Raw genomic sequence first — 70,625 nt, forward strand, 5'->3', positions numbered from 1 at the left:
TAAGTGTATCGTGTATAAGAATCCAACGCTGACTGTTGGTAGGAGCGGGCTTCTGAAGTCTGTTAAATTGTGCTTCTTTTGCAGTGCTTTTCTACTTTACCTGACTTCAAAGCGCTTTATACAACTCGCCTTATTCACCCAATCATACAAGCACTTTTTCTATGATCATATCCCCAAAAAAGTTCTTTGTTTGTTTATAACAGGATGAAGTTATTGTAAGGACTGAAATGTTTACGTATCCCTTCTCTGACCAGAAGATTGACTGAAGATAAACTCCTGCACGTTTCCACCATGTGCTACTTGGCACTTCAACATCTCAGAGTTCTTGGATGTGTAAATGTGATCAGATGTTGCAAAGGTCACACTGCAGGCAGACTGTGACATCCTCAGGTCTTTGTTACCATAGAGCCACTTCACAGTGTATTTACATTCTTTATATGTGGACACAGAGCACTTCAATGTCACTGTGTCATCATCCTTATATTCAGTTACTGTTAAAAAAGAGAGAACAAGAATAACATTTACAGTAATCATCACTGTAGTTATAGTTATTGTAATGTTTCAGTTTGATGTTCTAATAATCTGAAAACATTATGATGGAAATACTCACGGTTAACAACAGACAGCTCAGCTACAGAGTCTGAACCTTCTTTTTGTCCTGATTTGTTGAACCTTCTGCAGGTGTACTGACCAACATCCTCAGCTGTGAGCTTCTTTATAACCAGAGAACATTTTGCTGTGACACTCAGTCTGTCTGATTTATTTTTGACCCCTTGGTGAATCTTCCCGTTTTCAAACAGTGTTACTACGGCTCTATTTGACTGACTTAAGAGCCAGGTAGTTCTGTCACATTTATCTTGATCATCTGTCACATTTTCACATGACAAAGTGACCTCACCTTCATTCCTGATAATAAACTCAGAGTAGTCAGCTGCTGCTGCTGTGAAGAAAAGAATAAAATCAATAATGTCAACAAACTAAGCTTTTGTAATCTCATTTTTAAACGTTTAAATATTCTTACCTGACAATTGAAGCATTAGTATCACTGATGAAAACATTTGAATCCACCTGAATTCAGCCATTCTCCGTCTTTCTCCTTCCTGTTTCTCACATTAAAAATTAATCTCTGAAATAGTCCTTCTTGTAGAGATGCTGTGTCCACTTCCTGTGATTTATGCTAATATTATGCTGATATAGAGGGCCAGGTGAAGAGGACAACTATCTGCTGTTGATGTCCAAGCTGTAACAGATAAGATGTTTTCTTTCTTGCTCTAACACGTGTTGGTTCCTCATTGCATTTCTGAAATAGTTTTTCCTCTGAGAAGCAAAAGGGAAGTCTTTTAGTAGGAATGTGAGTACATCAGCAGCAGAATTTTTAGCACTTAATGATGACCAAAAAGAGAAACACAGATCGTTTCCACACTCAGTGTCCTTTAGATATTTTAAAGCTGCAGGAGACCATCTGCATTCACTTTGGACTGTAATATATAAAAAGATCATTTGTGTGGATTCTCAGGACTGTTTGATGAAATGTAACTTAAAAGGTATATAGACAAGCTAATGGGACAAACCTTTCACTGGAACAGCTGGTACAACATGTGACTTTTATTATATTACTTTCACTGCAGATTAAACATCTTCACTGCTACACCAGTCTGTTAAAATGTGGGCTATATGCTTTCAAATCATGGCTGGATAAACGTTCTCAAACACTCTTTAATGTTTTTATTAATTTATATGCTTTTAAAAATATAAAAATATTATTTAATCAAGACAGTTACCATAACAGAGCAGGTAAACTAACTCTAGCCTCCAAACACGCTAAACGTCACTAATGTCTCACATATGAAAACTCGCTCTCTCTCTTTCTTTCGCTCGCCCGCTGTCCGTTGCGGGTGTCACCCCTAAAAACTTCCCCTTTTCCCTAAACAACCAAATGTCACATGTTGCCTTATCATTTTTTTTTTGATTGGCTGACATGGTAAACTGGTATATAGCTTGAACTCCGCACTTTTGACCCAAGTTGAAATGGAGACTCTGACGTGCTGCATCTTGTAGCTGTGTCCTCTTAAATTGGTCATGTGATTTTGACGCGTCCCGCGACCTCAGAGGGTTAAATTAGTTAAAATGAATTCACAGATGCAGAATTTGTTCTACAATTCATCATTTAAGTAGAATCCTTTATTTCAATGTGTGTGGCTCTTGTGGTCCTCCATACTTTACACCCATAATGGTAACAGGCAGTGGCGAGAACATAACTGCTAGCGACCATTTCAAATATCGTTAAAAAGAGTAAGTTACTTTGACCATTTTTAACGTAAGTTAAATACAAAAAATTCCCACTAAAACTCAAATTAAATGATGCCACAGTAAATAGCCCACAAAATGAAGATTTCCGTTGAACAGTAGTGCCTTTTATCCGTATGTTAAAAACCGGATAATTCTTTTAGGAAAAAACAACAACAAAACAACGTTAAATAAAGCTTACATTTCAAGCACTTACAGATTAATTCCTAAAGGCAAATTTAATATCGAAACAGCTGGTATTTCAGTGCTCTAATGGAAACTTGTTCATGTCACATAACATTGACATCCACTTCTTAACCCTCTTTATAAAAAGTACACACAATCTTTAAACCCTTGTTTAATATAATCACTCACCACTGTAGACGGTAGATTTTTCACTACATACAAGCTTAAATGAGAAGCTGAAGCGCAGTCGATGATCTTTTAAGGAGCGGGGTCAGATTGATGTACTGTTAACGTGGGGATGTGTCGTGAGGAGGTGCCGTTCACACGTCTGGAGTTTTTCTTTCTTTATCCTGAGTCAAGATTGTTCTACTTTAAGAGAGATGAGTGGATAACTGAATGGGAGACAGAAAGCCCGTCATCAGTTGCCTTTAAGGCTAGCTTCACATATAGCAACAGCAAATGGATGCTCTAATTCCCCTGCACAATGTTGCTGAAGTCAATAAAAATGGCAACAAGGCAAATTAATCACTGTGGAAAAAAAGAAAGACAAATTTATACCGTTATTGGAACAAACTATTGAAGAAAATATAATCTGATCAAACATTATTCAGCTTTAAATATTGTTCAGCTTTAAAGTTACTGTGCAACTGTGTAATAAAAATGTGCTCACGACTTTGGCCTTGAGAGCGATAAGAAGCGATCGCCTCATCCTGCAGGTGGAAGATATCTGCAAGCGAAGAGGCTAGAACACCCAAGGCCGATTTCCTTTTATGGAGTTGTTTTTCTGCTAATGCAGCACTTTCCTCACAACCCCCTCCTGTAAGTTTTAGAGAATATACACCTATCCTCACAGCAAATCTTGGGAATCTCCTGATGTGAGCTGTGTTGAGAGGTTGTCTCTGTCTCAATAAAAGTTCACTGATTCCCCATCTGCTGCAGGTGTCCGGTTGTCTTCATTCTCCGCCAGCCTGGTTAAGTCAATTCCTCCTTAACATCTAAAAGAACCTATTTAATGAAGGAAGACGGGTTCACTTTGTGTTTAATATTATTCTATTGCTGTTGTTGTTTTTTTTATATCCTTCAATTGGCGTCACGGAACAGGATCCGCTCCAGGGCAACTGGAACGGATGGGAGGACATCGGCAGTGGTCTGAGTGAACGGAGTTTGGACAAAAGCTGTGTGCACACAAAAACAAGGTAAGCAGACCTTTTATTTCTGCTATATTGAACATTATAAAAATACTTAGTGTCCAAACTCCTAGTAATTCATAACCAAAATTGTCTGGCTTACTTAAGGCTTGTTGAGAATCAGACAAGTGAATAAGAAATAAGTGAATAAGAGATAAGTGAATAAGTGAATAAAGATAAGAGTGAACTGAGGTCTGACCACGGTTGCAGCCGACGGGTTGCTCTCCGGTGTCGGATATATACCTCAGTGCAGGTCTGGGACCTTGAAAGGGTTTATTAGTAACGCCTTTCTAAACAAATTAAAAGGTTAAAGGCCTTGAGAATATTTTTTAGTAATATTCTCTAAACTACAGAAGGGTTAGGAAGGCCCAGAGGACTTTATTAGAAAAGATCCTCTAAAACTTAAAAAGGAGAAGTACTGGTTGGAGTCCAAAGGAGGGGTCCCTTTGATCAATAGGAGAAAACGGATCTCTTCTTAAAACCCCGATGATTTTAGTGTTTTAAATGTTTTGATGTTCTGTTTGATATTGGACACACATAAATACACGCTGAATGCTTGCTGTGGAACACTGGGCAGGACAGTTTGGTTCTCCGTTGTTCACAGATTACACAATTAAAGGAACTAGGTTCCTCTTTTGGTTAAAATAATACACCACACATAGAATTTTTTTTTTTTTACACATTTATTACATACATAAGGAGGGTAATGAGTGACTGCAGGTAATGTATGAAGTGTGAATGAGACGTGTGAACAAGGTGACAACCAACTAGCACCCCTATCAGGAAGCTCTAGGCAAGGTTACCCGCCAGACTCCGGTTTGGTAGAAGCTTGGTAACACCTGAAGGGATATTTCAGTGCTGACTCACCTTTAAAGCAGCGCCCCAGCTGTTAGTGCCTAACAGAGGCAGAAACCCAGCTGGCCCAAATTCTCCTTTAAAATCAATAAAAGAACACTCCTCCATTGACAGTAAAATGGATGGAGAATTAGATCGAGAAACTAATGATGATGGTTGGGGTCCCGGTGTTATTCTTAGCACATTGGGAGAACAATTAACATGTGTTGAGACAGTCATCAACTCCACACACCAGCCTAAAGAAGCAAAAAAGCAGAAAGAGTCATTGAGGAAAACAGCTGAAAGGTTAATGAAAGAAAAGGGAAAGGACGAGGGGAGTAGTGGTAATTGGGGAATAATTTGGCAGAATAAGGCTATGCAGGCAAAAGAGAAAGAGGAAGAAGCCAACTCAGCAGCAGCAGGTGCAGGTGTGATGAGCGGGGTGAGACACAGAAAGGAAGCAGATAAGCACGCAGGCCGCAAAGCTAAATTTAATCACTGGGTGTGTTTATGGGAAACTGCAAAACCACACATGAAGAAAAATAGGTCTCAGCCACCTCCCTATTCTGCCTCAACTCCTCCCTCAGCAGGCATATATCCGGTACTTAATATCTCTGGTGGAATAATGACTATTGGAGAAGAACCGCCCGTAGCTCCAACTCCCATAGATACCAAGCATTTTTGCCCAGGAAGCTCCTCTCTGTCGGCGACATCCTCAGCTAGTAGTAGAGCCCCCTCTTCTATGTCCCATTGTTTTGGAACCGGATCTGAGGGCCTAACTGACCCATTTGCGAGCGCACCATTTGCGGTTCGAATGAACAGACAGGAACCCACTGAACAACAATTAACTGATCAAGAAGCAGCATTACGCAGCTGCTTAAATGAACATAGGTCAGTGGTCCAGGTGAATAATCGTGTTGCGTCAGCCCCTCTTTCCCGGTCCAACCCCTTTGCCAGCACTCCTGTCGCTGTTAAGGGAGATCTGACCGCTACTGCAAAAACTGAGCCTGGCACTTCACCAAATGTCACAGTTACCATGTCTTTGGTGGGCCGTCAGGATCCGGAAACACAGATGAGTTTAGCCCACGTTTTTGCTGACACTGCTAACCCACCAGGCGGGGAAGAAACTGAGGATACTGATGATGAACTCAGTGACCTTAACAATACACCCCTCCCTACCTCTCCCAGTTTAGGATATCAGACTAGATCTAAGGGCCCTGTGCCTCAGCCTCCAGGCATGTTTCCCCTGGTCCAGACTAAAGCGCAACGTACACCAGTGTATCAACCTTATTCATTCGGAGATGTCCAGGCCCTAGTGGACAAACTCCCTGACATAATGGAGGGAGGGAATGCCTGGTTGGCTGGTTTGGATAAATACACAGCTGGACAGGACCTCGCACTGGGAGATTTTAGAGCTATTATAACTAGGTGCACATCCCGATCTCAGGCAGCGGACCTGGAACAAAATGCGGGTACTACCATGCATGAGAACGAGGTGCCACTAATGCAGGCCTTGAGGTTTATTGGACCGGCCCTGCGCAAACAATTCCCACCCAAAAATCAAGGCACCTTACAGAAATTTAAATGGGAGGGAAAGCAAAATCCCACCCATTATCTAAATCAGGCTGTTGAAGACTGGGTGAACCATACAGGTCATCACCCCAGTAGGACTTGTTCACAGAGCATGTGGTTTAGAAGGGCGGTGCTGAGGGGCATTCCGGAGTCAGTAAGCCAGAAAATGGAGGATAATCCTGATTTGCAGGACTGTGACTTTGCAATCTGGAAGAAACATTTGATTTTTAATCTTAACAAAGTGCAGATTAAGTCTGATGATAAAGCGGAGAGCGTCGAAGATTTACAGTTGCAACTGTTGAAGGTTCAGCTGCAGAAAGCTAAAAACGACCTGGGTGGAAAAGGTGACAAGCCTAAAAAGCAGCTTGTGGCCGCTGCGGCTCCCCCTCCTGGTCCAGTTGCCCCTGATTTGTATCCGAACCCATGGCCAACTGATCCACAGCCCCCCCAGTATGGTGCTTATCACTCCCCGGCCCCTTATGGGCAGAGAGGTTCCCCATTTGGAGGAAACAGAGGTGGTTTCAGGGGAAGGGGTCAGATGGGAGGTGGTAGGGGAGGCCAGATGTATGTTTGTTTCCGGTGTGGACAACCTGGACACTGGGCTAAAGCGTGCCCTTTGAACCCGGCTGCTGGAAGAGGCAGGGGAGCCCGTGGTGGGCCCTATCAGCATCCTGGCCACAGAGGTGGACCTCGTGGTGCTTTAGTTGAAGTGCCCCCGGCCCCACAGATGCCTGTGATGGGGTGGGAGTACTACGAGGGTGGTCCCCAGCTATAGGACACCCCACAGACTGCCCAGGACGGTGAAGGGACAACGGCGGACCCTATGCTGTCCATAACTGTAGATAGAAGAAGAAGCAGCTTTTTAGTGGACACTGGAGCTACGTACTCCACCATTAAGGATGTTGCTCGTGAAAGACTTACTGACAGAGTGATTACAGTGGTGGGCATATCTGGGGAACCTAAAACTCTGCCTTACACCGTGCCCCTACCCACAAAGGTTGGAGATCAGACCTTGTTACACAGCTATGTTTGTTCAAAACAGGCGCCTGTGAATTTACTGGGAAGAGACTTGTTGATTAAATTAGGAGCCACAATACTCTGCTCTTCACAAGGCCTAACTGTGACTCTCCCTACTGGGGTTGTACTTCCCTGCTCTGATGGGCCAGAGGGAGGTGGTCAGTTTCTGCTGCAACCCTCCTCCTGTTTGACGGACTCTGCTGACATCTACTGGGCATTATTGGAAGTTGAAACACCTGCTGAACCAGGAGTTTGTACTGCTTTTCAGCAATGGCGGCCGTGGCTCTCACTCCTACATCCTTATGTCCCTCCCCCTGACCCACCTCATGTTACACTGTTTTATGACAGGCATGACACCACCTGGTACCAGCACATGTTCCAAGAGCAGTGTGAGGGGCGGGCTTGGTCTCTGAACATGTCGTGCATTTTTGCGGCACCGGAGGGAGTGGCAGCAGCGGTTACTTTTACAACAGATCAATTACAGTGGTACATGATGTCTGATGAGGCAGCTCCCCATGTGTCACTGGCCTTACATCCTGGACACCAGGCTAAGGAGCTGGGTGGAATGGTTAAACGTTCCCTTGCGGCCACTGACTGGACACCTACAACACTCCCACAGGTTTTGTTTTCTCCATCTACCAACACATACCAAATTTTAAATGATTGCTTTAATTCCTCAACACTGCAACATAGAGTGGTCAGCGGGTCACATGGCAGAGAACACACAGACCACTGTGATGCTGCGCCTTTACTCGACTCTCTTCCAGATTGTTTGTGGTCCCTTGGACCCACAGATGTAGGTTTAGTTGATGTGGAGCCAGTCTCTTTTCAACTGTCATCTGCTACCCCTTTGTGGCAGCCTCAGTACCCACACAGACCGGAGGCTGAGGCTGGGATTGCAGAAACAATTTCTGGTTTGGTCACTGCCGGTGTCTTGGAGCCCTCCTGCTCTAAGTGGAACACGCCCATCCTACCCGTTGAGAAAAAAGGCACGGGGAAGTTCAGAATGGCACATGATTTGAGAAGGATTAATGCCTTACTTGGCACTCCTACTTTGCCTGTGCCTAATCCTTATGTTGCCTTGACCAACCTCCCACCATCTCATGCCTGGTTCACCTGCATTGACTTGGCTAATGCCTTTTTCTGCCTCCCACTTCGTGAGTCACTGCGTGACATTTTCTCATTTACATTTAGAGGCCGACAATGGCGTTACACTCGCTTACCACAGGGATTTGCCCTCTCCCCAGGACTGTTTAATCAGTGTTTGAAAGAACTTTTACAAACCACCCCACTACCATCTGACTGTATGTTAATACAATATGTGGATGACCTTTTGCTGTCTGCCCCCACGGCTGACATCTGCTTGGAGGCCACCAGAGTGGTACTTCACCACCTGGCCAACACAGGTTTTAAAGTGAGCAAAAACAAACTACAGATTGCAAGAAAACAGGTTTCTTTTCTAGGCCGCATGGTCTCACAGTCCGGTATTTCCTTGTCCCCAGAACACAGGAACTCCATTTTGCACCATCCAAAACCTCTAACTGTAAAAGACATGTTGTCATTTTTGGGCCTGACTGGTTACAGCAGGACCTATGTCCCAGACTATGTTGGCCTTACTTCCCCTTTGCGCGCTTTGGTAAATGAACAAGGCATGAGAAACCTCTCTGCTCCCCTCTCATGGACTACAGAAACAGAACAGGCGTTTATAAAGTTAAAACAACAGCTTTCTGTCGCCTCTGACCTTGCTGTGCCAGATTATGCTTTGCCTTTTCATCTTGATGTTTCTGGAACTGGAACCCATATCAATGGTATCCTGTTCCAGAAAAAAGGGGGAGAGAGAAAAGTGTTGACATATGTAAGCGTAATGCTTGACAACACTGAAAAACGCCACCCACCGTGCACACAACACGTTTCTGGACTTGCAAAAATCATTCAGAAAACAGCACACATAGTGATGAACCACCCACTAAAAATTTTGACATCACACAGTGTGGTGGCCTACGTCTCCTCACAGGCCTTCACACTCACTTCACTCAGGCAGAGACGCCTCAGTACCATTTTGGAAGCACCACACATCACCTACTCACATGAAGGCATAAACATGGCTGATCACATGGGATCGGGGGAACCACATATGTGTGAAGAGGTTGTGCAGGTACAGGAGAAAATCAGGCCAGATTTGCAGGCAGAACCTCTAATGGATGCAGAAAAAGATTGGTTCACAGATGGATGTTGTTTCAGAACTGAAAGTGGAATGTTGAAGGCTGCATGGGCAATAGTGGAACAGACAGACATGAGATGGAAAACAGTGAAAGCAGAGCAGTTGACAGGACAACAGTCTGCACAGAGAGCTGAACTGAGAGCGGTGATTGAAGCCTTAAGGATGGGAAAGGGACAGAAAGTGAATATATACAGTGATTCAGCTTATGCTGTGGGAGCAGTGCATGTGGAGCTCAAGCAGTGGCTAAGAGCTGGTTTTTTGACAGCCAGCGGAAAGCCTATTAAACATGAGATAGAAATGAGGGAATTAGCGGAAGCACTGTTGTTACCTGTTAAGGTGGCAGTGGTAAAATGCAAAGGACACAGTGCCGGATTGGACTTAGTGGCATTAGGTAACAAACAGGCCGCCTTAGTAGCTAAGCAGACAGCTGGTTACTTACCCTCCCTGATTATGGTAATGGACCCAGAAGCCACACCCCCTCCAGAAAGACCACCCATACAACTAGGCCTAGCCACAATCAGAGAGTTACAGGACAAAGCCAGCCCCCAGGAAAAATCATTATGGGTAACAAGAGGGGCCACAAACACAGATGTTTGGCGTGGCCCAGATGGAAGGCCCATTCTACCGCCAGGGGTCAGACAGACAGCAATGGAAGAGGCACATGGAGTGGGGCATGTGGGACCTGCACAAATGATGAGGAACTTAGCTGCCTGGTGGCACCCTTATCTAAAAGACATGACAAAATACATGGTTAAAACCTGTAAGGAGTGCAACCAATTTGGAATCAAGCCCGCCTTCAAGCCAATAGCAGGGTACTTCCCCATCCCACTTTGCCCAGGGAAAGAAATAATCATTGATTACACAGACATGGTGGACAGAGTAGGTAGTTACAGGTACCTGCTGGTGGCTGTGGATGCATTTTCAGGTTGGCCAGAAGCCTGGCCGACAGCAAGTGAAAACAGTAGAACTGTGGTGAAGTGTCTGATTAATCATTATATACCACAGCATGGGTTTCCCGAGGTCATAAGGTCGGACAATGGTTCACATTTCAGGAACCACGATCTGCAGAGGGTTGAAGCCGCATTAGGTTTGAAACATAAGTTTGGCTCAGTTTACCACCCCCAGTCCCAGGGGAAAGTGGAAAGGATGAATCAAACTCTAAAAACTAAATTGGCTAAAATCTGTGCACAGACCAAATTAGATTGGGTTAAGGCATTGCCTCTTGCATTAATGTCCATAAGATGCTCAGTAAATCAAACCTCTGGTTACACTCCATTTGAGTTGGAGCATGGCAGGCCTTTTCCTGGCCCCTCCTCTCGCCTGTTAATGTCGGATGAAGCTGATTCAGACCTCGATCCGAGGACATATTATAACATGCTCCGCAGTTTTGTTGCCCAGTATTCCTCACAGGTCGCTGAAAGAAACCAGCAAGAGCTGAAAGAGGCGGCTACACCTGGAATGGACTACGTCCTCCTGAAAGTCACAAAGAGAAAGTGGGCTGAGCCTCGCTGGACAGGCCCTTACCGCATAACAGAGCGGACCTCCCACGCTGTCAGGCTCGAAGGGAAAGGTGACACCTGGTTTCATTACACACAGTGCGCTGCTGCCACCGAACCAGGAAGAACCTTGAGAGAGGTGCAGAAGGACCTGTCAGAAGGAGCTGCAACAGCATCACCAACCACTTGAGGGAGCCAAAACTCAACCTACAAGCCGGCTGGTTACAAAAGGGGGTGTTCTTCATACTGAACTAAAAACATTTTTATTTTTCTATTTTTAACATCTTTTATGACTTTGCTTTTATATTGGCTTGACTTTTTAAGATTTATATTTTACATTGCAATAGTTTTAACCGCTGAAAGCTCATTTAAAGTTGTGCCACTGATACTTTTTGTTGCTCTTTAACTCCTAGAACACGCCCTTGGCGAGGTGGGGGGACCTGGACCACCTTTCTCTGCCCCATCATCCTCTATTAGAAGACACCCAAGCTAAGTAAACATGTCTTGGCCCTTTCCCCCTGAAATGACAGGCAGGCAAAGATGTTGCGTCTTTGTTTGCTTCCTGGCCCTGGGTCTCATTCCCATTGGCATAATCCTGATCTGTGAAGGGCCCCCGACACTTCTGACACCTTCAAGTTCAAAAGCTTCGCCCCTTTCTGACAGTCCCAATCTGACAAATGTAGCCCCTAGGGTCTTGCCCACCACTTCCTCTCCAGTTTTGCCCACGCCCGATCCAGTTAGAAAGAAACGAGACACGGTTACCTCCTGTACCCCAAGCACGACTAGAATGATTACTCTCTGTGTCCCCAACAATAAAAGTTGGGTAGTCGAAATAGATTTCGCTAGCTTCCCAGTCACTCCCGTCACCAAAGACCAAGGGGGGGATCTTTTTAACCTTGCAGTACATCTCTCCTCCTCAGTGTGGTATATAACCCTGGGAGGTTGGCATCAGTGGAAGTGGTCCAGTTTAGTGTCAGAAACGGACCTCGATTGGTCCAAGCACTCTAGGGGTCAGGCTTTGCACTGGAGAAACCAAAATATGCTCAGAATAGCAAAAAAACCGGATCTTTCAGGCTTAATTTTTACCCTAAAGGATCTGGCCTTGACCTCCTGTCAACAATTTATACTTGCCCCTTGGACTGATCGCACCGCCCTGTATTGGCAAATGGAAATATGCCCTAGCGTTGGTGCAGCTCCAAGCTCTGTAGTTAAAGATGATAACCCCACCTTTAATGGCCCTCCGGTGACATATACAAACGGGGGGAGAAACGGCCGAATACGCATTGTAGACACAAATAAAATGTCTAAAGATGACCTCTTCCAAATTCTAACCGGTATTTCTGGAGCAACAAACAACTGGTTACTACTAGCTGAACAAGCTGCTGACAAGACGGCTTCCGACTGCATAGTATGTATGGGAGCCCGCCCCACTTTAAGAGTTGTACCGGCGCCAGTCAATAGTGCATGCCTCCTGCATCTTATGAACAATACAAAACGAGGTCATTGCTCATATCTGGAAAACCACTTTCCTAAAACTCAACGCTCGGTCTCTAATAAACCACCTTTCTTTTCTTCAGATGTAGCTGTGAACAATTTCACTTGTATTAACCTGACTGGCAATGCAGTAAAACTAGGTAGCTTGAACTCTTCTTGGTGCACTGAGATGACGGTTATGAAACCAAACTTCCGACCTACGGCTAGGGCTGATTTGTGGTGGTGGTGTGGCAACAACAAGTTATATGATGGTTTCCCTCGGGATGCGTCAGGTCTTTGCGCTCTCATAACTCTTATTTTACCTGTTTTAGTCACTCCAGTAGATCTCTCTATAGAAGTACACGAAGTTGGCCTCCCATCCTCCTCTGAACGCCGCTCTAAACGTTCTCTAATCCCAGGTTCAGCTCATAATCCAACCTATATTGATGCTGTAGGTATACCCCGTGGGGTCCCCGATGAATATAAACTGCGAGACCAGGTTAAAGCAGGATGGGCCTCGATACTTTGGATGGTTGAAATAAATGCGAATGTAGACAGAATTAACTACATTCACTTTAATGTGCAACTGTTGGCTAATTACACTCGAGATGGTTTTGAAGCTGTGCATGCACAGTTATCTGCCACTTCCCTAATGGCTTTCCAAAACAGGGTCGCAACGGATTTTCTCCTCGCAGAAAGAGGCGGAGTCTGCAGCCTTTTTGGTCAGGAGTGCTGTACCTATATCCCCAATAACACAGCTCCTGATGGTTCCCTCACTAAAGCTATTACTGGTCTCACAGCTCTTACTGTTAAAATGAAGGAACACTCGGGCGTTGATACTGCCATGTGGGACTCTTGGCTTAACATGTTTGGCAAATATAAGGCCCTTGTAGCTTCCATCCTAGTTTCCATCTCAGTTTTTGTTGCTATCCTAGTCACCTGCGGTTGCTGTTGTATTCCATGCATTCGATCCCTCTTCCAGAGACTGATTGTTACAGCTCTCACTCCTGAGGATAAGGATCTCGCCCGGCAGATGCCTTTATTGGCTAGTCAACTTCCCACCTCCTCGCCAACGGATGATGAAAACTCTGATCGTGAGGGTGACGACCATTATCGTCTTTCTCTTGTTTAAATTCTTCTAGAATGGTTGTTTCTCTGTGGTGTTTTGTATTAGGTTTGTTATTAATTGTTTCCCTCACCCACTTCCTCTTGAAGGATATATCTGGTTGAACTGTGTCTGGTCGGGTTGTGAGGGTTAAGCGATGTTCTCAGGGTCTCCGGACTTAAGCCTGAGCGAATGTGTACTCCCACCACTGGATATAAATTGTTTTTTTTTTCCACACCCCTTCCTCACGTTTTACCATATTCACTTTTGAATGTCCTTAGCAGTTACCGTTCTGGGTTTATTTTACGGTTGATTTATTCTTTCACATTTTCACGTTTATATCTCTCATTATTATAGTATACTCTGTACTCTCCACATTTTTATCATTACTTATGCTTTTTGGTTGCTGGGTTACAGGAACTGTTAATTTTGTGTCACTACCCTGGTTGCACTGACTCGTGTATCCTTGTGTGCAGGACAGCTGTTACTGCTTTCGTCGGGAACCGAGACTGCTTGCAGCCGACCCCTGGGCAGGGTGGTGCCTGGACTCTTTTCTCCTCATCTGCAATGACAGACAAAGACAAATGATAAGACCCGAGGAGTTTTTCGAGCCAGGCTTCGACACGTCTCTGTGTTCCTTTGAATGTTACTTATTTTTGTGTGTTGACCCATTTAAGATGGGTCAAAAGGGGGATTTGAAGAAAATATAATCTGATCAAACATTATTCAGCTTTAAATATTGTTCAGCTTTAAAGTTACTGTGCAACTGTGTAATAAAAATGTGCTCACGACTTTGGCCTTGAGAGCGATAAGAAGCGATCGCCTCATCCTGCAGGTGGAAGATATCTGCAAGCGAAGAGGCTAGAACACCCAAGGCCGATTTCCTTTTATGGAGTTGTTTTTCTGCTAATGCAGCACTTTCCTCACAACCCCCTCCTGTAAGTTTTAGAGAATATACACCTATCCTCACAGCAAATCTTGGGAATCTCCTGATGTGAGCTGTGTTGAGAGGTTGTCTCTGTCTCAATAAAAGTTCACTGATTCCCCATCTGCTGCAGGTGTCCGGTTGTCTTCATTCTCCGCCAGCCTGGTTAAGTCAATTCCTCCTTAACATCTAAAAGAACCTATTTAATGAAGGAAGACGGGTTCACTTTGTGTTTAATATTATTCTATTGCTGTTGTTGTTTTTTTTATATCCTTCACTATGGAAAATAAAAACATTTACAGTTTTTTCTGAATGCTTAAACCCTAACTGTGATTCCTGTAGCACAATTTCTAAAACTATTCAGACTTATAGCAAAACCACTCACTGAGTGTGCAAAACTAAAAGCACAGAAACTGCTTTGCACTCAGTTTGCAATTTTGTAACACACACTTTGCAAAACTGTAGGCACAATTCACTGCACAACACTCAATTACCAAATTTCCAACACACTCCTAGCAAAAGTATACACATGTATGGCTATCATTAACACTAATTTGCCAACTGTCTGGCACACTTTCACATGTGAAAACTTTTTTAGATAATTAGTTCACTTTGCAATCAGCCTAAGCACTATAATACAGGTAAGCTGTGTGTGCGGAGTACAATGGAGGGAGCAGAAAGAGTGAGAAGTAGAGGAGGCCGAGGAAGAGGACGTGGAGGTGAAGAAGTAGGATGAAGAGGACGACAAGGACAAGGAGGAGCAAGAGGAAGATGAGGAGGGGGGAGAGGAAGATGAGGAGGGGGGAGAGGAAGATGAGGAGGGGGGGAGAGGAAGGGTAAGAAGAGTAAGAAATAGAATTGCTGATGACATCAGAGCTACAATAGTGGACCATGTAATCAACCGTGGAATGACCCTGAGGGTAGCTGGCCAACGGGTCCAGCCTAACTCGAATGTGCTTAAGAAATCAGAAAAAACTGTAATGGCAGATTATTATTGCTTTTACTTACACTTATTATTTAATCTACTCATCTGTTTACTGAGATTATATTTTGGCCTTTATAATGGTTTGGATGTCAATACCAAACATTTAGAATCAGAAAAATAAAATGAAATCTTACAAGTTTTTTCTGCTAATTTTTATTTCCCAATGTATTAATTATTGCCAGATAAACCTTGTTCCTTTCCTCCTTCTTTTATTAGGTACACTTCCTTTTTCTTCATGCTTGCTTCTTTCTTGACACACATGCAACACAGCCGAGCCTGAACTGTTATGCTCGTACGAAACAGACAGGCAGCGCTTATGGTGACAATTCTAGAGTCTATTAGGGTCCTTCAACCAACAAAATCCCATGTGAAGTGTGTGAAATGGTAGCTGACATCGCTACTGTTTTCAAAATACAAATATAAAATATGACAAAAATGTAATTCATGAATGGATAAGTTGTCCTAATGTAGTTATCTTAAGCAAACATTGCTTATTTGCTTGAGGCAATGAATTTGCATATATATATATATATATATATATATATATATATAATAACTATGTATACATATATACCAATTTTTATTTAAAATAAACAAAATATAACAATAAATGTCATGAACTAGCTGTGTGCTGGTAAGAGAAGACCCAAATGCAGACTCACAGAGGCAAAGGGCAAACTCAAAAAAACACAGCTTTATTTGCTGGCTGGGAGAAACAATACAAAACTACACTGGAAAAATAAACTAAGCACACAGAGGTGCACACAGGTAAACACACACCGTACAACACAACACAGAACAAGGAAAACACAGGGCTTAAATACACTGAGGGATAACGAGGGAATGAGACACAAGAGCAAGGTGCAGGTGGGAGTAATCAAACATGAAAAGATCAAAGCAAAACCACAAACACTGACATGAGACAAGGGAACGTCACAGTAACAGGAAATATAACACAAAGACGCTGACTTGACACTGAACAAACTGAACACGGAGCAGAGAGACAGGAGTGACAAAAGACGCAACTCACTGGGGAGGCAGAAGGAACATGGAGACAAGGGTAACTAGACACGGGACATGGGGAAGGCAAAGTAACAGGAAACCTATACATGAACTACAATAAACAAAGAACATAACTAAAACCAACAAAAACACTGGGTCAGAGACCCAGTACCGTGACAATAAAACTCACGTGCTGGAGCCTTTATTGGCTGCTTGGGATTTTACATAATGGAAAAACACTTTTTAATATCATAAAATCATCAGGCCTAAACTGCAGATATACAAACACATATATGCACACTGATAAAGCAATAAACAATCTATGAAAAAATATAGTGCAACATAATACAACAGCAGTTTTTTTCTGCTGAGCTGATGTTGTGGATCAGTGGTATCTGACAGAAACACCAGAGCCTCCAGTGCTTTCATACTTTATTGAAACATCATCTTTATCATAATGTACCTGTGAAAAACAAGCAAAAAACCCAAAACCAAATGTATCAGATTGTGAGACAAATAAATTGGCATTGTGTTTATTATTACCTGTGGTTTCAGTTATATTCTTTCCATTAGTTCTTAGTTTTCTTTTCTTTTGTGTTTTTGAGTGTTAGGTTGAAATTGTTAAATGTTACCATTATTGTACTGCCAAGGTCTCCCCTTCCATCCATCCATCCATCCGTTCGCTTCCACTTATCCTTCTTAGGGTCGCGGGGGGTGCTGGAGCCTCTCCCAGCTGTCATAGGGCGAGAGGCGGGGTACACCCTGGACAGGTCGCCAGTCTGTCGCAGGGCTAACACACAAAGACATCATTCGCGCTCACATTCACTCCCGCATTCACACCTATGGGCACTTTGGATTAATCAATTAACCTATCCCCACAAGCTGACAGAGGCGAGGCTGCCGGACACTGGCGCCACCGGGCCCTCTGACCACCACCAGTAGGCAACAGGTGAAGTGTCTTGCCCAAGGACACAACGACCGAGACTGTCGGAGCCGGGGCTCAAACCGGCAACCTTCCGATTACAAGACAAACTGCCAACTCTTGAGCCACGATCGCCCCAAAATTATAAACACAACAAAAGCTATTTTGCCCAAACACCTGAAATACATCTAATTAATATTTTAGCTATTTTTAGTTGTTTTAAACAGCTGATCGTGAGCTCACCTGTTTCCTCATCTGAGGTCTGACAGCTAAAGGTAAACAGCTGCACACTTCCTGTGTTAGCATCAGTCACGTCACACTTCATTTTCTCATATCTTGATGGATAGATATAGTGAGACTTCCAAAGGGTCACAGTAGTGGAGCAGTCAGTCTGTGAGGTCAGTATTTCTTTGTCATCTTTGTTCATATCTTGACGTTTAATCAGCCAATTCACGGTGTGATGACACTGTCCATATGTCACCACAGAGCAGTTTACAGTTTTTCTCAGTTGCTTTGGTGCATTTCTCACAACAGAATTGATCTCTGCACCACTACTAAGGCTCTTCTCAAAACAATTGGTGCAAACTGCAAAACATGGTGGATAACTCGCAAAAGTGAGTCACCTCATCAAAAAGAAAAGTCAGTTGCTCAAAATAAGTAGTCAATGCTTCAAAAGCAAGTCCCTTAATCAAAACAGATAATATATTCATCAAAAGCAAGTACTTATATCAAAGTGTCAGGGCTGTCACAATTACAAGTCATTACACCAGCACCTTTGGTCACAAAATCAAATGGTTTGAACAGGTTCTCATTGTGACGGATTTCTTTGTAGGTGCTTCCCAATGACTAATAATAAAAAGATTAACCTGAGACAGATGAACCAGAGCGTTTAGAGTTTGTATTTCTCCTAATTTGTACTGTAGGCATGAATAAAGACCAACTTCCTCAAATGTGAGCTTCTTAATAACCAGAGAACAGTTCGCTGTAACACTCAGTCTGTCTGATTTGACTTTGTCTGTCCAAGTGTGATCAGCTCTACTGTCGTTTTGTGTCTTGAAACAAAGGTCCATTCAGTACTGTCACAGTTATTCTGCTCATCTATCACATTTAGACAAGGCAGAGTGACGTCATCTCCAACTTTCATAAAAATGGATATTTCAGTTTCAGATACTGTTGAGAAGATTGATGAGAAATATGAAAGATAAATTAGAATGCAGCAGTTTTACAATCAGAGCGAAGATTTTAGACTCGGGTCTGTAAACATGTCCCATATTTCCCTAAAACAACAGTACATGCTCAGCTTTCTTATTTACTGTAAAGTTTATTGACCATAGTAATACTGATAATATTTAGTTTTGTTGCTAATAAAATGTTTCCTGTATCCTTACCTGGAATCAGAATCATCAGCATCAGAGATAAAAACATTTGAATCCATCTGAATTCATCCATCGTGCTTCTCTGCCTCACGTCTTTCTTGTTGTCGATCTCAACCGTCACAGTCTCTGAACTGATGACTCTTTTTACTTCCTGTCATTAGTCAGATCTCACTTCCTCACTGCAACTTTAGTCATTTGTAGTTCTTTCTTCTTGTTGGTATTGAGTATGTGAGCTTTCTCTGAAATTGATGAATACATTTAAATATTAAACAAAGATGACACAAATAAACACAAAATGCAATTCCTAAATGAAGTTGTTTATTATTAAGAGGGGAAAAACCTATATGGCCCTGTGTTAGACCAAGTTAAATGTGCGACAGTGTCAAAGTGCTATAGACAAGGGTGCAGGGATCAGGTCTCCAGGGAATCTGCAGGGAAAAGCAGGGGGAACACACTCACTCTCCTTCTGTCTCTCTTGGCGTCTCACCAGTCTCTCACTCCTCTCTCGTACCAGAATTTCTGTAAGGAACAAGGGCAGGTCCAGGGTGTCTGTACACAGGGAAACGACGTGTTAGCACAAGATTCAAAATCCAAGAGAACTAGATTACTAGTGTCCTAGCCAGGACTTCACTAACATGAGTCAAGCAACAATCCAGCAAAGAGCAGTCTAACTTCTTCCCGTAAGTAGAGGCTGGTTAATGAGACGCAGGTGTTCACCATCTCCCAGGTATGTAGGCCAAAGGCGGGAGCCCACAATGGCCTCCGCCCAGGCGATAGAGGGAGAGAAAAACAATACCAAAGCCCACTTGTAGCAGAATATTTCTCAGGCAGACGGTGACACTATAGTTTTTAAACATAACAAAAATCAGACGACGACTGGTTTGATTTAACTGTGGTGATGTTTAGATTGCTCGAGTTGAAAAACCTGTTGCCGTCCAGTTTGTGTGAAGTCAGCATTACAAAGCAAATGCAACAACCTATTAACAAAAAGTCCTTATATTTACTGTGATAGTTGACCTGCTGCACTCTTGGTCTTAAAGCAAATTAGTGTTGTTTTAAGCTTTAGAAAATGAGAAACAGTAATGTTAAATATATATGTATCACAATGGAGTGGACTTTGAGAGATAGTTTTATCTACTCTGCAGCATAAGCTGAAAAACCAAGGCAGGATCCATGAAGCTGAAACACGTCAGCAGAAGGAGGAAAAGGTGGTTGTTGTCCTGCAGAGGCAGCCCTCTCCGCCCATCCCAACCTTGCAGAAAAAGCTGGCAAATCTTGCACCATCTAGGCCCTCCTCTGTTTTTAGCCAGCGCTCGTCTAGAACTCTGAGTAACTCATTGCAAAGACTGCAAATTTTTTCACATTTTGCCCTGTATGACAACTCTATAAATAAATAAAAATGCATTCACAGAATTGCTCAGTGTCAGCACCAAACCACCCACCACCCAATGAAATTCCCAGCCAGCAGGGTAAGATTTGTGCAAATTATAAACCTTTATTTTCCTGATCCCTGCCCTGCCTTCAGTCCCCTGTCGTGCTTCAGATGATCAACAGGAAGTGTTCAGTTTGCTGTCAGCCTTACGTTGGTGTCTGAGGAAAGAGCGGTGACAACTGGAGGTTCAGATGGGTTGCACAGATTCACACGAGACCCACTACAATCTGGTAAACAGGTATTGCAGTCAGGCACCACTGAACAGCAGGGTAATGTGTGCAGGCATAAGATGCCAGAACAACAGGGATTTCTATCTTTTGTGCCAGGCTTAGAATCAGTCATTTAGAGACGCTGCTATGTTGAATTTAACCCAGTTAACCCCCAGATGTGGTGAGGCAAAGACACGATACTAACTCTGGGCTGTTAACGTGTGATCTTAATTTGATATTCGTAGTGAAGAATGTATTCAGTACAATGTTTTCCAAGACATTTATTCATCTGTGCTTGTATTCAAGTTTACAGCAAATCATCTGAGAAATGCCTTTGAACTGGTGCCTGTTTCTGGGCTTTTCTTTTGTCACAAACTGCTCACAAAGAAGGACGAATGCTTTAGGGAACAAAAGCTTTGGAATGTATTCTGCAAGTACAGGTCAAACGTAATAGCCTCATTGTTTTATAGCAATGCTGAATTAACTTATGTCACTGCAGGACAGTGCAGCCAGTGGGGCTGATTGTTATAGTCACTGTGCACGACAAGAAAGCATTTGACATGGTGAACTGCTGCCACGGTTTTAGAGAGACGTCTGTTTGTTATTAGAAGTAGTTGTTCTGTTTAATTTGGGGTTTTTCTCCTTTGCTTCTGCGTAGAAGACGACCAATCTGCACATCGAGAAGCTGTCCTGTCTTCAGCTAGGAGTCCTTCTCCAGCTGCTGCACATGCTAACAGGCAAAACATCAGGGAGTAATACAAGCTTTTAATGCTTATGTGAACCACAGGCGTGCTTATAATGTATCAACCTGCAGTGAGACTGTAAAAGCAAAATCTTTCTTGATTTAATTTTCATTGCACAAATAATAACAGATTCAGGAATGTATTCAAGGAAGAGACTGGCAAAGAAAGAGTGGGATAGTCAGGGAGCTGAAGGAAGGAGTACTAAAAGGCTAGGTGCACAGCAAAGAGAGAGGTGTCACTGGCACAGGAAAAGGCTTGTAGTGAGTTGTATGTGAGGCTGGACACTAAGGAGAAAATGATTTTTAATGAATGGCAAGGCACATAAATTGTGCTGGAAGAGAGTAACCAAGTATAGAGATGGAAATGTGCTAATGTGAAGAAAGTGTGTTGAGAAGGGAGAAGGAGTACTTTGGACGAAAATTGAATTAGAGAAGGAAGTGAGGCAACTCTGAAGAGGATGGAGACGGGAGGCATAGAGAGGGTAGGAGTGAAGGCTATGATAAGGTGCGAAGAGAGTAACTGTGGTGCTGCATAAGAAAGTCCTGAGGGGCAGAGAAGTATGTGATGGGTTGAGATTACATCAGAGAGAGGCTCTGAGCCCCTTCTTGTTTGCACTGGTGATGGAGAGGCTGACAGATGAGATCAGGCAAGAGTCTCCGTGGATGATGTTTTCAGACAACCACAGAAAGGATTTGTGGATGTAGTGAAGGTGGACATGCAGGGGGTTGGTGTGACTGAGGAGGATGCTAGAAATAGAGAGATGGAGGCGGATGATCCACTGTAGCGACCTCTAAAGGGAGCAGCCGAAAGAAGAAGAAGCACAAATAATTCTAATCATGCTTTTCTTTTATTCTCAGTACTAAGCTATGTAAAGGAAGTCAAGGTTGTTTCCTCCTACAATCACTTTGGTCATGCTGTTCTTACAAGTGTGGAGGTGCCAGATGATTTAGACTTGTTTAGATTGGTGCTCTGTCTCCCTTTATCCAAACTAAAACTTTGATGGGGTTTTTTATCTTCACTAAACACTTTTTTGCTTTGTGTTTATTATTGTGCTACTGCAAGTATTTCATATATTAGTCAGTTGATTGTTACTGTAGGGCAGCTCTAGGACAATCCTTGATGTGATGTAGCTTGCTTTTATCCAGCAGATACGACATCTCATGAGGAGGTTCGAACCCTGTACCCTGACCCTCCTGCTGACGCACAAAGTCTGGACATCCAGCAGCAGGCCCTTCTACGTGAACAACAGCACAACAGTTTCTATTTCTTTTAATATTAGAAGTCAGTTATTCATTAATGAATACAAATGGTGACTGAAGTTATTTAGACAGGACATTAAACAATAAACTTCCAATAAATGATGAACAATGTGTGACTGAATGTGTTCAGTGAAAGACTTTGAAAATATCGCAGCATAAAACCAGTGTAAAAGTACTCAGACTACTTTTGGGGGTATTTATTTGATGATGCAACCAGAAAATGTGCAGGTTGTGAGTTTAACATTTTCAACACTGGAGAAGAAGCACATGTACACAGACTAGCTAATGACAAACATTTTTTTTAAATTAACCTTTATTTAAACAGGTTGTTCATTTTTCTGAGCTTATCTGGTGTCCAGTTTCGGTGGCAGTAGCATAAGCAGAGAAGACCCAGACCTTACTCTCCCGAGCCAGCTCCTCCATTATTTGGGGGACACTGAGGCATTCTCTGCTGAGTGCTGTGATCTCCCCAACATGTCCTGGGTGTGTCCTGTCTGTCCTGGTGGGACATGCCTGGAACATCTCACCCAGGAGGCGTTCAAGAGGCACCCTTGTCAGATGCCTGAACCTCCTCAACTGGCTCGTTTAGATGTAGAGGAGTAGCAGTTAACTCGGAATGAGACAGACAGCACCTACTGCTGGGGTGGGCCTACAGGAGGGAGAGCTCATGTCGTCTCTTCAGGACACATCACTGGACCCCAAGAAGCTCTCCCCGGAGCTCCCTTTGGCTGCTGGGGTCGGCATACGTTCAACTTTAAAATCACTCTTGGTTCTTGGCTAGCTTTGTGTTAGCATCCTTTGTGTACTGATGCTTGCAAGAAGCTAAAGTTGCTTTGGCAGAATTTTCTTTCTCATATATGCACACATAAGGAGAGAGATGTTTTATAAGCTTTAGTCATCACCGTGCACTTTTCCTGATTCACACAAAATACAGCAATCTGGCACCTTCCCACAGGGTCTTGCACGAGTATTAAACATGTTCATTTGTGCTTTGGACTGTCACCAGATTTCTTCTAGAAGTTTCTTGCCAGTCAGCAACTATCTTGGCAACACCACTTGAGTTTGTGTGTTGCATGCTAACATCCTTATCATATGTGTAATAATACTAAAGCTTCATCTTATGCACACACAAAAAACAAATATGGCTCCTTCGTGCAGGGTTTTCTGGTATGTTCATTTATGCTTCCCAATTAAAAAAAAAAAAAGAAAAAAAAAAAAGAAGAAAAAGCAAAGTTCTTGCTTCTCAGCCACTGCGGCCACATCCTCACCGTTTTTTAGGCAGTTATATAAACATACTGTGAGTGAGTCATAAGCTTAAATACAATAGTTGAAGGAACAAAAACTTAATGTTTAAAAATACCAGTCAAATCTGATTAAAGTAAATAAATAATAAGTATACAATGTAGTTTTAAGACTTCTCAATGTTTCGTAACATTAATGTTCTATGAACTCGTGAGTCCAGAAATCTGAATGTCATGAAAAGTATTTATTATTCGTGTATTATTATTTTACAATACAAGGTTGTTTTTTTCCTGATACTTCATGCAAACCACATTTCTCCAGGCCCGTCCTAATCAGCTTACTCAGTATCACTAGATCCAATGCTGCTCCTCCAGCAGAGCACACAAAAGTAGGAGAGACCAGAGATGCCATGGCTTAGTTAGGAGACTGTTTGCTTCAAGGCCACTAGAGGGTGCTGCCATAAAACTACAATAAATGAATTGACCACACTCTTTTATGCAAAACCCTGCTGATGACACACACACACACACACACACACAGATTCTAGGTCTGACCAACCGTCTCCACCGTGGGCAAAAAGATGACAGTCAATAAAATTCTAAAATTTTATTTATAAACACAATGAATAGTAGTTAAAAGTCCAGTGTCCCATTTAGGTACAAAGTAAAAACACACAGTCCAAGGCCAGAGCCAGCTATGCCACAAAGCCAGTTGCACTCCACACGTTGTTCACTTCAACAAGGGTAGCAATTGTCCTCTGAGACCCACCACCCTGTAAGTAGAAAGCCTGCACAGAGCGACAAAATAAGACAATTCACTATATAATTCACAGCCCATCCATCCCAAACATATCAGATCATTAGAGGTTTTGTCACATTACATACCTGCACTGAGAGACAAAATAACACAGCAGTGTTTGTAATGTGGGCTATAAGTAGACTAGCATATCAGTGCAATCAATTACACCTGCCTCCAATTAGTCCAGCCCTTTTACAGTCATTGACTGGGTGAGAAAACACGAGCAAATCAACCCAAGAGACAAGCAGGAAGACTCTCTGAAGGCTCCTGTGGCTGCACAGGCAGTCTTACAATTACGAGGTTGGAGAGTTGTTGTTTCAAAATGTTCACACTGATTTCACATGCTCATTAACTCACAACCAGCTGACCATATATATTTCTGCTGCTGAGCTGCTTTTTGATGGAGATTTTCTGAATTTATTTTGCTACCATAAGAGCAGACTCCATGCTGAAAGCATGTGCACTGTCACTTGCAATGAGTGACACTAATGACGCTAAATTTAATTACAGGTCATGGACAGCCTTCATAAATGCTCATATTACTCACCCACACTGAATTCCAGCACAGGTTCATCTGGGTCCTGACTATTTCCTGCAAAGTAACACAAACGTCATCAGAACATTAAGTCAGAGAAACAACATTTGGAGCTTTTGTACATGATAAATTATACTGCAGTAGTAAAACAAAGTCAAGCAGCAGTACATTTATTAAAATCACCTTCAGCTGTAATATTTAAACTGATTTAGTGTCAATTTAGATTATGTTGAGATTAAAATGAAACTAGTACCCTTGTAATGTCTTTTTAAATTAGAGGTAAATATTTGTATATTTTTTACATAATATAATTATATTTACTGGATTTTCTCTCTATTGTAGTTTAGTATTATAGTTATTACTTGTTTTTTATTGACTTGTCTTGTTTTTACAATGATTTGCTCTGAATGCAGCCTTTAAAGAAAATACTATCTGTTCAGTAACTATCCATCAGACTGGGTCCATGTTACCAGCCAAATGGGTAATAATTAAAGTAAGTTTTGAATTACGTATATTTGGGTGTTTAGGTGACACTTTTGCAAAAAATATATATATAATTAGGTTTAAAAGAACTAAACATGTATGTATTTAAAAACAATAAGTGTGTTAGAATTACTACAGCAACAGCTTGTAGCTCACTGTACTATTTTTGAGCACAACTTTGGTGCTTTTGCCTCATTTTTAAATCAGTGATCCCAGTAGCACAGTCTAAGCAGAGACCTCAGTGCTTGGCAAACAATCAATAGAATCAATATAATTATTAAAAAGAAACAAAATAAATGCCAACCATATAAAAAAAAAACATAAACTTAAGGAAAAAACTAAACTTGATTTTGTGTCTTTAGGCTATTGTTAACAGCAAGCATGAGGTTAGTGCATATGTATTATTATTGGAAAGATTACTGCAAAGAAAAAAAGGTTGAACCAGGAGGGGGCGATATTGCTCTTCTTACCATGAGTTACATGCAGGCTATTACTTACCATGTCACTCACATTTATTTCACAAAACAGCTGAACCCACTTAATTCGATTTAATTGTATTTATGCAGAGCTGAATCACAACAACAGTCTCCTCGAGGTGGTATAGATTGTAAGGTAGAAAGTCTACAATTAAAAAGAAAAAACCTCAATACAGTGGGAAGGAACAACTCACTTTTAACAGGAAGCACCCTCTGGCAGAACCACGGTCAGGGAGGGGCAGCCCGCTGCGACCCTTTGGGGATGAGGAGACGAAAAAGGGGACAAAAGACACACTGTGGACGAGAGCCAGAGATGAACAAGAACTAATTATTGAATGCAGAGAGGTGTATAAACACATGGTGGGAATCCCCCAGCAGGGTAGTCCCAGGGTAACTAAGGGAGGATTCATGGTCACCTGATTCAGCCCTAGCTATATGCGTTGGCAAAAAGGTAACTTTGAAACTTAATCTTAAAAGTAGAGATAGTGTCCGTCTCCTGCATTCAAACTGGGAGCTGGTTCCACAGAAGGATGATCCCCTTCTACTTCTAAATATCCTAAAAACCACAAGGAAGCCCACAGTCTGAGAGCAAACTATCAAACTACGAGGTCTTTAAAATAAGATGATTATTCAAGACCTCATGTGTGATGGGAAGGATTCTGAATTTGATGCTGGACCCACAAATCATAAAAGAGAAACACTAACTCACACACACCAGAAAGTGCCAAGAATTATAATTATATGTAATTTAGTTTTGCGTTCCTTTATAATGCTTTCAACTATACAAATAAGACACTTCATGGGGGCGCCTGAGCCTTGTAGACACAACAAATACTGAACAAACCTCATGCGCCCTGTTGTTGACAAAACGATAAAAATGAATGTGTACTTCTGTCTTATTTAGGTCATTTTTGTAGTTTTTGTAGACAGACTACTGTAATTTCTCAATAAAATGTCGCTTATTATCGCTCACTCTCAAGAACAAAAACGTGAGTAATTTCCCAGTAGCTCACCATATTTGGGATCTTCTAACATCCACACTTCATGTTTAAACGGTGGTGCGGAGGCGGTGTACCGTCGCAGGCCGGATGTAGCATTCAGCGCGGTGTGCCTTTTTTTCAGTTGCTAAGCAACAGATTTGTCCCGCCCCTTTCGTTATGACGGGGCGGGCCAGTCCTTTGACTGGTGACGTTACAAAGAAACGTCAGGTGACGTTACAAAGAAACCTTAAACCGACCTTATATATAGACCTGGCTGTTCAGTTGAACCGCATTCACACAGCGGGACAGCAGCGCTTTAAACGTTCAAACACGGAGTTTAACACAAAACAACATTTTAGACATAAAAAACAAAAAAGTGAAATGGCAAGCTCGAACTGTAACACAATGACAAATGATGAAACAGTTCAGACCAATGGGGATAATTCTACAGTACATGCTTTGGTATCCCTCTTGAATAACTTGTTCAGTAGTTTTTCGATCAAGCAGTGGGGAGAGCTTATCTCAGGCTATCCGGATTGCTTCACCGCTAAGCGGCTTGTAGGTTTTGTAGAGGACGTAATGGACCTGTGTGAACAGTCAGTAGCAGTATCACCACTGAGGTCTTCCCAGAACTCCCCTGTACATGAAAACTGTTCTGTCCACACCACTACTGGCAAAACGGTTTTGTCACGTGTGAAATTTTTGGACGATTCTGCTGAGCAGGAGTTTGATACAGCACAGAATATAGATGCTAACAGCCAAGAAACAGCTAACACAGAAGAAAGCTGTCAAAATGCTGACCAACACAGTGCTGCAAAAGCAGAAAACAATCCAATTCCAGATCCCCAGCAGCAGAAATCCTGTGTTGAACATGAAGCCAGCATCCCACCGTTAACAAACGTAAGTCAAACGGAGTCATATAAAAAGATACAGCATCACAGATCTTCTGTAGACTGTGAGCCACCTGAAAAAACCTTAGACTTTGAAAGATGGTTAGAGACATTAATTCAGGCTGTGCTTTCAAAGCTTGGTAAACTTTTAAAGTGCCCTCATTCTCACCAAAAACGTTTGTTGGATCTACTCTTGGACAAATTCAAGGGGATGGATTTGCATTTAGACCGAAAAGTGCAGAATTATTTTGACTGCATTGCTAATGCGATTTTCACTGATATTTGTGACAAATTACATGAATTGTCACTAATATCATTGGAAATGGGGAGGAGTGGGGAGGAGGATTCAATGAATTTAATGGAACAACCAATATTTAATATCATAACTACTTCAGTATTCCAAGAACACCTGTTGGCAGTAACAGTTACTGATAGACTGGAATCATATGAAAAGAAAGAAAGATGCAGACTTTCAGTGGAAATCTTTGTGGAAGGACTGATTTCCCAGGTTTCAAAAAAATCAGGCACAGTCTTCAGCATTGAAAGTGCTGAAGCTATCTCCAACCGGCTTACCATGAAAATCTGGACTGAAATCAGGGCCAGATACGACAAAATCCCACCAGAGAAGTTCAAGAAACTCAGCGAGAGGGTTTACAAATCCCTCTGTAAAAGATGGAAGCATGCAGCGGTTATGGTGACAATCTTGCAATTAAACTTCCAAGATCTTGATGAAGATATTGTTAAAACTTTCAAAAGAAAGATATTCCCAGAACCAAGTTGCATATCTAAGTGCTTCTCATCGGTGCGTGCATTTTTTGGGAGGTGTAAGGGAAGAAACAAAGTTTCCACTTTATAGTGACGTCGTGATATCAACAGCAAAATATTTTCTAAAACTCACTGGACACTTTAAATGAGCTAGTTTTACATTTAGATCAGATCAAGTCATTTTTGAAATCCCCAGGAATGGTCGCGGCAGATGGCCACCCCGCCCTGAGCCTGGTTCTGTCGAAGGTTTCTTCCTCTTAAAAGGGAGTTTTTCCTTCCCACTGTCGCCTCGTGCTTGCTCAGAGGGGTTTGTTCTTTTGGGGTTTTCTTTTTAATACTGTAAGTTGTTACCTTACAGTGTGAAGCACCTTGAAAACACCATTGTTTCCTTTGGTGCTATACAGATTGAAGTGACTTGCACTGATAACATAACTAAGCTGGGACTTTAATTTAACATCAATAAAATTATAAAAATATTACATCTTGATTTCTGCTTGTTTTCATTGTCTGTGACTTAATGAATACAAATGTGTAATTTAACAGATTTTTTCTTTATGTTAGTCTGACCGGTGACTCCACGTTGGCCTTAGGTGTTGGCGCGGATACGCTGCAGCCCCTGAGCCATTAATGGCCCAGCACACTACAGTAAAAACAAAACAACAGCCATCTGTCCAACTAGGAAAGGAAAATAATAAACTGCCTCCTTGGAGGCAACCTGACTCAAAACAGTTGCAGTCCAACTCAGACCGACTGCAATCACTCTCAGGCAGATTGATGAAGATCTGCAAATAACTGTTGTCTAATTTATAAACGCAGACAGATTGCCAACACGTCTGTTCACAATAGAGGACTGTACTTACATGGTTGCAAACTGGTTGTTATCTTGCTTATATGAAAACATTGCTTTGGAGCAATGAAACTCAAACACATTCATTTTTAAAATGCTTCAAAATGAAATTTTGAAGCATTTGGCTTTATGCTTTGAAAGTGCCGTTGTGAGTGGGAGTGTGAAATCCTTACTTGATGTGTTCCCTTTGCCTTTACTGTTTTCAGTTTTATCAGTTTTCAGTTTTATTTGTCATATGCAAGTTAGCACAGGGTCAACATTGCAATGAAATGTGTTTGACGAGCAGCAGTCACTCAGCAGCATGGTACAGTAGAAGAAAATATAATAAAATATAATAAAATAAAATAAAAAATAGAAAAATAGTAAAGAGCAAAATATTAGAAAGACGTGGTAAAAGAGAAAAGATGACTAAATATATATATATGTATCTATAAATATATGTACACTAGTGATTAAATAAGAAAATCTTGAAAAGAAATATGACGGGAGGTCAGATGGGATATTGCACAGGAATGAGCAGCAGAAAATTACAGTATTACTCAGACTTTTAATAGTCATATTGTCAGTTTTGGCCGACGGTCATGGGTCACTTCCACTAAAATAGCACGAGACTGGAGTAAAATGTACTTTATTAATGAGAACACATGGTGATACAGCAAAGAATCCAACCCTTCTGAAAAGCAAATGGCTTCCTGTTATACTCTACCTGATTCAGGTGAGCATCTGGAATAGACCAAGTCTGGGGGTCAGCAAACCAAAGGGAAACAAAACCCTCCCCATAAGAAAACCACTACAATATAACCAACACATCATAGACATATGAAGATTTGTAACAAGTCCTATAAATAACTCCATAACATATAAACTTCAGTCTCTTCTATATACATTAAAACAGCGGTCCCCAACCTTTTTTGCGCCACGGACCGGTTTATGCCCGACAATATTTTCACGGACCGGCCTTTAAGGTGTCACAGATAAATACAACAAAATAAAACTAGTACCGGTACCGGAAAAAAAGAAGATTTATTCATAACACACGTGAAAGACCCAGGAAAACAGAGTTAACGATAAAAACGATAACAAAATAACGATCAAAAACGATAAAAACTCTGAAAACCATACATTTCACACCCGAGCCTCATCTCTCGACCAAACGACGGTCCGTGGCCCGGCGGTTGGGGACCGCTGCATTAAAACACCTTAACCACAGTTAGGTTTCAGCCCTCGTTGACTCAGAACAAAGTAAGACAATCAGAGTTCGATTGGTTTTTACTTGTGCAGGGGAAGCCTGGTCGGATTCTCAGAGTTGCAAGCTCTACACCCAAACTCAGACAACTCCAACTCCAGCCTCCACTCGCAGCCTTTTATTGAATGAAAACAGTTACACAACCGCCCATTGTAAACCCCATATGTTGTGTGGTAAAAGCTAAGGCACTGTGTGTGTGTGTGTGTGTGTGTGTGTGTGTGAGTGAGAGAGAGTGTATGTGTGTCTGTATACGTGACTTCCTGCTTACAAACGTTTTAACCGCATCTCTAGTCATAAAAGGGTCATCTCCCCTCAACCTCGTATATGGCTTAACCTCTCTAACAGTCCACCATTTACATGGTGAGCCCATAAAGGGCAGGAAGTGAACACTCCTTACCAAATAAGGAAACCAGAATCTTATATAGATTGTGCCTGCAGTTGAAAACTATAGCTAGTAACATCCCCAACATCCTACATGTGGGGGAGGAACAGAAAATATCTGAACATACAGTTCAAGACAAGGTCCAAGCACAATAATGACAACTTTTAACAAAATCACTCCAACACACTCCCCTAGCCTGGCACATTGGTTTTCTCCAGGAGCTCATAAGCAGGTGATTGAGCTGCTTTTACTCTTTACAAAGTGAGTACTGTTAACACTTCTCTTTTTACATATACAACTAATTTAGGTTACAGACAAATGATTAAATGTGAACAGCTCTAACACAGGTTCTTTTCCTGACACAGGTAGGATGGCCAGTCCCCCTGTCTCTTCACCTTTAACGAGTCACTTAATTAACAACCCAAAAAGCCTAATAAAGAATCACAATCAACCAGTGTGTGTTTTTCTTCATTACGGTTTTTAAATACAAATCAGTCAGTCAATTAATAAAAATACAAGTAAGGGTAATGGAACCCCTGGTCTCCATTACACACATAAATACCATAAAGACACTAAGTCGTAGAGCTCTGAACTCCTTGCTTCTATGATATTTACACTTCTTCTTGGCCTTCTCCTTCACTCTGAGTCACTCCAGGATAAACGCATCAGCTCAGACATACAATAATTAAAATATGTGTAGGTGACCGTTTGGCAGAAGACGATGTCGAGGCGGTACTGCAGTGACACGTCCGTGGCTATCGTCGGGGCGGTGTCCTGCATCAGAAGGAAGTCAATAGACTTCTTGGCTTTGTTGCTCATCATGGCGCTGTAGTCCGTGGGCGTGGCCTGCAAAAAGTGTAAATAAACCATCAGAGACCAAACACAAATATGCCTTCCAACCACTAGTTTAGACAACATCTTGCAAAGAGTGTGTATTTCAGAGTGCAGTTGTTTTTAAATTTGACAGAAACAGAAATAAAGACGGAAGAGAAGGACAACAGGGAAAGCAGAAGCACCGACACACTGAAATCTTTTAGGGTCAAGCTCCAGAACTAGCCACAAATCCTGCTGGAAAGAACCTAAAAATACTTAAAAATACTTGCAGAGATCGAATGGAGCCGTTAACTCAAAAGCCTGGTGTCAGGCATGTTCTTTAATAAATAAGAAACGAGCTGATATGTTACAGACCTCAGTCTTTACGTAAAGAAAAAGCTGACATTTAGAGCGGTCTCGCAGCAGATTTTAAAACAGTGACACTGATTTGTGGGGTTTTTGGGCAAAAATTTGAACCTTTTTGTTTTATCCATGTCCTTGAACACAGCTCGTGACTTGGGCGCTTTCATATGTACCGATTCATTTAGGTTTGTGCACTGAGGCCAGATTTAGGTATTAAAAACGAGTCAGTCATAACACTTCTTACATTAGTTAAAAAGCTGAGCTTACACTAAACCAACATTTAAATTTCCCCTTGTGGGACTAATAAAGGTATATCATATCATATCATATCATATCATATCATATCATTACTAAAGTATTGCTGCAACATTGTAAAGACAAAGATGACACACAGACCAGACATAAAACACTGAACACTTTTTAAAGACGAGTCATTTAAGAGTATTTTCTCATAGAATAAAGTCAGCTGATATGGTGAAGGAAAAATCTGCTCACGAATCCTCCAACTTCTTAAAAGTAAGGAGTGACCTGAGCTGGAAATCAACATGAGAGGGATGACTCAAGAAGAAGAAGAAGCAACAAGAAAAGAAAAACAGAGTTCAGAGTGTAGTTAAGATATCAAGCTGTATCCACAATGTGTGCCAAGAAACTAAGCTTGTCTGTTGTCATGCTAAAGAAATAAAAAATCTGGAATCAGAAAACAGCCAATAACTGCTGATCAACTCACCCACTCCTCTTCGTGCCAGTCCACGTGCAGTGACGACTGGCTGTTGTGACCGCTGTACTTTGCTCTCAGCGTATCCTGGTCATTGCGGAGCACTACTTGTTCAGACTCAGCGGAAGGAGAAGCTTTGGTTGCGATGTACTCGTACTGCGTTCAGGGCCTAAATAGCTGAAGCTAGCAGCTTGCAGCCGCACACTGCCACCAGCTGACGGGTCTGAAAGGAAGAGGGTATGAATGAAATATGAAGCGTCCCCACGTAACGTCAAACACTTTTAGTACCTTGTCAACCAGACTGGCGAGCGTCCACTCCAGTCCGCTGGCCGATTGGTCTTTGGCAGCTTGAGACAGCCTCTCTGCGTAATAGCTGACCTGAGTCTTCAGCGTGTTGACGTAGGCGATGATCTCTTTGGCTCGGACAGTGTCCTGGGGTATGTGGATGATGACTGAGCTGGAGAGGGCACTACTGCAGGGAACAAAGACACACCGACACATCTGTATCCGAGCTGGGACTGAGGACACTCACCAGCCACTTTATTAGGTACATGTGTTCAAAAGCTTGTGGCAGCAATTTAGTGCATTTAGTCAAATAAAGACAATAGAGTGGCCTGCAGGTGTATATTTTTGTAATGTTTCTGTCTTATGCCTGAAATATGCTTCAGCAGGAAATATACGCTGTAACTGGAAACAACAGCATGATGGACCGGTTTAGTGTTAAGAGGTGTTACATCTGAAGTTAGAACGTAAATTTCCTGCAGAAATCTAAATCAAGCTTCAGAGGTACTGTTCCAAAAATATAGGGAGGGACGTTACCCACCAGATGTAAAAACAAACACTGTCTGCATGCACATGCCTGCTCTCAATGAGCCTAATCGTGGCTTAGAAAAAACAACGAGGAGCCGACTTCGATAAACGCGATACCACTCGCTTCACAAATTCAGACCATCTGTGTACAGTGGCGTGTCTAGAAAATTTTTGTTGGGGGGGCCAGGTAGGGGCACAGATTTGGAGAAGGGTGGCAGATTTAATTGGCAGATAATGTTTTAAAAAAAAATTCTACCAACCCTTAACCATAATTCAATAATCCTATAAACCTAATAACCAAATGCACTTTTAACTCTTATTAGAATGAGATTTTAACCACTACGGTGCAAAGTTTTTAGATACTGCGTTGATAAAGTACAAGAGATACAATCAGTGCTTTGTCAGTGTTTACTCAGCAGTCAAGGACAACAATATTTGCATAGTATTTTTACTGACATATAGTGCACATATGTTTTGGGCAAAAACATTTTTGAAAATTAAAATACGAACATTTGTAACAAACAATTGACAAATTAGCCAATGCCAATGCAAAACTTTATCTGCCTGTTAAAAAAAGAAGATAATCTTCTCACAAACTGGTGTTTGATTTTGAAACAGGAAAAAAGTGGGGAAACAACTGAAAAGACTAACATTTGAATGAAACCTGAAAGCAAGTAAATACTTTCTATGCTGCCTTATCGTAAACTTTGGTAATATTGATAAAGAACAACACTGGCTGATGATAAAATACAGTCAGCTGGCATGGTGACACTGCCAGTATTAACCTGCAGGGCTGGACTGGGACAAAAAAATTGGGCATTTTTACTACAGACCGACCCACCAGGTAGTAAAGCCATAAAGACTTTGACTGAAAACAAACCCTGTTGTGACAGTGATGTACAGTCTTGTTGGTATATGTATGATTTCTATACATTTTACGTCAGATAAAAACTTTGGTTGTAAGATTTAGATAATTATTTAATAAAAACTAGGTATTTTAAATGAGAATAAGAAAGAAAAGTATTTCTTTGTGCCCCCCTTTCCCTGTTAATGCCCTACCTGGCCCCCTGGCAAAACTTTGCTAGACCCGCCCCTGCACAGTTACCAGCTGTCTGCTACATAAAAAAGGATCCTGGTGTTATTTGTCTCTCAGAAACAGTTCATAACTTCCCTTCAACTCATTCATGTCACCTAAAAGGTAAACCTGTTTCTCCATCACCTGTTCAGCTCTGATGGTTCAGTAAGGACATCTCCTGGTTTCATCTTCATGTTTCCCTCTCACCACATATCTAAACAGACATCATGACCAGCAGCTTTACAGCTGTGGCTCCAGCAAACATCAGCTGATACTAGAAATTAATATTAAATACATTCTAACAACAGCCGATCAAGCTTAAACGTGCTGCTGTTGTTTAGCGCAACATCTGCTGGTTTCCTCTTTCTGGCGCAAAGTGGGCGATAAACAAGAGAGAAAAGCCGATCAGCTGATCATTGATCAGTTTCATGATTGAAGTAGCAACAGGAGAGGGAGGGGGAGAGAATGAGAGAAGAGGCAGCTGTGCAGCATAAAGACAGAATAAATCCAGCTTTGTGTCTTTTTCCATTCTAGCTGAAGTTCGGGACAAACTGCGTCTCTTCTCAGCTCAATACGAAACGTGTAATATTTTCTCTGAATGAGGGACCATTCCATTTTTTTAAGGAGCCGTTGGCAACTCTACTAACCTTATGAATAAAATAAAGTTCACTATCAGTAACATCATAGCACCCACCCAGCTGTATAAAAACTCCGTCAAACTGGCTAGAACGCAGTATGAGTTATTGCAACTGACAGTAAAAAGTCAGCAACATGAAAATAAACTCCACCTAAACTTGGTTTATATCTGACCCAGATAGACTGCAGGTCATAACTTCTTACCTGAAGTTCAGTTCACCTGACACTCGGACTGGTGGCTGCTTCGGGTCTCTCCTCCTGCCTCCCCTTCCCTCATCCACCTGTTGCCTCTGTGGAAGCCCCGTCATAGCCACCACCAAACAACGGAGTTATTTCTACACATCGACCTGCATCTGGCCAATCCACCACCTCTCATTGTTCATGCCATTACAAAAAAAATAAAAAATAAGTCACTGGGGATATGCCCGGTATGCCCGATGGCCAGTCCAGCTATGTTAACCTGCAACCAAATCTGCAGCTCCATACAGCAATGTTACGACTTAGATTATATCTTATAACGCATAACTCTTATGTTAGCTGCCCTCAGTAGCATACTGTCTGAAATATTCCACAGCTGCAATAATTCTTTAAGTGTTATTTTTTTCCTTGGTATTCTAATTTCACCGAAGTTTACTAAACTCAACAAACTTGATATTACTTACCGGGACATTTATTCTGTCCTCATTTTCTTTCACCGAAAAATTGTTTCCTGCAGTGCCATCTTTCGCGCTTGGCTCTCCTACCTTTGCTAACGTGATGCGCATAGCGCAGAAGCGATGCTGCATTCACTTACACTCGGATATCTGAGCGTCACCGTGAAAACATAATCGGACATTTGATATTTGATTGAATTTTATTGTTTTGCCTTTGGGGTGGCACCTGGGGTGGCCAGTCTGGTTTGGGGGGTGGCCTGTGCCCCCCCAGGCCACCCCGCTGGACACGCCATTGTTACCGGGGCACGATCACCGGGGACCCGTTTTTCCAGCACACACGCCCGATACCACGTGACAACAAATACGTCATTTCCTGTTGACTAAAAAAAAAAAAAAAGCACCCTCTCACGGTCCTAGGGACCAAAAAATTGTCCCACCTGATCAGTGGGCGAAGCCGCTGCTGCACGCCGGAAATGAGGCTTCATTTCCCGCAGGTCTATCTAAGCAGCCCGCTGTTTTCCAGCCCGGGGTCAAATGTGGAGCAAGGGCGCCACCCGGTGGACAAATAAAAAAATTACAACTGAATTACAAATGAACGCTAAACATCAACGATCCCTTTGACCGTAATTAATTTGCAGTGAAAAATAGCGTTTATAATGGGTTTCAATGGGGCACAAATCGACCACTAAGCACAATAGTGTAAGTTTGTCTGTAGCTTAGCCACTGAAGCTAATTGAAGGAAGTCAGACTTGAATTTTGAAATAAAATCATATCAAACTTTTTTTTTGGAGAATTTGGCTATAGTCCATTCAACACTGTGCAAATGGCATGTAATCAAAATTTGAAAATAGCCACAAATCGACCCAAGATCCTCCAGGGGTTTTAAGTACACGCAATATTTTCACTCTCACATTTTACTCTGTACTGGAAGACTTGTTCATTTTCAAGATTCATTCATCCATCCACTTTCTTCCACTTTATCCGGAGCCGGGTCGCGGGGGCAGCAGCCCAAGCAGAGAAGCCCAGACCTCTCTCTCCCCAGCCACCTCCTCCAGCTTATCCGGGGGAACACCAAGGCGTTCCCAGGCCAGCCGAGAGATATAATCTCTCCAGCGTGTCCTGGGTCTGCCCGGAAAACCTCGCCCAGGAGGTATCCAGGGGGCATCCTTGTCAGTTGCCCGAACCACCTCATCTGGCTCCTTTCGATGTGGAGGAGCAGCAGCTCTTCAAGATTCTCTCAAATAATTTTTCACCATATAAACTAAGGTTTTTTTATTTAGGCGTCATAGTTCTGAAGAGAGATATGTGTTTTTTAATAGGTGGACATTTCTGCCAGCAGGTTGGGGATTAAAAAGGTCGATCATGCTTGGCTAATTTGAGCAACTGTGCCAACTTTACAAAACTATACGTTTTTATACCACAACTCCCCGTTCAGCCTTAAATGCCAGAAGAAGAAGACTAGTCTCCCTAAATCTGACTCTGTTTATTACCGGAATCTGGAAAATACTGTAAGAAAGCTACATAAAGTATCAGCATTGAGTAACAATTTAAATTCACGTCCTCAGCAACAGCATTTAACAGTATTTCCATGTACTTCTTACCTTTGCAATTAACTGCAGGTTAAACGGCCCGGTGACTTGCAGCCACGATTAGGCTCATTGAGAGCAGGCATGTGCATGCAGACAGTGTTTGTTTTTACATCTGGTGGGTAACGTCCCTCCCTATATTTTTGGAACAGTACCTCTGAAGCTTGATTTAGATTTCTGCAGGAAATTTACGTTCTAACTTCAGATGTAACACCTCTTAACACTAAACCGGTCCATCATGCTGTTGTTTCCAGTTACAGCGTATATTTCCTGCTGAAGCATATTTCAGGCATAAGACAGAAACATTACAAAAATATACACCTGCAGGCCACTCTATTGTCTTTATTTGACTAAATGCACTAAATTGCTGCCACAAGCTTTTGAACACATGTACCTAATAAAGTGGCTGGTGAGTGTCCTCAGTCCCAGCTCGGATACAGATGTGTCGGTGTGTCTTTGTTCCCTGCAGTAGTGCCCTCTCCAGCTCAGTCATCATCCACATACCCCAGGACACTGTCCGAGCCAAAGAGATCATCGCCTACGTCAACACGCTGAAGACTCAGGTCAGCTATTACGCAGAGAGGCTGTCTCAAGCTGCCAAAGACCAATCGGCCAGCGGACTGGAGTGGACGCTCGCCAGTCTGGTTGACAAGGTACTAAAAGTGTTTGACGTTACGTGGGGACGCTTCATATTTCATTCATACCCTCTTCCTTTCAGACCCGTCAGCTGGTGGCAGTGTGCGGCTGCAAGCTGCTAGCTTCAGCTATTTAGGCCCTGAACGCAGTACGAGTACATCGCAACCAAAGCTTCTCCTTCCGCTGAGTCTGAACAAGTAGTGCTCCGCAATGACCAGGATACGCTGAGAGCAAAGTACAGCGGTCACAACAGCCAGTCGTCACTGCACGTGGACTGGCACGAAGAGGAGTGGGTGAGTTGATCAGCAGTTATTGGCTGTTTTCTGATTCCAGATTTTTTATTTCTTTAGCATGACAACAGACAAGCTTAGTTTCTTGGCACACATTGTGGATACAGCTTGATATCTTAACTACACTCTGAACTCTGTTTTTCTTTTCTTGTTGCTTCTTCTTCTTCTTGAGTCATCCCTCTCATGTTGATTTCCAGCTCAGGTCACTCCTTACTTTTAAGAAGTTGGAGGATTCGTGAGCAGATTTTTCCTTCACCATATCAGCTGACTTTATTCTATGAGAAAATACTCTTAAATGACTCGTCTTTAAAAAGTGTTCAGTGTTTTATGTCTGGTCTGTGTGTCATCTTTGTCTTTACAATGTTGCAGCAATACTTTAGTAATGATATGATATGATATGATATGATATGATATGATATGATATGATATACCTTTATTAGTCCCACAAGGGGAAATTTAAATGTTGGTTTAGTGTAAGCTCAGCTTTTTAACTAATGTAAGAAGTGTTATGACTGACTCGTTTTTAATACCTAAATCTGGCCTCAGTGCACAAACCTAAATGAATCGGTACATATGAAAGCGCCCAAGTCACGAGCTGTGTTCAAGGACATGGATAAAACAAAAAGGTTCAAATTTTTGCCCAAAAACCCCACAAATCAGTGTCACTGTTTTAAAATCTGCTGCGAGACCGCTCTAAATGTCAGCTTTTTCTTTACGTAAAGACTGAGGTCTGTAACATATCAGCTCGTTTCTTATTTATTAAAGAACATGCCTGACACCAGGCTTTTGAGTTAACGGCTCCATTCGATCTCTGCAAGTATTTTTAAGTATTTTTAGGTTCTTTCCAGCAGGATTTGTGGCTAGTTCTGGAGCTTGACCCTAAAAGATTTCAGTGTGTCGGTGCTTCTGCTTTCCCTGTTGTCCTTCTCTTCCGTCTTTATTTCTGTTTCTGTCAAATTTAAAAACAACTGCACTCTGAAATACACACTCTTTGCAAGATGTTGTCTAAACTAGTGGTTGGAAGGCATATTTGTGTTTGGTCTCTGATGGTTTATTTACACTTTTTGCAGGCCACGCCCACAGACTACAGCGCCATGATGAGCAACAAAGCCAAGAAGTCTATTGACTTCCTTCTGATGCAGGACACCGCCCCGACGATAGCCACGGACGTGTCACTGCAGTACCGCCTCGACATCGTCTTCTGCCAAACGGTCACCTACACATATTTTAATTATTGTATGTCTGAGCTGATGCGTTTATCCTGGAGTGACTCAGAGTGAAGGAGAAGGCCAAGAAGAAGTGTAAATATCATAGAAGCAAGGAGTTCAGAGCTCTACGACTTAGTGTCTTTATGGTATTTATGTGTGTAATGGAGACCAGGGGTTCCATTACCCTTACTTGTATTTTTATTAATTGACTGACTGATTTGTATTTAAAAACCGTAATGAAGAAAAACACACACTGGTTGATTGTGATTCTTTATTAGGCTTTTTGGGTTGTTAATTAAGTGACTCGTTAAAGGTGAAGAGACAGGGGGACTGGCCATCCTACCTGTGTCAGGAAAAGAACCTGTGTTAGAGCTGTTCACATTTAATCATTTGTCTGTAACCTAAATTAGTTGTATATGTAAAAAGAGAAGTGTTAACAGTACTCACTTTGTAAAGAGTAAAAGCAGCTCAATCACCTGCTTATGAGCTCCTGGAGAAAACCAATGTGCCAGGCTAGGGGAGTGTGTTGGAGTGATTTTGTTAAAAGTTGTCATTATTGTGCTTGGACCTTGTCTTGAACTGTATGTTCAGATATTTTCTGTTCCTCCCCCACATGTAGGATGTTGGGGATGTTACTAGCTATAGTTTTCAACTGCAGGCACAATCTATGTAAGATTCTGGTTTCCTTATTTGGTAAGGAGTGTTCACTTCCTGCCCTTTATGGGCTCACCATGTAAATGGTGGACTGTTAGAGAGGTTAAGCCATATACGAGGTTGAGGGGAGATGACCCTTTTATGACTAGAGATGCGGTTAAAACGTTTGTAAGCAGGAAGTCACGTATACAGACACACATACACTCTCTCTCACTCACACACACACACACACACACACACACACACACACACACACACACACACACACACACACACAGTGCCTTAGCTTTTACCACACAACATATGGGGTTTACAATGGGCGGTTGTGTAACTGTTTTCATTCAATAAAAGGCTGCGAGTGGAGGCTGGAGTTGGAGTTGTCTGAGTTTGGGTGTAGAGCTTGCAACTCTGAGAATCCGACCAGGCTTCCCCTGCACAAGTAAAAACCAATCGAACTCTGATTGTCTTACTTTGTTCTGAGTCAGCGAGGGCTGAAACCTAACTGTGGTTAAGGTGTTTTAATGCAGCGGTCCCCAACCGCCGGGCCACGGACCGTCGTTTGGTCGAGAGATGAGGCTCGGGTGTGAAATGTATGGTTTTCAGAGTTTTTATCGTTTTTGATCGTTATTTTGTTATCGTTTTTATCGTTAACTCTGTTTTCCTGGGTCTTTCACGTGTGTTATGAATAAATCTTCTTTTTTTCCGGTATCGGTACTAGTTTTATTTTGTTGTATTTATCTGTGACACCTTAAAGGCCGGTCCGTGAAAATATTGTCGGGCATAAACCGGTCCGTGGCGCAAAAAAGGTTGGGGACTGCTGTTTTAATGTATATAGAAGAGACTGAAGTTTATATGTTATGGAGTTATTTATAGGACTTGTTACAAATCTTCATATGTCTATGATGTGTTATATCAGCCCGTTCTCACTCCCGAGGCGTAACATGTCGACGTTTTGTCACGTCCCGCGGCGTTCCTGAGGAACGTGAAAGGAGACCTTCGGCGTTCTTATGGTACGCGGCGGGCTATGGCTGGAATCCAGTTCAATGACGCTCCCGCGGTAATAGACGTTCCAGCCCTGTATTCCAGCCCTAAACCTAACCTTATCCCTAGCCCTGACCATAACCTTATTCCTGACCTTAACCAGGACTTTAATGATGTTAAATAGCGTGTTTCTAAGCGACTTGAAAAAAAAGAGCAAACGTGTAGATTCAGTCCAGACAGTTCTCATATTTCCTCTTTTTTCCGAGGTCGTCGTTCAGGAACGTGGTGGGTAGCCGAAAATGTAATATGGTGACGATTTGTCACCTAGCGTAAAATGTTACGCTTTGGGAGTGAGAACGTGTTGGTTATATTGTAGTGGTTTTCTTATGGGGAGGGTTTTGTTTCCCTTTGGTTTGCTGACCCCCAGACTTGGTCTATTCCAGATGCTCACCTGAATCAGGTAGAGTATAACAGGAAGCCATTTGCTTTTCAGAAGGGTTGGATTCTTTGCTGTATCACCATGTGTTCTCATTAATAAAGTACATTTTACTCCAGTCTCGTGCTATTTTAGTGGAAGTGACCCATGACCGTCGGCCAAAACTGACAATATGACTATTAAAAGTCTGAGTAATACTGTAATTTTCTGCTGCTCATTCCTGTGCAATATCCCATCTGACCTCCCGTCATATTTCTTTTCAAGATTTTCTTATTTAATCACTAGTGTACATATATTTATAGATACATATATATATATTTAGTCATCTTTTCTCTTTTACCACGTCTCTCTAATATTTTGCTCTTTACTATTTTTCTATTTTTTATTTTATTTTATTATATTTTATTATATTTTCTTCTACTGTACCATGCTGCTGAGTGACTGCTGCTCGTCAAACACATTTCATTGCAATGTTGACCCTGTGCTAACTTGCATATGACAAATAAAACTGAAAACTGATAAAACTGAAAACAGTAAAGGCAAAGGGAACACATCAAGTAAGGATTTCACACTCCCACTCACAACGGCACTTTCAAAGCATAAAGCCAAATGCTTCAAAATTTCATTTTGAAGCATTTTAAAAATGAATGTGTTTGAGTTTCATTGCTCCAAAGCAATGTTTTCATATAAGCAAGATAACAACCAGTTTGCAACCATGTAAGTACAGTCCTCTATTGTGAACAGACGTGTTGGCAATCTGTCTGCGTTTATAAATTAGACAACAGTTATTTGCAGATCTTCATCAATCTGCCTGAGAGTGATTGCAGTCGGTCTGAGTTGGACTGCAACTGTTTTGAGTCAGGTTGCCTCCAAGGAGGCAGTTTATTATTTTCCTTTCCTAGTTGGACAGATGGCTGTTGTTTTGTTTTTACTGTAGTGTGCTGGGCCATTAATGGCTCAGGGGCTGCAGCGTATCCGCGCCAACACCTAAGGCCAACGTGGAGTCACCGGTCAGACTAACATAAAGAAAAAATCTGTTAAATTACACATTTGTATTCATTAAGTCACAGACAATGAAAACAAGCAGAAATCAAGATGTAATATTTTTATAATTTTATTGATGTTAAATTAAAGTTCCAGCTTAGTTATGTTATCAGTGCAAGTCACTTCAATCTGTATAGCACCAAAGGAAACAATGGTGTTTTCAAGGTGCTTCACACTGTAAGGTAACAACTTACAGTATTAAAAAGAAAACCCCAAAAGAACAAACCCCTCTGAGCAAGCACGAGGCGACAGTGGGAAGGAAAAACTCCCTTTTAAGAGGAAGAAACCTTCGACAGAACCAGGCTCAGGGCGGGGTGGCCATCTGCCGCGACCATTCCTGGGGATTTCAAAAATGACTTGATCTGATCTAAATGTAAAACTAGCTCATTTAAAGTGTCCAGTGAGTTTTAGAAAATATTTTGCTGTTGATATCACGACGTCACTATAAAGTGGAAACTTTGTTTCTTCCCTTACACCTCCCAAAAAATGCACGCACCGATGAGAAGCACTTAGATATGCAACTTGGTTCTGTGAATATCTTTCTTTTGAAAGTTTTAACAATATCTTCATCAAGATCTTGGAAGTTTAATTGCCAGAATGTCACCAAAGATGCATGCTTCCATCTTTTACAGAGGGATTTGAAAACCCTCTCGCTGAGTTTCTTGAACTTCTCTGGTGGGATTTTGTCGTATCTGGCCCTGATTTCAGTCCAGATTTTCATGGTAAGCCGGTTGGAGATAGCTTCAGCACTTTCAATGCTGAAGACTGTGCCTGATTTTTTTGAAACCTGGGAAATCAGTCCTTCCACAAAGATTTCCACTGAAAGTCTGCATCTTTCTTTCTTTTCATATGATTCCAGTCTATCAGTAACTGTTACTGCCAACAGGTGTTCTTGGAATACTGAAGTAGTTATGATATTAAATATTGGTTGTTCCATTAAATTCATTGAATCCTCCTCCCCACTCCTCCCCATTTCCAATGATATTAGTGACAATTTATGTAATTTGTCACAAATATCAGTGAAAATCGCATTAGCAATGCAGTCAAAATAATTCTGCACTTTTCGGTCTAAATGCAAATCCATCCCCTTGAATTTGTCCAAGAGTAGATCCAACAAACGTTTTTGGTGAGAATGAGGGCACTTTAAAAGTTTACCAAGCTTTGAAAGCACAGCCTGAATTAATGTCTCTAACCATCTTTCAAAGTCTAAGGTTTTTTCAGGTGGCTCACAGTCTACAGAAGATCTGTGATGCTGTATCTTTTTATATGACTCCGTTTGACTTACGTTTGTTAACGGTGGGATGCTGGCTTCATGTTCAACACAGGATTTCTGCTGCTGGGGATCTGGAATTGGATTGTTTTCTGCTTTTGCAGCACTGTGTTGGTCAGCATTTTGACAGCTTTCTTCTGTGTTAGCTGTTTCTTGGCTGTTAGCATCTATATTCTGTGCTGTATCAAACTCCTGCTCAGCAGAATCGTCCAAAAATTTCACACGTGACAAAACCGTTTTGCCAGTAGTGGTGTGGACAGAACAGTTTTCATGTACAGGGGAGTTCTGGGAAGACCTCAGCGGTGATACTGCTACTGACTGTTCACACAGGTCCATTACGTCCTCTACAAAACCTACAAGCCGCTTAGCGGTGAAGCAATCCGGATAGCCTGAGATAAGCTCTCCCCACTGCTTGATCGAAAAACTACTGAACAAGTTATTCAAGAGGGATACCAAAGCATGTACTGTAGAATTATCCCCATTGGTCTGAACTGTTTCATCATTTGTCATTGTGTTACAGTTCGAGCTTGCCATTTCACTTTTTTGTTTTTTATGTCTAAAATGTTGTTTTGTGTTAAACTCCGTGTTTGAACGTTTAAAGCGCTGCTGTCCCGCTGTGTGAATGCGGTTCAACTGAACAGCCAGGTCTATATATAAGGTCGGTTTAAGGTTTCTTTGTAACGTCACCTGACGTTTCTTTGTAACGTCACCAGTCAAAGGACTGGCCCGCCCCGTCATAACGAAAGGGGCGGGACAAATCTGTTGCTTAGCAACTGAAAAAAAGGCACACCGCGCTGAATGCTACATCCGGCCTGCGACGGTACACCGCCTCCGCACCACCGTTTAAACATGAAGTGTGGATGTTAGAAGATCCCAAATATGGTGAGCTACTGGGAAATTACTCACGTTTTTGTTCTTGAGAGTGAGCGATAATAAGCGACATTTTATTGAGAAATTACAGTAGTCTGTCTACAAAAACTACAAAAATGACCTAAATAAGACAGAAGTACACATTCATTTTTATCGTTTTGTCAACAACAGGGCGCATGAGGTTTGTTCAGTATTTGTTGTGTCTACAAGGCTCAGGCGCCCCCATGAAGTGTCTTATTTGTATAGTTGAAAGCATTATAAAGGAACGCAAAACTAAATTACATATAATTATAATTCTTGGCACTTTCTGGTGTGTGTGAGTTAGTGTTTCTCTTTTATGATTTGTGGGTCCAGCATCAAATTTAGAATCCTTCCCATCACACATGAGGTCTTGAATAATCATCTTATTTTAAAGACCTCGTAGTTTGATAGTTTGCTCTCAGACTGTGGGCTTCCTTGTGGTTTTTAGGATATTTAGAAGTAGAAGGGGATCATCCTTCTGTGGAACCAGCTCCCAGTTTGAATGCAGGAGACGGACACTATCTCTACTTTTAAGATTAAGTTTCAAAGTTACCTTTTTGCCAACGCATATAGCTAGGGCTGAATCAGGTGACCATGAATCCTCCCTTAGTTACCCTGGGACTACCCTGCTGGGGGATTCCCACCATGTGTTTATACACCTCTCTGCATTCAATAATTAGTTCTTGTTCATCTCTGGCTCTCGTCCACAGTGTGTCTTTTGTCCCCTTTTTCGTCTCCTCATCCCCAAAGGGTCGCAGCGGGCTGCCCCTCCCTGACCGTGGTTCTGCCAGAGGGTGCTTCCTGTTAAAAGTGAGTTGTTCCTTCCCACTGTATTGAGGTTTTTTCTTTTTAATTGTAGACTTTCTACCTTACAATCTATACCACCTCGAGGAGACTGTTGTTGTGATTCAGCTCTGCATAAATACAATTAAATCGAATTAAGTGGGTTCAGCTGTTTTGTGAAATAAATGTGAGTGACATGGTAAGTAATAGCCTGCATGTAACTCATGGTAAGAAGAGCAATATCGCCCCCTCCTGGTTCAACCTTTTTTTCTTTGCAGTAATCTTTCCAATAATAATACATATGCACTAACCTCATGCTTGCTGTTAACAATAGCCTAAAGACACAAAATCAAGTTTAGTTTTTTCCTTAAGTTTATGTTTTTTTTTTTATATGGTTGGCATTTATTTTGTTTCTTTTTAATAATTATATTGATTCTATTGATTGTTTGCCAAGCACTGAGGTCTCTGCTTAGACTGTGCTACTGGGATCACTGATTTAAAAATGAGGCAAAAGCACCAAAGTTGTGCTCAAAAATAGTACAGTGAGCTACAAGCTGTTGCTGTAGTAATTCTAACACACTTATTGTTTTTAAATACATACATGTTTAGTTCTTTTAAACCTAATTATATAATTTTTTTTTGCAAAAGTGTCACCTAAACACCCAAATATACGTAATTCCAAACTTACTTTAATTATTACCCATTTGGCTGGTAACATGGACCCAGTCTGATGGATAGTTACTGAACAGATAGTCTTTTCTTTAAAGGCTGCATTCAGAGCAAATCATTGTAAAAACAAGACAAGTCAATAAAAAACAAGTAATAACTATAATACTAAACTACAATAGAGAGAAAATCCAGTAAATATAATTATATTATGTAAAAAATATACAAATATTTACCTCTAATTTAAAAAGACATTACAAGGGTACTAGTTTCATTTTAATCTAAACATAATCTAAATTGACACTAAATCAGTTTAAATATTACAGCTGAAGGTGATTTTAATAAATGTACTGCTGCTTGACTTTGTTTTACTACTGCAGTATAATTTATCATGTACAAAAGCTCCAAATGTTGTTTCTCTGACTTAATGTTCTGATGACGTTTGTGTTACTTTGCAGGAAATAGTCAGGACCCAGATGAACCTGTGCTGGAATTCAGTGTGGGTGAGTAATATGAGCATTTATGAAGGCTGTCCATGACCTGTAATTAAATTTAGCGTCATTAGTGCCACTCATTGCAAGTGACAGTGCACATGCTTTCAGCATGGAGTCTGCTCTTATGGTAGCAAAATAAATTCAGAAAATCTCCATCAAAAAGCAGCTCAGCAGCAGAAATATATATGGTCAGCTGGTTGTGAGTTAATGAGCATGTGAAATCAGTGTGAACATTTTGAAACAACAACTCTCCAACCTCGTAATTGTAAGACTGCCTGTGCAGCCACAGGAGCCTTCAGAGAGTCTTCCTGCTTGTCTCTTGGGTTGATTTGCTCGTGTTTTCTCACCCAGTCAATGACTGTAAAAGGGCTGGACTAATTGGAGGCAGGTGTAATTGATTGCACTGATATGCTAGTCTACTTATAGCCCACATTACAAACACTGCTGTGTTATTTTGTCTCTCAGTGCAGGTATGTAATGTGACAAAACCTCTAATGATCTGATATGTTTGGGATGGATGGGCTGTGAATTATATAGTGAATTGTCTTATTTTGTTGCTCTGTGCAGGCTTTCTACTTACAGGGTGGTGGGTCTCAGAGGACAATTGCTACCCCTGTTGAAGTGAACAACGTGTGGAGTGCAACTGGCTTTGTGGCATAGCTGGCTCTGGCCTTGGACTGTGTGTTTTTACTTTGTACCTAAATGGGACACTGGACTTTTAACTACTATTCATTGTGTTTATAAATAAAATTTTAGAATTTTATTGACTGTCATCTTTTTGCCCACGGTTGGTCAGACCTAGAATCTGTGTTTGTGTGTGTGTGTGTGTGTGTGTGTGTGTGTCATCAGCAGGGTTTTGCATAAAAGAGTGTGAGCAGGTCAAAAGGTCAATTCATTTATTGTAGTTTTATGGCAGCACCCTCTAGTGGCCTTGAAGCAAACAGTCTCCTAACTAAGCCATGGCATCTCTGGTCTCTCCTACTTTTGTATGCTCTGCTGGAGGAGCAGCATTGGATCTAGTGATACTGAGTAAGCTGATTAGGACAGGCCTGGAGAAATGTGGTTTGCATGAAGTATCAGGAAAAAAACAACCTTGTATTGTAAAATAATAATACACGAATAATAAATACTTTTCATGACATTCAGATTTCTGGACTCACGAGTTCATAGAACATTAATGTTACGAAACATTGAGAAGTCTTAAAACTACATTGTATACTTATTATTTATTTACTTTAATCAGATTTGACTGGTATTTTTAAACATTAAGTTTTTGTTCCTTCAACTATTGTATTTAAGCTTATGACTCACTCACAGTATGTTTATATAACTGCCTAAAAAACGGTGAGGATGTGGCCGCAGTGGCTGAGAAGCAACTTTACCGTCCAACTTTTTTTCAACTTTAATTTATATACACTCAAAAATATAAACGCAACACCTTTGTTACTGCTCCCATTCCCCATGGGATGGACGTAGAGACCTAAAATTCATTCCAGATACACAATATAACCATCCCTCCCAAACAGTGGTCACAAATCAGTCCAAATGTGTGGTAGTGGGCACATCTGCTATATTGAGATAATCCACCCCACCTCGCAGGTGTGCCACATCAGGATGCTGATCTGACATCATGAGTAGTGCACAGGTGTACCTCAGACTGCCCACAACAAAAGGCCACCCTGGAATGTGCAGTTTTTTGCGCTATTGGGGGTCTGGGGACCCAGAACCGGTCAGTATCTGGTGTGACCACCATTTGCCTCATGCAGTGCAACACATCGTCGCATGGAGTCTATCAGATTGTCAATTGTGGCCTGTGGAATGTTGGTCCACTCCACTTCAATGGCTGTGCGAGGTTGTTGGATATTCGTGGGAACTGGTACACGCTGTCGTATACGCCGGTCAAGTACATCCCGAACATGCTCAATGGGTGACATGTCCGGTGAGTATGCTGGCCATGCAAGAACTGGGACATTCTCAGCTGCCATCTGCCCTGAACAATGTGAACCATGATTCATCCGTGAAGCGCACACCTCTCCAACGTGCCAGACGCCATCGAATGTGAGCATTTGCCCACACAAGTCTGCTACGGCGACGAGCTGGAGTCAGGTCAAGACCCCGATGAGGACGACGGGCATGCAGTTGAGCGTCCCTGAGACTGTTTCTGACAGTTTGTGCAGAAATTGTTTGGTTGTGCAAACCAATTGTTCCAGCAGCTGTCTGGGTGGCTGGTCTCAGACGATCTTCGAGGTGAACCTGCTGGATGTGGAGGTCCTGGGCTGGTGTGGTTACACGAGGTCTGCGGTTGTGAGGCCGGTTGGATGTGCTGCCATATTCTCTGAAACGCCTGTGGAGACGGCTTATGGTTGAGAAATGAACATTCAATGCACAGGCGACAGATCTGGTTGACATTCCTGCTGTCAGCATGCCAATTGCACGCTCCCTCATTGCTTGTGGCATCTGTGGCATTTTGCTGTGAGACAAAACTGCACATTCCAGGGTGGCCTTTTGTTGTGGGCAGTCTGAGGTACACCTGTGCACTACTCATGATGTCAGATCAGCATCCTGATGTGGCACACCTGTGAGGTGGGATGGATTATCTCAATATAGCAGATGTGCCCACTACCACACATTTGGACTGATTTGTGACCACTGTTTGGGAGGGATGGTTATATTGTGTATCTGGAATGAATTTTAGGTCTCTACGTCCATCCCATGGGGAATAGGAGCAAAAACAAAAGTGTTGCGTTTATATTTTTGTTCAGTGTATGAAGACGTGGATTCTCCTTTTCACATGTTAGCATGTTGTTTGGCCAGCTGTGGCTTACATTACCACAGCTGTGATAAAATTATCAGGAGTACTTCTATGTCTATGAGGGGAAAGCTTTCCTTGTTTACATATAATATAATAATGATACAGATAATGAAAGTCAGACAAAGTGGATCATGTCTTTTACAAAGTGCATAAATAAATCAAGCAGATTTTTTTTCGGTTGTGGTTTCTGAGTTGTGAAATGTCTGCAGCTCCGGAGTGGACTGTATTTGATTTGTCACATTGAAAGAGGGCCAGAAAATTACATAATCAGTGAAGCCAAACACATGTCTCTTTCCTAATATGGGCAATGTCTTTAGTAAAACTCAGCTGTAAGCATGTCTCCAGGCTCTGAATTGAAGGATTTTAGCACACAATGTTATGTGTTTTCAAACTCACAAAATCATATTTTACGTTCTTGAAGCAATAACCACGTGAAACTGAAGTTTAAATACTTTTCTTCCCTACATCCTGTGTGCAAGAGTCAATTATAGCATCATTTGGAGAGTTATATTTCATTTAGCATGTTATCGCATATCTGAAGGGGACCTAAAATAAAGCACAGTTCAGTCAGAGGGTCTCTTATTGATTGAAATCAACTTTTCCTGCTTTTAGGAGATAACTGAAAGTATACATGAAAGTGCCTTATCTTTTATAACCACAGGTTTTTTTTTTATAATGGGTGTTTGTGTAAACTGTGTGTCACAGAAATAAAAGGCTGCTGTGGCGTGATGGTTCTTCGTAGTGGTCTGACACCGAGGGCAGAGGGGCTGCTCTGAGATCCTTCCCTTGCTAGCATGTGAAAAACCGGTTGAGCTGTTCGTCTTGTTTCATTAACGGGAATAAGTCTCTAAAGCAGCGGGGCCTGTGGAAGCGCAGACCCAACACTTTCCAGTAGCATAAGATTTTTTGCCAAGAAGTGCGACAGCAAAGAACTGATTGTCCAAATATAAGTTTCCTTACTTTTTCTATGAAGTTTATATGTTTGTAAAAATAAAGTAAACCATCTGCTCTAAACAGGTTTACATAGACTCAAGATTCCTTTTATCATTTTCTTGAAAATGTGTTTTTGGGGTGTTTTGCAAAACTAACTTTCCTCAGTCACACACTTTTTTCCTTCAGTTAAAAAACTTGTAGATCTGGCATATTGATCGATCACAGGTTTGATAGCTTATCTCTGGACAGTCAGCTTAAAGAAGAATTTGCAAAGTTCATTGTATTTATTTAAGATCATTTTTGACAGCCACAGCTGTGACACATCAATGATTTTTATAAGATATTTATCACAGACTGACAGAACTACGAGAAACACCTTTTAGTTATCGTCCTTTTTAGTCGTCTGAAAAGTTCATATAAAAGCAGAGGTTTCTCTGTTTTAAAGACACAGAACATTTTTAAGACACAATCACACAAGTAGATATTTCAAGAAGACAGTGTAAACAAACATTTAGGGGCTGTGGTTTCACATGTTGCTCCACCTATCATGCGTTAGAGTCACCTTCCAGTAAGTTTCCAGGTCACTTACCCAGTATATGTACTCAGACTGGAACCAGTATGTTTGAGATTCATACAACCAGAAAACTGTCTCCTCTGTTTATTGTGTGAATTCACACTATTGAGATCCTGTTTCTCTTTAAACTTTATTCTACCTTATTCTAGTTGCTCCGACCTTTGCTGGTTAACTACTCCCTCCGTTTTCAGCCGATTTCCACCATTTAAACTTGAATCTGTTCTGCTCCCTGTGCTAATGCCAGCTGTATCTTTTGGTGGTCATACCTTTCATACTTTTTGAGATATTACAGTTTTTGCCCGTTGCTTGAACACTACAAACCCATGCTTAGACTAAAGTAACACAACTTGAAGCTTTTGTTACCATACCTCAAACACATGTACCCCTACCTTAAACAAAAGCGCTGCTTTGCACCCTAGTTGCAATTATGCAACACACTTACTCCTTTATGCAACACACATGGTCCTGCATGCTACACTCTATTTCATACATAAGACACTTCGTTCACAAAATGAAATTTCAGGGTGCCATTTGGAAAACACATGTACCCAAAATACAAAACACATTGGGTAATTGCAACCACTCAAATACACACCTGAAGGCACTTACTTGTAAAACTGAACACCAATTAGCCAACTACAAAAAGCCCTCAGTTTAGCCAATTCAAGAACTTTGCAAGCATGGATGGAGGGAGAGCAAGAGGAGGAGGAGGAGGTCGAGGTCGAGGTCGAAGTCGAAGTCGAAGAGGCCATGCACGGACCCATATTTCTGATGATATAAGAGCAACTTTGGTGGACCATGTCATCAACCATGGCCTGACTATGAGGGAAGCTGGGCAGAGAGTCCACCCACATCTAAGCTGCTTCACAGTGGCATCTGTAATAAGAACATTCCGACTAGAAAACAGGTCTGTCTTCACCTCTCTACCTTCTACTCCACTCAGATGGTTTTTATAGCACTGTTCTACAGTATATACCATTACCATATCAAGTATACAGGGTATTGCAGGGTGCTAAGGCTCCTTTTGCAGCCAAAGTGGTAGTTTCTGTGAAACATAGCATGATTACTTATATTGAAGTACAGTGGATGATACAGTATATACAGTAAAGTACTGTAAGAAAAATAAGCAAAGCGATGACAATATGTGGTTGTATTTCTCTAGACTGACTCGAAGACCTTCTGGGGGAGGACGCCAACGCCTGTTCACACAACAGCAGGAACTTGCCGTTGTGGACCTAGTGAGGGCAGACAATGCCATCCGTCTCCACCAGCTACGAAAGCAAATACTTGCAGACAGGCAAGTGTTCAACAGCATAAACCATGTGAGCATCACCACCATCAGACGCATCTTGGGAAAACACAGCATCACCATGAAGCAGCTCTACAGAGTCCCATTTGAGAGGAACAGTGACAGGGTCAAAGGACTTTGAGCTGAATATGTACGGGTAAGTGTAACTGTCCTTTACATGTACAATACAGTATTGGTGAAATCCAGTAGCAGCTGAATATGTACCATATCAGTACCACATGGATCCATTCTGAGAGCTACACAGGTACCTGTGTGATGGGGTTCTGTATGTGTAGCACTGTAGTACAGTAATATGTTCTCTTGGCCATGGATGGAGTTGCACAGCCTCATGAATTCATTTTCATTGATGAAGCTGGATTCGACCTGTGCAAAACAAGACGACGGGGTCGTAATGTCATTGGTCAAAGGCAATTGTGCACGTCCCAGGGCAGCGCAGGGGAAATGTCACATTGTGTGCCGCCATAAGCCTTTGAGGGCTTCTGCATCATCATGCAAAACTAGGTCCATACAACAGCCAACATATACTCACATTTCTAGATGCTCTCCATAACATAGTTGTACAGAACAGACCAGATCAGCCCAGGTTTGTTTCCATCAGGCTGCTCTGGTCCAGGCCTGGTTCTCCAACCACAACCAACTTGAAGTGGTATACTTGCCCCTTACTCACCATTTTTAAACCCTATACAGGAATTTTTTTCGGCTTGGAGATGGCGTGTATATGACCGCCAACCACATGCCCGCATGCCTCTTCTGCAGGCAATGGAACAGGCCTGCGGCGACATTCAGGTGACAGCAATCCATGGATGGTTTCGACATGCAAGAGGATATTTTCCCCGGTGCCTAGCGAGAGAAGACATTGCTTGCGATGTCGATGAGGTCCTGTGGCCAGACCCCAACAGACGGCGGGATCCATGAGCCCACGTATGCACAATTGTCATGATTTTTTGTGTTTACAGTATGGTGTTTTTTCTATTACTGTATTATGGTGTTTTTTGTTTTTTTTGCTTTCTCTGAATTCATGGTAAATGGCCTGCATTTGTATAGCGCTTTACTCAGTCCCTAAAGACCCCAAAGTGCTTTACACTACATTCAGTCATTCACCCATTCTCATGGTACTGCAATGTACAATACTGAGTAGGCCTATTTGTTGTTTTGGTTGTTTGAAAATGTGTCTCCTGAAAATATGCCTTCTGAATAAACAATGAAAGACTGCAGTGTTTTATATAAAGTAGACTATTGTGCTCCCCCTGATCTGTAAGTGTTTGCATATGATGCAAGTATGTGTCATTTTGTCAACAGTTACATTTTGACAAAGGAATGTTAGGTTTTGACAGCAGAGTTTAGGTTTTGAGAGTTTCAATTTGGCACAGATGTGAATGGTATATTTCCCAGTGTTGTGTCGTGTGTACCCAGAGGTTGCCCTTTGTTACAAATTAAAGTCTACAAATCAATGACATCACACTGGCCTATGTTTATTCAGTCTATGATTACATGTCAGTGAGATCTTGGAGCTGCCAGCATGCAAAGCTGCAGCTTTAGAATTTAGGCTCTAATCCTTTTTTCCACCATTTTTTTTATTTTTCTTCTTCCTTTGTTTCTCAGACATGTATGTTTTTTTTTTTTTCCTCCCATCATTTCCTCTTATTGTCCCTTTACATACTCTTTTCCTCGCTCCAGTCTACTGCCAGAGTTTCAGTATTTTATTCACTTAATAGCAGGACAGAATACCACGTGACTGTGGCCTTGTGTTATACCCTCTCTGCTGCAGTGATGCTGCAGACAAACACAAACATCGTGATCAGACATTTAAGAAAAGCCTCTTACAGATGAAGGTCTGTGTCTCTTGACCTAAACACATCAAGTTAAATCTAATTTATGTTCATCAGTGCCCCTCACACTGTAACTTAAAGTAATACATTTGTTATTGGTTAATTACAGAAGCACGTTTGTACGGTGGCTGGGAAGTGCAAAGCGCAACAAATTAAACGGCAACAAATTAAAAATCCACAACAAATTAAAAAACGGCAACAAATTAAAAATCCACAACAAATTAAACAACTGCAACAAATTAAAAAACGGCAACAAATTAAAAATCCACAACAAATTAAAAAAACGCAACAAATTAAAAATCCACAACAAATTAAAAAACCGCAACAAATTAAAAAACCGCAACAAATTAAAAATCCACAACAAATTAAAAAACCGCAACAAATTAAAAATCCACAAATTAAAAAACCGCAACAAATTAAAAATCCACAAATTAAAAAACCGCAACAAATTAAAAAACCACAACAAATTAAAAATCCACAACAAATTAAAAAACCGCAACAAATTAAAAATCCACAACAAATTAAAAAACCGCAACAAATTAAAAATCCTTGACGGAAAGGGATTGTCTGAAATACCGGAAGTGGAGAGTGATGTCACGAGAGGGGGCGTGGCCAGGATTTTTGGTTGAGGCGCCATGTTTCTGGGCCGAACAAAGCGCTAGCGAAAGAGGAGCGAAAGTACACGGATAACACCAGCTATGGTTCGTACTTGCTGTGCAGTCGGTTGTAAAGTTAGATCGCACGACCGGCAAGGGAATAAGGTTGAAAATGGTTTATCTTTTCATTCTTTCCCCACCTGGAAGCAACATGAGGCAGCTCATGTATCGGATGTTACCAAAAGAAGGCGTCTAGTCTGGATAGCAGCTGTGAGACCAGCTGATATCCAGTTCTCTTCCTTCTCCAAATATCTGTTGGTGTGCTCCAGACATTTTCATTCCGGTAAGTTATAGATATGTTCATATCACTCTTTATCGGTCTTTTAAGTCTGACATCACTAGCCATGTCTTGGCTCAAACTCCCAAGAGCACCTGCAGGTCCATAAATCACACGATCACTGTGGCATCACTGAGTGTTGAAAAACTATCTAAAGTCTTTCATCTGTAATAAAATGATCAGCGTTCTGCTCTACCATGTGTAACAATTGAGTTTATCATCCAGGCATCCATGAAAACGAAATTAGCAGGAAGTTAGCTCGCTAGATTCCATCTAAATACAATATAGCATGTCCTAACTGAGGGATTTTGGAAACAAAGTCAAACGTACAGCTCTGCTATCACTTCCAACATAAATGAAGACAGAAAACTAAACAGCAGTGACGTTTGTAGGGTACTGAAGTTTGGCTAGCTGGTGTAAAACGATGTGCTACGTGACCGTTAGCGACACAGCTATGTTAGCATAATATAAACACTAACTTTTTCCACTTGATAAAAGTTATCGTGAGGATTCTCGGTGGTCAGGAACAACGGTGCTTCGTGTCCATCCCGTGTAGATGTTAGTGAAACTGTTGGGAAGACAACATGAACATTTTATTTATACTGTATAATCTGCAGATTCTGACAGAAATCTGCATATCCTTTGAAGCACCGCTCCTCTCTAAAATTGCAATAAGGATAATTATTAGGCCATATGTAAATAACAAAATAACTTAAAGCAAAGTCTGAAACAAGTCTTTATATTTAAGGGCCATCAGTCAAACAATACTGTTTGGTCTGGGTCTAAACAGAGCGTGTTGTGTGTGACATCTGCTTTTGCATATGTGGGCCACTTTGAGGGTTCACAAAGGAGCACGTTTGCTGTCACATTTTATTTGTAGTGTGAACAAGCAGACAAAAAAATCGGAATTGAGCATTAAGACCTGCAGTGTGAACGTAGCCATAGTGAGTTCAGTGCATTGATGTGACATTGTCCTGAAGGATTTAGTTATTCTCAGTGGTTAAAGAAATTGCAATTATTTATTTATATTTATTAGAAATAATCCTAATTACATATCTTGCTTCCGTGTTTGTCCTTTGTCACAAAAATACATTTTTTACTATAATACATTGATTAATGACCTGCAGAATCTCCTTATCATATTACGTGTCCATAATTGTCACCTAAAGTCAAACTTTATGCTTTCTCCATAAAGTGATTACATACTTTAGTTTCATTTTCTGAAGTCAGGTTTCTGAAAGAGAACAGGCAGATTTGGAATATAACATGCAGCGTTCTATAGATGGATACATAAAAAAAATGGAAAATTACATGTATGTGCTAACTTTCTAAACACTTTGTTACATTTATGATAAATGGATTTGAAAGTAGATAAAACACATTTATGTTGGCCTTAGCTCATTAGAGTCTATGTCTTTAAATTAACTAGTAACTTGTATGTTTCAGGTACTGCACTCTCAAAGACTGAATGAACCAGCATTGCAGCCATGGGTCATTGTGAGCATCACAGGGAAGGTTGAAGCCGCCCACTGCACCTGTATGGCCGGAGTCGTGGAGACCTGCAGCCATGTCGCTGTTCTTCTTTTTAAAGTAGAAGCAACAATGCGGATCTGTGGCACAAGGGCTGTTACAGATGAACCTGCATACTGGGTTTTGCTGGGTAATATGACCAAGATACAGCCAGAGGTTGGCCATAAGATAGACTTCTCCTCTTCAGCTGCCCAAAAACGGCTCTGGATCAAAACATAAACAGACCATCCGTATTGAAAGGTATAAGGAGCCGTCCTCAAAAAAGAAAAATCCCACCTGCTACTGTGGAGGAGTTGTCACTGCTATTGGATACTTTGCTGGAGCACAGTAAAGCTGTGGGTTGTGGGAATGACCCATAATGTTTTATATAAGGGTCTAGATTTATGCCTGAAGTGCACTGCCATGTAAATAATTTGCATTTACTGAATATGTACTGACTGAGTACCACTGTTCAAAAGTTCAATAAAGAAACAAACTAATTTTTGCCTCTTTTTTATTATAGAACATCACATCAGTTACAATGTAGAATCCATGTCATTTATAGTTTATAAAAGACAAAATGTTTACACAAAATCATGACAGCATTTACACGATATCACCCACTACTAACACTACTTCATTTACTATCAATTACTTCAATTTATCTTCTGAAAAGTTACTGCTATTTATACAGCACAAGACTTAAGAATATTTAACAGGAGCAAGTTTCATTTTCCCCTGGTTTTACTACCACACTGTTCATCAAAACGGCAGCAAACCTTCACCATCTTATCCAGAAGGGTCACCTCTTCACCCTCACATGGAAGAAGTAATCTGATTGGCATGGTGGTATGTTTGAAGCAGGTCCCTTGTGTAGCGCTGGAACCCAGTCACGATGTTTCATCCATTTCATTGGCTGGTCTGCTGCAATAATGCCAAATAATTAGCAAGTCTATAAATAGCACGTAGTTCTGCAAAATCACTCATTAGGATGTTTTTTTTTTCTAATTTGCTATGACCTCAGAGTGCATCGAAAAGAAAACTAATAGGCTATCTGGTCTTTAAGTGATGGTGTGACAAATCCTGCTTCCAGGCCTGAAGTAGTCTGCGTTTAATATGGGTTTTGTGTTGTTAACATGTTTAATGTTTTGTATTGTCTTCTATTTAATCTCAAAAAACTCCTAAAAACAGTAAGTGATCACTGTTGGCCTCCCACTGCTTCTATCACCACTAATCATTTGAAAGCTCAGTTTTTAAAACCTTACGATGTAGCTACAGCCCAGCCCATGCAGCAGTATATGAATGACTAATCCTATTCATCCTTGTGGATGGATTATCTCAGTTGTTCTCCTGGCTGAAGTTTGGTCCGTTTACAGCATCCTGCCACCAGCATTTGTTCCTGACCACCGAGAATCCTCACGATAACTTTTATCAAGTGGAAAAAGTTAGTGTTTATATTATGCTAACATAGCTGTGTCGCTAACGGTCACGTAGCACATCGTTTTACACCAGCTAGCCAAACTTCAGTACCCTACAAACGTCACTGCTGTTTAGTTTTCTGTCTTCATTTATGTTGGAAGTGATAGCAGAGCTGTACGTTTGACTTTGTTTCCAAAATCCCTCAGTTAGGACATGCTATATTGTATTTAGATGGAATCTAGCGAGCTAACTTCCTGCTAATTTCGTTTTCATGGATGCCTGGATGATAAACTCAATTGTTACACATGGTAGAGCAGAACGCTGATCATTTTATTACAGATGAAAGACTTTAGATAGTTTTTCAACACTCAGTGATGCCACAGTGATCGTGTGATTTATGGACCTGCAGGTGCTCTTGGGAGTTTGAGCCAAGACATGGCTAGTGATGTCAGACTTAAAAGACCGATAAAGAGTGATATGAACATATCTATAACTTACCGGAATGAAAATGTCTGGAGCACACCAACAGATATTTGGAGAAGAAAGAGAACTGGATATCAGCTGGTCTCACAGCTGCTATCCAGACTAGACGCCTTCTTTTGGTAACATCCGATACATGAGCTGCCTCATGTTGCTTCCAGGTGGGGAAAGAATGAAAAGATAAACCATTTTCAACCTTATTCCCTTGCCGGTCGTGCGATCTAACTTTACAACCGACTGCACAGCAAGTACGAACCATAGCTGGTGTTATCCGTGTACTTTCGCTCCTCTTTCGCTAGCGCTTTGTTCGGCCCAGAAACATGGCGCCTCAACCAAAAATCCTGGCCACGCCCCCTCTCGTGACATCACTCTCCACTTCCGGTATTTCAGACAATCCCTTTCCGTCAAGGATTTTTAATTTGTTGCGGTTTTTTAATTTGTTGTGGATTTTTAATTTGTTGCGGTTTTTTAATTTGTTGTGGATTTTTAATTTGTTGCGGTTTTTTAATTTGTTGTGGATTTTTAATTTGTTGCGGTTTTTTAATTTGTTGCGGTTTTTTAATTTGTTGTGGATTTTTAATTTGTTGTGGATTTTTAATTTGTTGCGGTTTTTTAATTTGTTGCGGTTTTTTAATTTGTTGTGGATTTTTAATTTGTTGCGGTTTTTTAATTTGTTGTGGATTTTTAATTTGTTGTGGTTTTTTAATTTGTTGTGGATTTTTAATTTGTTGCGGTTTTTTAATTTGTTGTGGATTTTTAATTTGTTGCGGTTTTTTAATTTGTTGCGGTTTTTTAATTTGTTGTGGATTTTTAATTTGTTGTGGATTTTTAATTTGTTGCGGTTTTTTAATTTGTTGCGGTTTTTTAATTTGTTGTGGATTTTTAATTTGTTGCGGTTTTTTAATTTGTTGTGGATTTTTAATTTGTTGTGGTTTTTTAATTTGTTGCGGTTTTTTAATTTGTTGCGGTTTTTTAATTTGTTGTGGATTTTTAATTTGTTGTGGATTTTTAATTTGTTGCGGTTTTTTAATTTGTTGCGGTTTTTTAATTTGTTGTGGATTTTTAATTTGTTGCGGTTTTTTAATTTGTTGTGGATTTTTAATTTGTTGTGGTTTTTTAATTTGTTGCGGTTTTTTAATTTGTTGTGGATTTTTAATTTGTTGTGGATTTTTAATTTGTTGTGGTTTTTTAATTTGTTGTGGATTTTTAATTTGTTGCGGTTTTTTAATTTGTTGCGGTTTTTTAATTTGTTGTGGATTTTTAATTTGTTGCGTTTTTTTAATTTGTTGTGGTTTTTTAATTTGTTGCCGTTTTTTAATTTGTTGCGGTTTTTTAATTTGTTGTGGATTTTTAATTTGTTGCCGTTTTTTTATTTGTTGTGGATTTTTAATTTGTTGCCGTTTTTTAATTTGTTGTGGATTTTTAATTTGTGGCCGTTTTTTAATTTGTTGCGCTTTGCACTTCCCAGCCACCGTACGTTTGTGAGCATAAAGATGTAAGCCTTGGACCATCGGGATGAAATGTGGTTGGGAAACTTAACAAGCATTGATAAAGCTTCATCAGTAGTTCGAACAATGCCTCAAAACCTTCGCTCACCACAGGTGGTTAGCAGACTGTGGTTGTACCATGCAGCCTAATAACATGCAGTAAATTGCAGGTTAAAGCAGTCTGCTTACACATTGTTAAACGAGGGAAGGGAACTAATGTGGCTGTCACATGACCCTTTTGTCCCATTTCATCCCAGCATTTGATTAAATTGCTGCTCACTACTTAAAACTGATCACATAAAACTATTTTTCTTCATCTTTTAATGATTACCAAAGTCTGTGAATCCCCAAATTGTTCAGTTGTTCTTTTTGCTCCCTATGAGGTCACTTTTACCATGTGACAAAAACAACACCCCACTGTACACACTTGAGCCACCAGCAACTTTATAAATCCCCAATAAAAAGCTGACAGGTTGCAATGATGTTCCAAATAACTTATTAAGAAAACAACTAAATACACAGAAAATATTATGAAAACTGGTTTATTTTATATCTCCTAGTTTGAAGTGAAGCAATAAAAACATGTATAAAACATCACAAACTGTAATATTATACAAATGCTTACGTCCTGCTGATGCAATGGAGACATCTTCCAGTGACAGTCTTCATCCGTGTGAGTGTGAGGAGGCTCCTAAACCCACCGACACAGAAGTGCATGTTCACAACTCCCTCTGTGCAGGTGGGGTCAGGGCCCTCCTCACCCTGGGTGAAGAGGGGTGGTGCTGTGGCCAGTCAGGTATGAAGTGCTGAGAGTGGATCTTTGGTCCTCTGTGCAGCTCTGTCCACTCTCAGCTGCCCTGCAAAGCAATAACACGAGAAAGACGTCATTTTAACACAAAACAGCATTTCCATTGTTGGTAGCTGCAGCATGTTGTTAAAATGCAATTTTAAACTCAACATATACACACAATAACTATAACTAAACTTAAACCTACAGTACTGTAGGACGATGATTTACACCAGCTATTGGAAGGATTTAGTCTTCAAGACAGTTTGTAGCCAATGTGAGGTGATAACTTACATAGCTGGAACACAGCACCACTCTCCAGTTTGTCATTTGGTCATCCATCCTTCTCATCGGGTTGGGGTAAGGCTGTCTTCTGGGTGGAGTATCTCTCTGTGTTAGCTCCGTCCTGGGCGTTGAGTGTCTGAAGTGCTGAATGCTGGGAGAGGACAAGTGTAAAGCACCTGAAGACAAAAAGACAAAGAGAAAAGCATGAATTCACAGATCACAGAGTTGTTCACTTTACTTTTCTTCTGTTATGTGTTTTTACCTTACCTCTGATCCCTGAGCCACAGGCTATACCTTATGTAAAAACAAGAGACTACAGTCAGTTCACGACATCATTTTAAACCTTTTCTACTTATTTGTGTTGACATTAAGTACGGACTTACCTTTGTCCTGCATGGTGAGCTAGAGCTTGAGAAAAAAATGTTAGTCATTTACAAACACTGCAAAGGCCAACTTAAACATTTAAAGCTTAAAAACAAGTTCTAACATAATCTAGTCAGAGTCGCTGTCATCAAGTGAAAGGTTAAAAGGCCTTTCCCAGAAGCGTCTGACACCAACAGAACCCGAGGATGTTGAAGGGCCATAAAACTTGTCATCACTTACCTTGCACCTCTTTGCACTTACCTCATCAGTGCAGGTGTCGTCTCCGCTTCTCTTTGCTGAGGAGGTGAGAGCTGAGGTTGAAGGAGAAGCTGAGAGAGTAGCGGAAGAAGGAGCAGGAGAGGAAGGAGCTGAGGGAGCAGGGGAGGAAGCAGCTAAGGGAGCAGGAGAGGAAGCAGCTGAGGGAGGAGCAGAGGAAGCAGGAGAAGCTAAAGGATCACCAACCGGGAAGAGTGGGGCGTTGGCCTGGCCGAAAGGCGGCATGGCGAACGGGGCAGCACCTGGAGCAATAGGATGTTGCCAATCGTGCCAAAACGGCTCTGGAGGGAGCTCCTGGATGAGAGGGGAATCAGCTCTCTCATCCATGGTGTCATACCCCGAGTCATCACTAGGCCAATCGGCCCACTCTTCTGAGTTGTTCCAGTCAGAGGAATTGTCAGTGTCTTCACTCACCTCTTCGACGTCCTCAGGTATGTAGGGAGGGTACTCACCTTCCTCTTCACTGTCATCAGGATCCTGTGCTTCAGGAGAAGAGGGTGAGGATGGGAGAGGGATATACTCACCATACTCACCTTCACTGACACGCTCGGTATCAGAGTCATCCAGGATCCTGATGACCTCTGGAAGGCCTTCTTCTGCAGGACGCTCAACCACGTAGTCGAGACGACCTGTGAGGAAACAAGTTTAAAATAACATTAAGAATGTAATAAACATCAAGTGCTAAAGGAACAGAGCTACATCTGTTAGTTTGAGCAGACGATGAGAGAAAAGCATTTTAGGCTACATTTATGTCAGACTGAATGACACTTCTACTTGTTCATGCAAGCAAAAAACAGCTAAGTCAACTAAGTTCACATCATTAACTGCTATATAATAAGATATAGTAGTGGCATAACATAAGGATACCATTATTACTACTGTACTATGATTACTGTTTTCATATTCTTTTTTATATTCATTTATTTTTGTTATTTTTTATTATCATGTTTTGTAGCAGGGGAAAAGTTATAGTTTATTTCAATAAAGCCTTTGATCCAAGAAGAACAGGATGTTAGGAAGGGACCGGGATCTGGTGTGTTTACACCTGTGTGTTCTGACGTCATGACATGCTGAAGATGCTGTTACCACAGAGACTGATTTTGGGGCATTTTACAAATTTTAGTCCGTTAAGCTATTTTTAACCAAATCATTAAAAAAGTGTCAAATTTGAAGCCTTCAAATCAAAGTAACACCTTTTTTTTCAAATTCATACACCAGTCGTTAATAATTTCTACACCTCTCCCGGAAAATTTAAAGCATACAAACAATTTACGGGGAAAAATCTTGGAATAAGCATATTTTGATAACATTAAAACTTGATATTCACACTGGAACTTATTAAATTATTACAGTCATTTAGTAGCTCTTAAAATAACTGAAGAAATGTTAAAAGTACCTGCAGCGAAGTCCAGGGGGCTGTCGAGTCCACGACGAGCCATCTTCAGGCTTTGCTGTATGAAAAACAAGTACAAACAATCCAAAGATGAAGTACTTGTTGTGGCGAGCAAGTCAAATCCGCTTTCAGTAAATATTTTCCGAAAACTTAACTTTCCACAGGCTGAGGTTGGAGCAGGTCAAAACAAGTCCAATAGCAAGTGTAAAGGGACGAATGGAACCTTGTGCAGCATTTATATACCCTCCGCAGGCCATGGTTACGGTTGCCAACATTTTTCTTTTAAAAGCTAACAATAACTTAGCGTTCTCGCTACTCACTATGCTGTTAAACAGCTATATGTTAGCAATGACAACATTTAACAATGCTAGCCGTGCTGATTAGCCTTAGGATTGCTTGAGGTTGTTTCCAGCTCTAGTGGTCATAAGCGAACTTAGTTCTGTGCCAGCTTTTAGCACGAAAATCAATCTTGTAAAGCTCACTATTACAGTTTTTGCTCGTTGCTTGAACACTATAAACCCATGCTTAGACTAAAGTAACACAACTTGAAGCTTTTGTTACCATACCCCAAACACATGTACCCATACCTTAAACAAAAGTGCTGCTTTGCACTCTGGTTGCAATTATGCAACACACTTACTCCTTTATGCAACACACATGGTCCTGCATACTACACTCTATTTCATACATAAGACACTTCGTTCAAAAATGAAATTTCAGGGTGCCATTTGGAAAACACATGTATCCAAAATACAAAACACATCGGGTAATTGCAACCACTCAAATATACACCTGAAGGCACTTACTTGCAAAACTGAACACCAATTAGCCAGCCACAAAAAGCCCTCAGTTTAGCCAATTCAAGAACTTTGCAAGCATGGATGGAGGGAGAGCAAGAGGAAGAGGAGGAGGAGGTCAAAGAGGCCATGCACGGACCCATATTTCTGATGATATAAGAGCAACTTTGGTGGACCATGTCATCAACCACGGCCTGACTATGAGGGAAGCTGGGCAGAGAGTCCACCCACATCTAAGCCGTTTCACAGTGGCATCTGTAATAAGAAAATTCCGACTAGAAAACAGGTCTGTCTTCATCTCACTGCCTTCTACTCTACTCAGATGGTTTTCATAGTACTGTTCTACAGTTACCATATCAAGTGTACAGGGTATTGCAGGGTGCTAATGCTCCTTTTGCAGCCAAAGTGGTAGTTTCTGTGAAACATACCATGATTACTTATATTGAAGTACAGTGTTGTACAGTGGATGATACAGTATATACAGTGAAGTACTGTAAGAAAAATAAGCAAACCGATGACAATATGTGGTTGTATTTCTCTAGAATGACTCGAAGACCTTCTGGGGGAGGACGCCAACGCCTGTTCACACAACGGCAGGAACTTGCTGTTGTGGACCTAGTGAGGGCAGACAATGCCATCCGTCTCCACCAGCTACGACGGAAAATACTTGCAGACAGGCGAGTGTTCAGCAACATAGACCATGTGAGCATCACCACCATCAGACGCATCTTGGGTAAACACAGCATCACCATGAAGCAGCTCTACAGAGTCCCATTCGAGAGGAACAGTGACAGGGTCAAAGGACTTCGAGCTGAATATGTACGGGTACGTGTAACTGTCCCTTACATTTACAATAGAGTATTGGTGAAGTCCAGTAGCAGCTGAATATGTACCATATCAGTACCACATGGATCCATTCTGAGAGCTACACAGGTACCTGTGTGATGGGGTGAGGGTGCTGTATGTGTAGCACTGTAGTACAGTGATATGTTCCCCTTTTTTTCAGAGAATCTTGGCCATGGATGGAGCTGCACAGCCTCATGAATACATTTTCATTGATGAAGCTGGATTTGACCTGAGCAAAACAAGACGACGGGGTCGTAATGTAATTGGCCAAAGGGCAATTGTGCACGTCCCAGGGCAGCGCGGGGGAAACATCACATTATGTGCCGCCATATGCCTTCGAGGGCTTCTGCACCATCATGCAATACTAGGTCCATACAATAGCCAACACATACTCACATTTCTAGATGCTCTCCATGATATAGTTGTACAGAACAGACCAGATCAGCCCAGGTTTGTGGTGATATGGGATAATGTCAGTTTCCATCGGGCTGCTCTGGTCCAGGCCTGGTTCTCCAACCAAAGTCAACTTGAAGTGGTATGCTTGCCCCCTTACTCACCATTTTTAAACCCTATAGAGGAATTTTTTTCGGCTTGGAGATGGCGTGTATATGACCGCCAACTACATGCCTGCATGCCTCTTCTGCAGGCAATGGAACAGGCCTGCGGCGACATTCAGGTGACAGCAATCCATGGATGGTTTTGACATGGAAGAGGATATTTTCCCCGGTGCCCAGCGGGAGAAGACATTGCTTGCGATGTTGATGAGGTCCTGTGGCCAGACCCCAACAGACGGCGGGATCCATGAGCCCACGTATGCACAATTGTCATGATTTTTTGTTTACAGTATAGTGTTTTTTCTATTACTGTATTATGGGGGTTTTTTTGTTTTGGTTTTTTTTGCTTTATCTGAATTCATGGTACTGCAATGTACAATATTGAGTAGGTCTATTTGCTTTTTTGGTTGTTTGCAAATGTGTCTCCTGAAAATATGCCTTCTGAATGAACAATGGAAATCAAAGACTGCAGTGCTTTATATAAAGTAGACTAGTGTGTTCCTCCTGCTCTGTAAGTGTTTGCATATGATGCAAGTATGTGTCATTTTGTCAACAGAGTTACATTTTGACAAAGGAATGTTAGGTTTTGATAGCAGAGTTTAGGTTTTGAGAGTAGAGTTTCAATTTGGTGCAGATGTGAATGGTATATTTCCCAGTGTTGTGTCATGTTTACTTGTGTTTAGGGTTTTGGCACAATGAGCAAAGTTTTGCAAAATGTGTTCAGGCAACGGGCAAAAACTGTAAACTGACAAAGCCTTAGAGCCTAGAAACTATGATACTTACAACTGTGCTATGTTTGTCTCATAGCATATAGCAAGACCCCATAACTGACCTTTGACCTCTTCTCAAGATTAGATAATGCTATATAGAGCTATTTTAGCACTATGTTTCTTACTGCCATTGTTTGACAACATATAAGCATAAAGGAAATGATATATTGAGATTCTAAATATCAGGTTATTATGACTTTATTATAAACTTTACAGTAACAGTTCAGAACTATTAAGCAAGCTTAGTTTTGGAAAAATCCCATTTGTGATCAAAACTTTTTACTTCATATTTATTACTAAATAATTCAATAAATTATACTCAAGTACTGAATAGTCACAAAAAATAGTAATTATGCTGAAAATTATGTTAAAGTGGTTTTCGACTGAGCATATAAACAAAAGCCTGGGAAAAAGTTCTGTTGAACAACACACATATGTTACCAATATTGTAGCCGGTGTTATTTAATAATTTGTTTTATTTTTGATACAATTTCAAACTTTATTAACCTTTTCAATAAAACAAAGTTTCAGATTTAATTATTCTGAAACTAAGTTTAAGCTTCCCAGAACGTTTTGTTGCAAGTTACATTACTGATATAAGAAATATAAAATGTTTGTATTGTTCACCCACAAGTGCAGTCTCTGGCTCAAACACAGAAGCTTGATATGTTTGGTTGTCAGTCCAGACATTCCTAAAGAAAGTTGTCCTTCTTCAGCTCCAGACCTTTCTAGATAAAAATGGCATTAGTGAAGTATTTCAGTCTGGTTTTAAAAACGCACCACAACACTGAAACTGCTCTTGTAAAAGTTTTTAATGACCTTTTAACTTTTCTGACTTGGGAGATTTTGCCATTTTAATACTGTTAGACCTCAGTGCTGCATTTGATGGGATTCTTATCGCTCGGCTTGAGCACTGTGTCAGAATCAAAGGGACTGCTTTGGAGTGGTTTAAATCTTACCTGTCCAACCAAAGTTTTTCTGTTAGATTGGGGGAAACATCGTCCTCAGAAGCCTCACTTTCTTGTGGGGTCCTCAAGGAGTCCAATCTTGGTCCAGTTCTCTTTTCTATTTATATGCTCCCCATGGGTTCAATTTTTTGAAAAACATGGGATCTCATTCCATTGCTATGCAGACAACTCACAGATTTACCTGCCACTGAAACGTGAATCTGTGAGTCGTCTGAAGGGTTTGCTAGATTGTTTGGAGGATGTTGAGGATGGCATGGATGGCTTTTAACTTCCTTAACCTAAATGAACAGAAAACAGAGGTGATTGTGTTTGGTCCCTGTGACCGCTGTGACTTTGGCCCTTTAGGAATTCATAATAATAATAATAAAAACCTTTGCAAGGAACCTAGGAGTGTTTTTTTTTACTCTAATCTAATGTTTGATAAACAGATTAATGCTGCCTTTGCTGTAACTGCTCCTAAGCTCCCTTCACGTCAGGACTTCCCCAACATTGGACACTTTTAACTGACCATTCATCCTCCTCTTTCTCTCATTTTTTACATTCATCAGGTCCTCAGAGTACTCGTTCCATCTTCCCAACACACTCTTTTCACTGTTTAGCACATTTCCATCTTTATCCATCTTACTCCACAAATAGTCTTTTCCTTCGGGGCCGACAAACTGACAACTTTCAACATAATCCATTTGATTTCCAGCTTCAAACTCGTGATAATGACGGACACTCTCTTCACCCTGAAACAGCATTCATGAAATCTTCCTTCAAGATTACAACTACTTGATTTACAGTGGAGTGAAAAAGTCTTTGGCTTCTTCCTTATTTCCTTTTTTTGTATGTTTTTCACATGTGAAAGTTTCAGATCAATAAACAAATTTAAATATGAGGCTATTTAAAAAAAACAAACATCAATCATCCAAACAATTTATTCAAAAAATGGAATTTTGAAACAAGTGAGCTGTAAATACAAAATTGCAGTTGCACTAAAACACATTTTTGCATTGTCCAACTTTCTTATCTCTCGTCTGCTCTCACAGTGAGTCACACACATTTGTATTTACAGAGCACACTTTGACAAGTAGTCTAAACTCTGGGTGAAGTGTGTGATCACACCGAGTCCCAGCTGGTTTGAGGAGCAGACTGAGTCTCTGCAGGGTTTAAACTCAGTCCCTGGAAAACAGACACAGTCCAGTTATATCTGGATGAAAACTGTCTCTGTGAAGGCAGTTTTGTTTTTGTTAACACTCCCTCAGAGAGGGACAGCTGGTTCATGTTTATTTAATCCCATTATCCAAAGACACTTCTACATCATCATCCACAGTTATGGGTCAATGACAATATCAAATAACAAGATCAGAATAACAACCTTAGGATTATTGAGATTTGTACTTACTGTGGTTTCATCCATCTGAGTTTTGTTCCCTAAAATGAGAGAAGAAAGTCAATTTCAGTTTTGTTTTAAAATTCAAAATCATTCAATCTTAAATGTACCTTTATGTCTTGTCCTTATATTGACTGTTGCAGCAGTTATTAAAAGCGCTGCTAATCCCACAGAGACAACAATGAACCTCAAAGAAACAAAAAATCTGTCAAACACAAAAAATGTGATTATTAAAATTATTTGGTTGCAGTTTTCTGTTCCGTGTAAATTCCTTTCTTTTAAAAATGTAACAGCATTTTATTAATAAATGTGCAAATTTCTGTGATATGATTTGTATTTAAAAGTATTTATATACAAAGTTAAAGTGAGTTTTCATTTGCATATCATTTCAAAAGCTCAAATAAATTTAAAATAAACAGATATTTATGCAACCAGCTTAATCTTCAGTCCTGCTTTTGAAGGACTCTTCATTGTTGGGGTTGTTTCTGATTTTGTGCTTATTTCAGTTTTTCTGGCTGGATTCTTTGTTGTTTTTGTGTCACCTGAATAAATGAAAAAGTAAAAGCACAAAAGTTTTTCATGTTTCTCATCTGATGTAAACATGAGAAACAATATTCTACTTTCACACTTGAAATATTTAAGTAAATGTTTGATGTGATTTTACTTATATTACAGTTTTTGCCCACTGCTTGAACACATTTTGCAAAACCCCGCTCGCTGTGCCAAAACTGTACACACAAGTACACATGACACAACACTGGGAAATATACCATTCACATCTGTGCCAAATTGGAACTCTACTCCCAAAACCTAAACTCTGCTGTCAAAACCTAACATTCCTTTGTCAAAATGTAACTCTGTTGACAAAATGACACATACCTGCACCATATGCAAACACTCACAGATCAGGGGGAACACACTAGTCTGCTGTACATAAAACACTGCAGTCCTTGATTCCCATTGTTTATTCAGAAGGCACATTTACAGGAGACACATTTCCAAACAACCATAAACGCAAATAGACCTACTCAATACTGTACATTGCAGTACCATGAATACAGGTACAGCAAATAAAACAACAACAACACAATAGTACTGCAATAGAAAAAACACTATACTGTAAACACAAAAAACCATGACAATTGTGCATAAGTGGGCTCATGGATCCCGCCGTCTGTTGGGGTCTGGCCACAGGACCTCATCAACATCGCAAGCAATGTCCTCTCCCGCTAGGCACCGGGGTAAATATCCTCTTGCTCTCCCTCCATCCATGCTTGCAAAGTTCTTGGAATGGCTACGCTGAGGGCTTTTTGTAGTTGGCTAATTGGTGTTCGGTTTTGCAAGTAGGTGCCTTCAGGTGTGTATTTGAGTGGTTGCAATTACCCGATGTGTTTTGTATTTTGGATACATGTGTTTTCCGAATGGCACCCTGAGATTTCATTTTGTGAGCGAAGTGTCTTATGTATGAAATAGAGTGTAGCATGCAGGACCATGTGTGTTGCATGAGGGAGTAGGTGTGTTGCATAATTGGTACTGGGGTGCAAAGCAGCGCTTTTGTTTAAGGTAGGGGTACATGTGTTTGAGGTATGGTAACAACAGCTTCACGTTGTGTTACTTTAGTCTAAGCATGGGTTTATAGTGTTCAAGCAACGGGCAAAAACTGTATTGTCTGTTTGTCTCTGTTTGTCTCTGTTTCCCCTGCGAAAGACTGGCGACCTCTCTGGGTTGTACCCCTCCTCTCGCCCTATGATAGCTGGGATAGGCTCCAGCTCCTCTGTGACCCTGGTAAAGATAAGCGGAAGATAATAAATATATGGAGTATGTTGATGTGGTGGAGGAGGTACAAGTATCTGGGCATCCACATCTGGCCATTTTCTCTAACAGGCTGATTCAGTTCCACTGTCACAAAGACTGAAACAAAAAGCATTTCATACCCCACATGTGATCACCTTCTATTATAAGCTACAACAATAATAATAATAATCATCATCATCATCATCATCATCATCATCTCATCATTGTTGTCCATGTATCTTCTCGTCTTCACT

General features: G+C 41.1%; 6 protein-coding genes, 2 long non-coding RNA genes and 2 pseudogenes across 11 annotated transcripts in view; 5 read left to right on the forward strand and 5 right to left on the reverse strand.

Annotated features, from left to right (window-relative positions):
- The window catches only part of LOC146692344 (uncharacterized), a 3,905-nt gene extending 2,596 nt beyond the window's left edge, over positions 1–1,309 (reverse strand). Inside the window, exons 1-3 of the mRNA XM_085432480.1 lie at positions 1,022–1,309; positions 611–940; positions 252–491 (exon numbers count right to left, since the gene is read on the reverse strand). Coding sequence (XP_085288606.1) covers positions 252–491; positions 611–940; positions 1,022–1,082 — 631 coding nt within the window. The 5' untranslated portion in view covers positions 1,083–1,309. The remainder of the gene's footprint in view (positions 1–251; positions 492–610; positions 941–1,021) is intronic.
- A 2,365-nt stretch (positions 1,310–3,674) lies between these two features.
- Positions 3,675–6,840, forward strand: LOC146692345 (uncharacterized). The gene has a single exon (XM_085432432.1). The coding sequence runs from the start codon at positions 4,633–4,635 to the stop codon at positions 6,838–6,840; it is 2,208 nt and encodes a 735-aa protein (XP_085288558.1). The 5' UTR covers positions 3,675–4,632.
- Positions 6,841–11,230: 4,390 nt separating this feature from the next.
- LOC146692346 (uncharacterized) lies at positions 11,231–14,430 on the forward strand. Its single transcript, XM_085432433.1, has one exon. The coding sequence runs from the start codon at positions 11,299–11,301 to the stop codon at positions 13,402–13,404; it is 2,106 nt and encodes a 701-aa protein (XP_085288559.1). The 5' UTR covers positions 11,231–11,298; the 3' UTR covers positions 13,405–14,430.
- A 273-nt stretch (positions 14,431–14,703) lies between these two features.
- On the reverse strand, positions 14,704–27,175 carry LOC146692347 (uncharacterized; annotated as a pseudogene). Its single transcript, XR_014915333.1, has 6 exons — positions 26,778–27,175; positions 25,959–26,058; positions 24,818–24,862; positions 17,995–19,136; positions 16,205–16,271; positions 14,704–15,092 (listed from the first exon to the last, which is right to left on the reverse strand). The product of XR_014915333.1 is annotated as an uncharacterized LOC146692347 (transcript).
- A 1,420-nt stretch (positions 27,176–28,595) lies between these two features.
- LOC146692348 (inositol polyphosphate-4-phosphatase type I A-like) lies at positions 28,596–36,308 on the reverse strand. Of its 3 annotated transcripts, XM_085432472.1 has the most exons (5): positions 35,949–36,308; positions 35,491–35,576; positions 33,054–33,237; positions 32,778–32,988; positions 28,596–31,720 (listed from the first exon to the last, which is right to left on the reverse strand). In XM_085432472.1, exons 1-4 carry the CDS (start codon positions 36,069–36,071, stop codon positions 32,935–32,937), a joined length of 447 nt encoding a protein of 148 aa, XP_085288598.1. In that variant the 5' UTR covers positions 36,072–36,308; the 3' UTR covers positions 28,596–31,720; positions 32,778–32,934. The 3 variants fall into 3 exon arrangements, with proteins under 3 accessions (XP_085288598.1, XP_085288596.1, XP_085288597.1); XM_085432470.1 differs by having other exon boundaries at positions 32,778–33,237; XM_085432471.1 differs by having other exon boundaries at positions 28,596–33,237.
- An 85-nt stretch (positions 36,309–36,393) lies between these two features.
- On the forward strand, positions 36,394–41,848 carry LOC146692349 (inositol polyphosphate-4-phosphatase type I A-like). The gene is made up of 3 exons (XM_085432476.1): positions 36,394–38,178; positions 38,244–38,454; positions 39,522–41,848. Exons 1-2 carry the CDS (start codon positions 37,966–37,968, stop codon positions 38,295–38,297), a joined length of 267 nt encoding a protein of 88 aa, XP_085288602.1. The 5' UTR covers positions 36,394–37,965; the 3' UTR covers positions 38,298–38,454; positions 39,522–41,848.
- Positions 41,849–42,087: 239 nt separating this feature from the next.
- Positions 42,088–47,641, forward strand: LOC146692350 (uncharacterized). The gene is made up of 4 exons (XR_014915176.1): positions 42,088–44,926; positions 45,646–45,745; positions 46,843–46,887; positions 47,446–47,641. It is a non-coding gene; the product is annotated as an uncharacterized LOC146692350 (long non-coding RNA).
- A 9,633-nt stretch (positions 47,642–57,274) lies between these two features.
- On the reverse strand, positions 57,275–59,223 carry LOC146692351 (uncharacterized). The gene is made up of 2 exons (XR_014915178.1): positions 58,695–59,223; positions 57,275–57,701 (listed from the first exon to the last, which is right to left on the reverse strand). It is a non-coding gene; the product is annotated as an uncharacterized LOC146692351 (long non-coding RNA).
- Positions 59,224–61,722: 2,499 nt separating this feature from the next.
- Positions 61,723–63,740, reverse strand: LOC146692352 (uncharacterized). Its single transcript, XM_085432451.1, has 2 exons — positions 63,271–63,740; positions 61,723–62,503 (listed from the first exon to the last, which is right to left on the reverse strand). The coding sequence occupies exons 1-2, from the start codon at positions 63,311–63,313 to the stop codon at positions 61,728–61,730; spliced, it is 819 nt and encodes a 272-aa protein (XP_085288577.1). The 5' UTR covers positions 63,314–63,740; the 3' UTR covers positions 61,723–61,727.
- Positions 63,741–64,085: 345 nt separating this feature from the next.
- LOC146692353 (uncharacterized) lies at positions 64,086–66,217 on the forward strand (annotated as a pseudogene).
- Positions 66,218–70,625: the final 4,408 nt, after the last annotated feature.

This window comes from Copadichromis virginalis, linkage group LG15 (genome assembly GCF_057382275.1).
Source record: "Copadichromis virginalis isolate Kocher_CV1m ecotype Utaka linkage group LG15, C_Virginalis_male_GT1.1, whole genome shotgun sequence".
Lineage (NCBI taxonomy): Eukaryota > Metazoa > Chordata > Actinopteri > Cichliformes > Cichlidae > Copadichromis > Copadichromis virginalis.

Bases quoted from the DNA above. Each gene is read 5' to 3' on its own strand.
- LOC146692345 (XM_085432432.1), top strand. From the start codon at position 4,633: ATGGATGGAGAATTAGATCGAGAAACTAATGATGATGGTTGGGGTCCC.
- LOC146692346 (XM_085432433.1), top strand. From the start codon at position 11,299: ATGTCTTGGCCCTTTCCCCCTGAAATGACAGGCAGGCAAAGATGTTGC.
- LOC146692348 (XM_085432470.1), bottom strand. From the start codon at position 36,071: ATGCAGCATCGCTTCTGCGCTATGCGCATCACGTTAGCAAAGGTAGGA. The intron at 35,577-35,948 runs GTAAGTAATATC...GGGCTTCCACAG, and splicing joins AGGACAGAATAAATGTCCCG to AGGCAACAGGTGGATGAGGG. The intron at 33,238-35,490 runs GTAAGAAGTTAT...TGTTCCCTGCAG, and splicing joins TCAGGTGAACTGAACTTCAG to TAGTGCCCTCTCCAGCTCAG.
- LOC146692349 (XM_085432476.1), top strand. From the start codon at position 37,966: ATGTGTCGGTGTGTCTTTGTTCCCTGCAGTAGTGCCCTCTCCAGCTCA. The intron at 38,179-38,243 runs GTACTAAAAGTG...TCTTCCTTTCAG, and splicing joins TCGCCAGTCTGGTTGACAAG to ACCCGTCAGCTGGTGGCAGT.
- LOC146692352 (XM_085432451.1), bottom strand. From the start codon at position 63,313: ATGGCTCGTCGTGGACTCGACAGCCCCCTGGACTTCGCTGCAG. The intron at 62,504-63,270 runs GTACTTTTAACA...GTTTCCTCACAG, and splicing joins CCCCCTGGACTTCGCTGCAG to GTCGTCTCGACTACGTGGTT.